At 38.1% G+C, this 72,089-nt stretch overlaps 3 protein-coding genes across 4 annotated transcripts in view; 2 read left to right on the top strand and 1 right to left on the bottom strand.

Moving 5' to 3' along the window:
- Positions 1-1,958, top strand: part of GORASP1 (golgi reassembly stacking protein 1) — a 6,964-nt gene extending 5,006 nt beyond the window's left edge. Inside the window, exon 9 of the mRNA XM_072328408.1 lies at positions 1-1,958. This exon is cut by the window's left edge and continues 69 nt beyond it. Coding sequence (XP_072184509.1) covers positions 1-212 — 212 coding nt within the window. The 3' untranslated portion in view covers positions 213-1,958.
- A 962-nt stretch (positions 1,959-2,920) lies between these two features.
- WDR48 (WD repeat domain 48) lies at positions 2,921-24,714 on the bottom strand. 2 transcript variants are annotated; one of them, XM_072329504.1, is made up of 19 exons: positions 24,636-24,714; positions 19,348-19,488; positions 17,978-18,056; positions 17,693-17,775; positions 17,449-17,578; positions 15,861-15,949; positions 14,950-15,051; positions 14,423-14,647; positions 13,374-13,448; positions 12,890-12,992; positions 12,326-12,423; positions 11,356-11,463; positions 10,927-11,023; positions 10,010-10,105; positions 8,232-8,340; positions 7,050-7,137; positions 6,419-6,495; positions 5,424-5,616; positions 2,921-4,946 (listed from the first exon to the last, which is right to left on the bottom strand). In XM_072329504.1, exons 1-19 carry the CDS (start codon positions 24,681-24,683, stop codon positions 4,851-4,853), a joined length of 2,037 nt encoding a protein of 678 aa, XP_072185605.1. In that variant the 5' UTR covers positions 24,684-24,714; the 3' UTR covers positions 2,921-4,850. The 2 variants fall into 2 exon arrangements, with proteins under 2 accessions (XP_072185605.1, XP_072185606.1); XM_072329505.1 differs by having other exon boundaries at positions 8,232-8,337.
- A 3,268-nt stretch (positions 24,715-27,982) lies between these two features.
- On the top strand, positions 27,983-69,668 carry LOC140247740 (sodium channel protein type 5 subunit alpha-like). The gene is given in 29 exon segments (XM_072327622.1): positions 27,983-28,047; positions 37,168-37,473; positions 38,496-38,614; positions 38,872-38,961; positions 39,995-40,123; positions 42,483-42,574; positions 43,380-43,601; positions 44,202-44,265; positions 44,480-44,624; positions 46,782-46,976; positions 48,236-48,427; positions 49,959-50,061; positions 51,141-51,379; positions 51,491-51,643; positions 52,336-52,689; positions 53,445-53,900; positions 55,906-56,017; positions 57,051-57,205; positions 58,007-58,189; positions 58,407-58,445; positions 59,823-59,897; positions 61,287-61,541; positions 62,401-62,454; positions 63,313-63,454; positions 66,004-66,104; positions 66,534-66,798; positions 68,526-68,792; positions 68,795-69,007; positions 69,010-69,668. Coding segments are annotated over 29 exon segments (5,418 nt in total). The 5' UTR covers positions 27,983-28,008.
- Positions 69,669-72,089: the final 2,421 nt, after the last annotated feature.

Below are 72,089 nucleotides of genomic sequence, written 5' to 3'. Positions count from 1 at the left end.
TGGACCACCTTCTGCCTACAGCGTCGTCTTTACCTTCTTTTACTCTTCCTAATGAAATTGCTTCAAAAACAACACTAGAAACTGATGCCCAAAACCAAGACACAGTACTCATAAACAGTTTGGAGAGCTCGTTACCCACAGCTCAGATGAAACCTGACGATGAAGCAGCACACGAACAGGAAGGGGAAGAAGCGGTGCAAGGGCACGAGTGAAATGGGTGCTGCTTCCATTTACAGATGACAGTATGTTGTAAAATTAGTTGGGAGTATTTTTCTGATCTTGAAAGAATTACATCTGTTCTATTTTGTTAGTGCAGACAATGCTATAAAAAGAAAAACGTATACAGATGAAATACATATTTTATCATCTTCTGCAGTCATTGCTCAGCAGAGTGGTCTGCTTTCAAACTTTGAATGCCACCCAAAGTCACCAGATAGAAGGCAAAATTAATGCAGAAACCGGTCAGAGAATGGTCTTGAATGGAATCAAATGTCTGAGTTTCCATAGTGACAAAGGTATAGCTTTTCCTCTGCTTCTCTGTTTGCTGCTTTCATACAAATCATTGAGATCTGGTGCAGCAGCATATATTGCTTTCTGTAGCTCTGGTTTTCTGTCTGTCTTATTTTCACTTGTTTTCACATAGCTTCTGAAGGTGGCGTAGATGGTGAACAGTAAATCTGAAATGAACAATGAAAAACATGAGGGTGTTTCTATACCTCTCAGGGCAGTGATTTGTCACAGTTTTACTTCTGATTGGAAATACCTTCACTGTAGTTGCTAAAGTTAACATGGTGATAATCCTCAGTGAATGAAGGGAATTGGGTACTTGTGGGTAAAATTTATTCTTTATATTCCATGGTCAGTTTTAAACAGTTTAAAACCCTCTGTTGCAGAGAGAGGGTTTGGAGCTTGATGATCCTTGAGGTCCCTTCCAACCCAAGCCGCTCTATGATTCTTTGATGCGATTCCACAAAGTCAGGAGGGCATAAATGGATTATGCCTTAAGGTACAGGCAGCAGAATTAAAAGATAAGAAATCCACTCTGTTGGATGGCCTGCTAATACTGACCTTCTTTCTACTGCTGCTAAAAGAAATTCCTTTATTCCCTTAATTGACTGCTAGAAGAGTAAACATTCAAACACTAAAGGTTTATAATAATGCAATGTAAGTAATTTAAGCTAGGGGTAACTGAAGGCACATATGATCTATTTGGTATTTGTTACTGTTTGTTTAGGACTGCTTCCAGCATTGCACCTTTACCAACATTGGTTTTAAGCTTTTAAGTGATGCTGTACCCTAAGCACCTTTTCAAACCTTTAGTGGAGGAAGTATCAAAACTAAATTGGAAACGCTACAGGAATAAAGAGCTTCATGCTTACAGCAGTCTGTGTCCAGCCTGCTTCATCATCAGCGGATCTTGGGAATGGGAGGAGTTGGTGTGAAGATTTGAGCCCAAGGAACAATTGTCTGATTGAATGAGCTGTTGAGGAAAGCCTAGTATGGTCTATTCTTCTAACAGTGCTAAATGAAGTTTAACCTACTAATTCTCAATTCCTGATCTCTTGCCAAATTGGGGATTAAGTCTCGAGATGCTTGATCCTGCAGTACTAGAGATCATAACACTCAAGCAGGCATTGATGGGTCTGAGTTGGTGCTTCAGATACTGCAAGGTTCTGAATTTCATCTCAGCTGGTAGCAGGGATTACAGCAGGAACTTTCACCTCCACTGCCTTGCACTGTTTTGAAGTGAGAGCAGCTACAAATCACTAATTGCATTTAATTGATGGTATTTATCTGTTATTTCCTGGGCACTGCCACCACCATTGAAACATCCTTCTCTCCTTAAGAGAAGCACTAATTTGTCTTGGCTCAAGGTCAGGGCAATTAGCCTGGTCACTCCTCTCCTACATGTAAACAACTGAATAAATCCCAAGTCACATTTTTTCTTCCCCACCACCACTTCTGGCTCTGAGTTAGATTTCAAGGCTATGATTTCATTTTTGACTAGTGTTGTGTTTATTTTTTCAATATATAATTTTTAGTGTTTCTGAAGTAGTTCTCCTAACATGATACATTTCAGCTACAACTCCTGCCTACCACTGCTGTTTTCAGCACTACCCCAAAGAGAAGAAAAAAATCACTTGCCACAGTAAATCATTTTCCTTTCTCAAAACTTGATTTACAAAACCTTTCCAACCTGAGCATGGAATTAAACTTCTACAACTGAATGGCCTTTCTGGTGATTCTGACCATCTAGATCTCATGCTCTGTTCATAATGCACCACTGGGATGTAGCTCAAGTTGACTTTGGAAAAGCCAGAAAACTGGATGAAAATAAGAGATGAGCAAAAGAGCAAAATCCTACCTGATGCTCCCTCAGAGATGAGTGCTGGCAGGCTCTGGAAATGCATTTGGTCTTGGCATTACTGCTGTCTCTCTTCTCAGATCATTGCAGCTGACAGCGCCCACAGGAAATATTTCGAGTATTCCATTTTGGCATTTTCAGCATCAGAAAACAATGCTGCTTTCCCATTTGCCACTTAGAGCACTAATGTATCTACACCCAGAAAACTCACTTGAGCAACCTCTACATGTGTTCTACACTGGTGTTAACACGCAGTACTCTTATAGTATGAAAATAAGCACTGCCCACAAATGCAGCATTAACTGTACATGTTCTCCATCTCAAAAGCATCTCCAGGTTTGCATTTGAAGGCCTGCTATGTTCTCATATTCACCCACATTACAAGATCATCTTGGAAGGATTTAATGAAGGCACTGCAATTACCATCAAGCCATTCCATTACTTGAGGGTTCAAAGTGCTCGGAAGTCCTTTGCAGTTTAGCCATTAAGTGGCAGTGGTACAAGTTGTAAACTCACCTGAGTGATCCAATGCACAAAACAGTTTCAGACTATTTTAACTAAAGCCTTTTATTCTATACAACTGTGGAACATCATTTATCCTTCTGGCATTGCAGACTCTACTGTCAATCTTTCCTGAAATTGCAGATTTAGGGTGGTTTGAAACAAAAATGGAACAAAAAAAATACATAGAAAAAAAAATTACAACATTGAGTTATTTCAAACAAAAGGATTGGGAGAATATACAGTGTATACAACAGTCAGCAAGAGGACCAGAAAAAAAAAGTCTATTGAAACAAAAGCACAGACCCTTGTTATTAGTTGATACGAGTCAAGTCAATTCATCAATACAAATTACAGCTGTGTTTTAAGCATTAATTCACAAGTACTACTAAAAATGTGCAGATAGAGCACAACTGCGCTAAAGTGAGCATACACAGAAATGGGCTTTAAAAACCAAAACCAACCCTTCCAAGAAGATGAGTAAAAGCCATGCTGGTTTAGTTCTGAGCCACGTGTTTTATTCAAGCAGTGAGTTTGTTGAGCTCAGTTAATGGTGCAGAAGGCAATGAGATTTGATTTCTTTCTTTCCCCAAATAAAACACAATGAAAAATATTTCACTTTTTTTGTTTGACTGATGCAATCCCAGTAATATAATCTATTGGGACTTCCTTTAGGCCTCAACCTGAATCTTGATAGCAAGACACAGGAAGGGCAAGAGCGTATGTCTCCTGAAGAAACTCAGTTAATGTGCTGCCCTCTGAAGGCACTTGTGCTTCTGCTTCAGACAAGTCGTCCTTACATCATTTCTTTACGAGGGTTCTAATTTGTTCTGGATACAAATGGTTTTCCTGGGACAGTCCCACATTTTCTCAACAAAAGCTGAACCCCTCCCTCCCACCCCCCAATAAGTTAAACTCTATAAAAGACTACTCTGAGTCTGCGACAGATTTGTTCATTTTTTAGAAATAACATTGAAAAGAAGATCTGCATCTACGACAAAAGAACAGCTGCATATAAAACTTCGGAAGAAAAAAAGAATTAAGTATTTTTACACCACGAATATGAAATCTGCTGCAAATTATCTGGAGTTCCACATGAAACGCCGGAAGTTACGTTCAGAATGGTCTGAAGGTTTAACCAAGTGTCATACAGTTATAGAGCAAAGTTACCAAAAATTAGACTGCGGTGTCCTTAAAGCACACATTGCCAGAACTAGTTCTAGAGATTAGAAAAAAAAATCCTTGAGGTTGCAGCAAAGCACGTTCAACCTATTGTGATGCACAGCATCATTGGACTGACCCTGCTACAGTATTTATCTAGTGTTCTTGTTTTGCAGGACAATAGCTCTCTAAAGCAACATCCAGATTGCGGTATTAGAACAAGTCTGATGTTAATCCTCCATCAGCAACTAAGCGGGCCAATTCTTTGAAGTATGCAATATCTATTTACCAAACGTCTCTAAGTGATAGAAATGGTTCGGTAACCCGAGAGACCACTGTAGGTACTTTATGAATGGAATGTAATAAAAATACTGCCTGTACAGTTCTGAATTACATTGTGAATACCACTACTCATTAATATGGTGGATATGGTTTCATATTAAGCATGAACAGATGGCAGTTTAAAGTTCTGGGAAAAAAAAACAAACAAAAACCAAACCAAAAGCAAAAAGGAGGAAGCAAAAGTCTGCACTGGATTCTCATCCATTCTCTGTACACCTCACACAGAATCAACCACTCAGGGACCTCCCATCTCGGTGACTGAGACTAGGACAGATTTTAGTTAAAGTCATACAGGTATTTTTTTTCTCCTCTATATTACATATCTATTAGTCACTTCAATTAAATGTATACTTTCCATCCATACTGAGTCATTAGAAGTCTCATCTACCTTATGGGTTCAGTGGGCTTCTATAGTACTACTCTTGGAACCAGTACGTTATGGTCAAGTCAATGAGTAACCACGTGAGTCCACTACTCCCCTTCACGTTGATTTCTGGCGATAATGAAGCGTCAGATCACCACCACTTTTCCAGATGAAGTGCTTTACAGTTCGAAGGTCCATATTGGGATCCAAAACCTGAGTAGTAAGAACATAATTTACTCCACAAGTCTGCTGCATTGACAGAAAATTCAAGGATCATACTGATTTCCCTAATGCTGAGCCTGTTTTGCTTGTGATGGTAATTAGTGGGTGATCTCCTCATTTTACTCTGAACTCTCGAGCCATCTTCCATCATATTTTCTCCTCTTCTTCCCTTGAGGAAGCTGAGTAAGAGCAATGCGGGAGAGCTCAGCTGCCCATAGGTGTGAAACTACTGCATGATTCCATAAAGGCTGGTGGTCAAAACTGAATGAAACAGGCATAGTTTATGAAATCTCTGGCCCAGCCATCCACCGCTGTCTGAACTTATGTCAGTTAACACGACAATATTTATTACTTTTAAAGGTAGCAGATAATCTTTGGCGTATTTCCATCTCAGTACTCAGAAATTCACAACAACTTCACTGCTACAAGTTGGTTTTATTCATGAGCTAAAATCCCTGAGTGACTTACCTGGTCCTGGCAAAGAAGTTCAATTTTCTCCTCTGCGAGCACAGCAATGTCCTCCTCTTTTTCTTGTTCTCCTGCTTTTTCATTATTGGAAGAGCTAGTCGTCTGAGACTCGTTATCCAAGTTTATGATTTTCTCATACACATGCTCCATCACTTTCCTCACCTGAAGCATGTCACTTGCTGACAGCCGGTCTCTACATAAGGTGAATAAAGATTGGCAAGAGAGAACTTGAGGGAACTATTTCTTATTTTCATGATAGATACTCTTATCTACAGAAAACTATGTAAACAATTAAATTTTGCACCTATCATAATATAGAAAGCTAAACAGGATCATCCAAACTAAATACCACGACACAACAGCTACCAATCCAAAGACTGGCACAGAAGATCTCAGAAAACCAGTAAGATATCTGAAAGACTGAATTAATAAATAATAATAAATCCACCTCATTAGGTTAAAATCAAACCTCATTCTTTCCAAAGAAAAGGAAGAGAAGGACAAAGAAAATATGGAATAAAAAAGGCAGAACAGAATATGCTGTTCTTCCTACATAACAAAAAGGGAATTCTAAACAAGTCCACACGTGATGGGCAGACCACCTTGTGTTCCCTGTCAGGTTCGCAACCTTTTCCATTTAAAACCTATTATTCATCACTGTCAGAAAGAGGAAACGAACATAAAATCATAGTTCTGGACAGTTCCTCTGTGTGTTCTGATGAAACACTACAAACAAAACACCACCACATCACATTCCATTACTTGGTTTCTCAGAGATTTCTTAGCATAAACTTAAACTGTCAGTTGAAAGAAACTTGACTTTTCTTCCAAATATTCTAACAGAACTGAACACTTCAGAGCGTTGCTGCTTAGATGATTGGAAACTGTTCCACAGGTGAATCAAGCACAGGAAGATTCTCTCCAGCAATAAGTTTTTCTTGAGCTTTCAATTCCCTTTATGCAATGTTGAGACTCAAACATGCACGATTACTTACTTTTTTAGAGTTTTTGCCCCTGAAGACGAATGAGGTTGGAGGTAGAAGGGAATCTTATTGAATTTGGGCATGTTTTTCTAGAAGGAAATACATTTGACAAATGTTACATTTAGAATGAACTATTATCAGCTCCCATTTCCACCAGCTGGTAAGCAAAGTATAGTCAGTTCCTAATTATCAATAACCAAGAAGTTCCTAATAAGCAGCTACTACAGACAGCTTCCAGATTATTCACACTCCTAATGTGCTCCATTTTCAGTGATACACACACCACATCTTCCTTTCGAATGTAATTACTGTTCACTTCAAAGGAAATCAATAATATGAAAACACAGCAGCAACGTAAAGGTTACTCTCTCTACCTGAGCTCTCCACTTGAAAAGGCCGTCCATTACGCACAGTGATTTGAGCTCCTTTTCTAAGCCTTCAAGGCACAAAAAACCTTAACTGGGCACTTCAAAAGACAACGCTTATTCAAGGGTCTTGAGTACAGTTCTTGAGACCTCTTGTTTTAAAATACAGTATGTGAAAGACAGAAAAACTGAACATGGCATTTAGATTGAGCTCAATTAAAGATGTTATGGTTGACCTTCAACAAACAAAACCTGAAGTCTACACGTGGGAAACTTACATCTACAGTGATGTCAATCACCCATTGTGGCACAGTCTCATTCAGAAGCATAGACTCCGTTTCACCACCTGAATCCCGACACAATAACCTACGACACAGAGAAGACAACATGACAACAGCTTTATGAACGGAAACGTTCAGTGTTCAGAAATCAATCATCACAACTTATGCTAAAAAACATTCAGGAAATAATGATGCGTCCTTTCAATGTGCGTAGAGCTTGAAATTGGTTAGCTGGCCTTTCACAGAATCAAGCTTACTGAGGTCAGGTAATTCCTACAAGCATAACTGCATGCAAAAAGGATCCCTAAGGCAGAAATAGGGAGAGTACAGGCTGCAGCACAAACTATGACACTAGTTTGCTTGTGGACTGCATGTGTTTTATATTGTAAGCACTGAACTGTCCAAATCATTAATTCTCAGAGACAAATGTAAGAGATCCATAATAAAGTCCTACAAGAATCTGAAATATTGCAGTTTCCTTCTAAAACAAAGTTCAGTTTATCTGTTTGCAGGAAGAGGGCACCCAAAAATATCTCACAGCTACAACACGGAGCTAAAAGCTACCGTAACTCTTAACACCGTAAGACCCCAAACCTCACTGAGGTCCAACAAAGATGTGAGCTTGAACAATGCAAGAACTACTATTATTCTATTATCTTCTTAGAGAAGAGAAGGCTTCAGGGAGACCTCATTGTGGCCTTCCAGTACTCAAAGGGAGCATATAAATAGAAGGGGAAATGGCTGCTTACAAGGATGGACAGTGATAGGACAAGGGGGGATGGTTTTACACTGAGACAGGGAATGCTTAGGTTGGATATTAGGAGGAAGTTTTTCCACACAAAGTGGTGATGCACTGGAACAGGTTGCCCAAGGAGGCTGTGGATGCCCCATCCCTGCAGGCATTCAAGGCCAGGCTGGATGTGGCTCTGGGCAGCCTAAACTGGTGGTTGGCGACCCTGCACATAGCAGGGGGGGGTTGAAACCAGGTGATCATTGTGGTCCTTTTCAACCCAGGCCATTCTGTGATTATAACATATGATTATTAAGTACTACTTATTTTGTCTGCCAAGGGTACATCTTAAACACACAGTACTGAACAAATACAAGTAATACCATGTTGGTAAGGCAGGAAGTATTTGGCCACTTTGTATATACTTTTGAGTTTCTGAGTTTCTGTACCTGAACAAAGTGCGTCCTCCAGCCTCACCAAATATAACTGGTGTATGTGGTGGTACTTGAAAATATCCATTTCCTTTCTGGACTCTGTTCTCCTGCTCACCATTCACTGCTGGGGGGAAAAAAAATACACCAGTAAGATTATATTAGGCCTTAAAACTGGGTGTATGTAGACCAAAAAATATCTTCTCCATCTACAGTTAATTGATTTCGTAAATGAAACAAAATCAGATGATCTGTAAGAGAAAGAAAAACCCCATTTCCAACACACAACAAGTTTACCAGAAGGAACAGTAGAAAGTAAAGAGATTTTCAGAACTCTGAAAGATACTGGCTTTGTTTTTCTACATGGATTTGCCAAATGTCAAGATGTAGTATTAGTAAAGCGCTCAAACTCACGCTTTCTTAAGTGACTGCATTCTATATTCATTTCATTTTGGACAGTGTTAGTAATCTGGTCTTCAAACACTTGAAAAAAATGACTCTGCATCCATTCAAAATTATAAATTTAAAAAAACATTCAGCATTAATTATGCAATTTTTGAAGACAACAATGTTTTGTCATTCCAATACCTTGAAACACAAGTTATAAGTATTTAGATTCATATCTTCCATAAGTAAAATCACATTAAGCAAAAAGCCCAAGAAAGAAAAAACTATTACATATTAGAGAAGGAATGAATATAATTGCTAAGGTAGAGCAGGAGAAAAGTCGTATAGTTTGAAAGATTTCCTCATGGCAGTTCTGTTAACAACTGATAGTAACAATAAATAAAGCTCTCATCTGTTTCTTTGAATGGTTAATTATAAGAAGGAAAAGTCCAGCCTCTGATTCTGTAGTGAATGTTCTGAACGTTTCACTAATCCATGACAACTCAGAGAAATACGCAATGCAACATAAATACACCAAGGCTACAAAAGCCTGAGAACTACACTTCTATGCTGTCTGACTCCACAGTTGAGGTCTGTCAATACACAGAAGTATGATAATCAGCAACTTTATCCAGAGAAGTCTGCTAAGTGCTGTAACACTGCTTGGAGTTCACTTTTAAATGAGATTGGTAACCCTTGGCATCATCTTTGTCCCAGTATGATAAGAGTGCAATTAAGGAAATTGTTCAGTGCAGCAATATCTGTAGAAAGTAATTTCTTAATTGCCATTCATAGACAAGACTTTTTAGTCAACTCTGACCTGGGTTGAATGCATTTCAAACTCTTTCAAAAACTTAAGAGTTACACAGTCCCTCTCATTCTGATTTACCTTAAAGATCATTCTAAGATAGCTTTGCATAGACTTACCATGATGTCAATATTCAATATATTTTTTTCCAAATATTTACTTCATACCTTTCATGACATCTGTATGTATGAATGTATTCTGGAATAACACCAAGAATACTGTCTAATATTGAATAACTGAATTACTGCTCTTTGTTGTCATTACCTAGGCCATTTCTTTTCTTTTTCCAAACCGAGCCTTAATTCTGCCACTAATGGTTTTCCACCAAGGCATCATGCTTCTCTAACTTAAGAACTACCTATTTGCTTTTAGTTTTCTTCTTCAGATTAGAATTCTTTGTATTTATTGCTGGCATGTTAGGAAGAAAAAAAAGGTGTTCAGCACCTTTTGACACAAAACAATCTCAAAAGCAGTAAGTGTCATTAAAAGCCACGATGCATGCAGAACTGTAAGACAGCAAGTCAAGCTGCAACTGTTAAAGAAACAAAAAGATAAAAATATAAGAATATATCTCAAAGAAAGAAAACATTCAAACACGAACTGTGATTTATTTCATTTTCTTCTTCATCCATTGGATTGATGTGTGTTCTAGGCCAGTACTCCAAAAGTGCTTGCAATAGAAGCCCTCCAAGGTTCACTGTCAAAACACAGCAAGAACTTGAGTTACATCAAAAACACTGACTTAAAACATCCTACATTTGATCTATGGATCCAAGCAAACTAGTTATGGGCACAGACATCTGCTTATCAAACTCGAAACTGCAGGCTACAACCTTTTAGAAGAAGCTGATTTTTCAGTCACAGAATCATTGCTGCTGGTTCATTCACTTAATTCAACATTCTGATAGTAGCTGATAGTAGCTCTACATTTTGAAATATCACTTTCTCCCTTTTCCTTCCTGGATGTCTAAAACTAAGTGTAATGACATAATGGGATGATAATACAGGGTGGCAAAGCCTCTGGCTACAGCAAATGAGAACAAGCCCAAATACAGCAGCTACAGATGCAGAAATGAAGAGCTGCTTACCTTTGGAAGGTATCTCAAGAAGGCAGGGATCTCCAGCAAGAGATGCCCTCACCTCCACTGACAACTCTTACATGAAGTGTGGGAATGGGTGGATCCTGGCTCCAACCCTTCCAGTCACTCAGGTACACTGCTGGGACCTGACCTCCCCTTGGCTGGCCCTGCCTTCTCATCAGGTGCTCAATCACTTTTTCAGGCAATGACTTAACATTTCCACTACACCAAGTTATGAAGAAAAAACAACTCGAATATTTCAGGAAAAAACAAAAGATATTTTCTTTGGAAAACTTGTCAAAATTTAATCTCAAGGAAATCTCTCTCTAAAACCCAAACAACAACTGACTTATCCAACAAACATTTTGTAATGTTAAGTACTGGAATTTGTTCTGCTTTTTTATTTCAGTGAAAGAACAATACTAGTAAAAAAACGTACATTTTGGATCAGAACCATCTGGACTGCTGAATCCAGCATCTTTTGCTGAAACCCAGGCTGCAAAGCAGTCACTTTCATCCAATGTAATTGTCAGCATCTGTCAGAAAAAGACCGTGAGCAAGAAGAACACAATAGTTGTGTTGTATTAAACAAATCTACAAATTTACTGAAGGAACAGCTGTGAATACAAAGCAAAAGATGAATTCCTAACAGTCTTGTGGATTTCAACTGACACTTCAGTGTAAAAGTCACACAGATTATTAAGAATGGAGGTACAATGTATTGATTTGCTTCAAAATAAGTCAAACTCATCAGATAAATGATAAGTTCTTCAAAACTTAGAACAAGCCATAATCATTGTGAAGAAATAGTATACAAAGTATAATTAAGTATGACACCAGAAGAAGAGATTTAGGGTTTGTGTCTCACCCCAGTTTTCAAGTCTACTGAGAACCAGTTTGGCACATACACCATTTTAAATCTCTTCTTGATTTCCTCTTCAAAATCTACTTTCCCAAGGTCTTCAACTTTACATGCCTGTACAGAAAAAGGAATACAGAAATTTCCCAATTCAGCACGTTGAATCATAACCACTCTTAAAAACTTGTACTTGATTTTCATATACACTCAAAATTATTATCATTCCACCACAACTAATTTAGTACAGAAAGACACAAGTTAAAGCTTCAAGTTTTTCACCATAAATTGAAGAACACATTTTTTTCTGAGGTAACATCATCAAGCCAACAGAGAAGGAAAAGAAAGAAAAAGTGAATCTTAAACAAGACAGCATGCTTAGACTTGGTGAGTAACCCATCTCTAAGGTGGGCATGTATGCAGATGTATCTAAGAGAAGTTGCTGAAAACCCTAATAACAAAAACTGAAAATAACTGAATGAAGGTACCAAATTAACATTAGCATCTGACTTTGGCCCTAATATTATTCTCAAATATATACCAAAACATATATACCAAATATATACCATATATTCTCAAATGTAAACCGAAACAAAACATTCACTTTTCTACAAGTCTTCTGAAACACTTTTAGTACAAATCCATGTTCTTCATTCTCATTCCCTTCTTTTTCACTTCAGTCAGCAGCTCAGTAAGACAACTGATTGTGCTCTATTAAGGGTTTGAATTTAAAGCGAATGAAGATGTTATTATCCAGCCTAACGTTGAGAGAAGAAGCTCTTAAGATGCAGAAAGGCTCAATAATCTTCTCTTTCAAAGAAGTCATCTTTGCTTTATTGTCTTAGGATAGGAAAACTGACTTATTTTTCAACCAGAAGAAACTCCCACACCAAAAATAATATGTCAAAAACAAACAAAAAAAAACCCCACAAAATAATTACTGATCCAACAGCAGATGTTTAATCTAAAATTATGTACTTACTTTTAAGACATCCCAGTATGCCACATTATTATTTGTGTCTTTGGTTAATATGTGCCTCTTGTCATTAAGAATGTGGCACTGAATGATACTAGCACCTCCTGCCAAACAAACAAGAATTAAAGTCACTGCACTGACCTTTTTGTCTAGCTTTACACTAAATTAAACCAACTAACACAACAGGAGTGACTGTTCTTTGGTTTTACTACATAACGCAAGAATCACCAGTATCTAAATGTTATTCAAACATAACTAACACTACACAAATGATACTTGTGCTGTCTTTGATTTTATTTATCATGGTTTTGCCCAGCACAGAGATAATTTTCTCTGTAGATGCACATACAATGGCGTACTTTGGATTTTTGATGGAAACAGTGGTGATAGCACTGATGTTTTCATTTGCTGCAGAGCAACACAGAAAGTTGTTATAGAACAGTCCTTAATTACAGCCAAGGACTTCCCTTCAGTAAGTGTCAGATAACTAAGAATGTGAGCTAGTCATAAAGATCTACCATTTCTGCTAATGATAACATTTCACAAACACTCAGGAAAACAGCTGTTTACCTTTTATAACTTGGTCAGGCTGTGTACATAGGGGTGGTATAGGATTGGTACAATCATTATCATAGTCCCCAGATGCTCTAAAATTATGGATTCCCTTCAAAGTCTAAAGAAGCAAACAAAATAAGGACACGTTTGTAATCATTTTAAAAACTTCACTTTTATAGAATCACAGAATGGCCTGGGTTGAAAAGGACCACAATGATCATCCAGTTTCAACCCCCCTGCTACATGCAGGGTTGCCAACCACCAGGCCAGGCTGCCCAGAGCCACATTCAGCCTGGTCTTGAATGCCTCCAGGGATGGGGTATCCACAACCTCCCTGGGCAACCTGTTCTGGTGTGTCACCACCCCCTGTGTGAAGGTTATCTTGGCTAACAGCTGCTATTCGGATGTTAACTGTTCACTGTTGACTATTTTATAAATAAAAGCAGCATAGACAGAAAAATAATAAAGGAAGTAATTCAAAGAAATATGTATCACTTACCCATTTATTCACAGAGGATTTAGTTGTTGCAACCCAAATTGCTGGAGGAGGATCAGCTGATCTATCAAGTTCCATCTAAATAACAGAATTATAGCTACTTTCAGTCACTCAATTTAACTTCGCTCCGTTTATGCACAGCTATATTTATGTATATTGCATATTTACATGGCTTATATACTGGTTTCTGTTTCAGTCACACTTGTTTTACACCTACATGTTCCACTGTCGTGCCATTAAGAGTTTCAGACAATAAAAAATGTTCAATCAGCACTCCTCAAAAGACTCAGACTCACGCACATGTTTTTTCCCCCACCATTTCAGTGTTCAGAAACCTTGCTGCTGGTTCTAGTGATTATACAAAATATTACTGATACAGTTCTGTGCATATATTTCTAAGCAGCAATTAATTTTTATCTCAAGCCTTGGCAATGCTGATTTGCTTCTTAAAAGCCGTACTAGAGCCCAGTAAAAGTAACCTCTCATATTTAAAGGATGTTCATAGAATCATAGAATGGCCTGGGTTGAAAGGGACCACAATGATCATCTAATTTCAACCCCCCTGCTAGGTGCAGGGTCAACTTAAGTAATGTCTGAATTCACACATTTTTGGTAGAAATCAGGTATTTCTTCAGACAATTCAGTTTCAGATGTTAGGAGGAAAAAACCTCCTCCTAGGTTGCTAGTGAGGTAGAAATGTGCAATATACTCTGTTAGCATACAGCTGAAGCCACTGCTTTGTTAAACAGTATAAGTGCCAAGACACGAAGCAGATGGCCCAAACTGAAAAACAAGAGGCTTCCTCTGAAGATCAGGAAACAACTATTGTCTTTTTTTTAATATTATTAATATTTTTAGGTTGTGAGGGACACCAAGCATCAGAACAGGTGTTACAAAGTGTCCCTCCTTAGAGATTTCATGTGCTGTTTTGAATTGGTCCTGGGAAACTGGCTCTAGGTGGTCCTACTTGAACATGGGGTTGGGCAAAATAATCCCCAGAGATACCTTCTAACAAAAAACATTCAGTGATTTCATGAAGCAAAACCAATTACCTTAAGAACTGGTGCCTTTTCTTCACAGATAAGCACACGAATATCAGGATTCCGTAAATCTGTACAATAAATCTTCCTGTCTCTTCCTCCTGAATAAACATGAGTGAATGCTTCATTGACCTGCAGAGCCCAAACACCTTCATCATGGACTCGATATGTGGCTATACATCTCTGCTGCCCAAGGGACCACAGACGAATAGTCCCATCAGAACTGCCTGAAAGACACTGAGCAACAATCATTGTAATTTCACAGAAAGCTTTCGTAATTCTTGTTTTTCCACTAAGAGGATGCTAAATGAAAACTGGCAGTTAACAACTCTCATCACTATTTCCAGACAGTTTATATTCATCACTTTCTCATACATGAACTACATTCACTCTCAGCCTCCCCCTCAATCACTCAGCATCTAAAAAATGCTTGTTGGTAGAACTTCTGCAATCTACAACATAAACCAGATATCATGCTGAAAAGACTAATGACATTTCCATGTTCCGCAAAATGCCCTGCTTCACACAGAAGCACATACCTGGGTACCATCTCTGTTCAACAGCAAAGCTTTTACATTGTCTGTGTGCCCTTTAAGTTTCATCAGTTTTGCACAAGTTCTTGGATCCCACACCCGGAGAACCTACATAAACAGTCACAGGATAAGTGCATTAACATTCTTTCCATTTATGCATTTTCTCTATATATTTAAGCCTTTCTGAACAAACTGACCCTTACCCTCAACAAGTACACATCATTACCAAAAACATATTTAATTAGAACAGGATACACAACTACATCTTAGGCATCTCTAATAAACAGACAGGAGTTTCTTCCCTTGATTGTAATGGCATTTGTTCTGGCTTTTTCTGTTGTCTTCTTAAGACCTTAACACAAAGAAGTGACTAGAAGCAAGACAGTATGATGTGGGGAAATAAACTCTGAGAATCCTGGCTGGATATTCTACTTTCATTTTCATATTGACTTGGAACTTCTGGGTGTTTTACCTTTCTCTATAACAAACACTATCAAACATGAAGTTTCACTAGCTCACTTTACAAACCACTCCACGGTGGACTTGGAAGTTGCAGTATCAATTCTTTTTCACCTGTGGCACATGCTTCAGTTTGTATTTTCAGCTGAGTAATATGCCCCAACAATTAGAGCTCTTACAATGTAATTAAATGATCTCTGACATACAGAGGTTTACACAAGCCATAGTTTTAATACATAATCTATAGATGGCTGAAGCTTCAACTTCCACACCCCCTCAAAAATAAAATATACATATACATATATATATATATATATATATATATATAAAATCAACTTTCCCTACTAAAAACACAAAAGCTGCTACAGACACAATGTTTAACATGAGTAAAATTGTCTCTTTTCTTTACATTAAAAGTTGAACAGAAGCAGAATGAGCCCTACTAGACTTTTGCTTACCTTCTCAGTGGATCCCGACACAATAACTGTTCCCATTTGATTCATTGCAAGGCTATAGATAGAATCTTTGTTCCCACTCAGGGAAGAAGCTGTTTCAAAGCAAAAAGTTAACATTTTCAATTTCAATGCTGCCATCTGAATACTTAGTTATTTATTCACTAAAAAAGACTATCTTTCGCAGACCCAAATGTAGGCTTTGATCTATAATAGAGCCATCCTACTACACATATGGGGCTCTGCTAAAAAAAGGGCAAGACTGTAGACAGCATATTGCTATGCTTTCTGGTTCATGATCTAGTGTTGTATAAAACTTCACATTTATGGTGACTACGATCCTGGTGTCCACAATGATTCAATGCAAGGCAATCTTGTGGTTCTCAACTACTTAGAGAATGGTACTTCTAAGTGATCTCCTAATAAGTGCTTAGATTAAAGTGCAGAGATTTTCCCAAGCCAAATAATAAAAAAAAATCTTTAAGTTCTGCACACTGTCCAACAAACATATAACCTATAAAAGGCTTTAAAACTGCCTCTATGGAGCTAACGTGGGCAGAAGGACATCAGGAATGTAGGAGAGAATCTTAAGTGCTTCAAAACAAAATTCATGCTGGAACAAAAGCAACGCTCGACTCCTCCCTCTTCCAGAAGGGACAGCCACTCAGAAGCAAAACCGCTCATCTAATTTAAACTATAGCTATGCTGACTAAGAGACACTCTTTAAAAACAGGCTTCCATTTAATGTTGACCTGTGTACCTTGCTTTCCTGTAATCAGACAGCAAATTAAACCACAGCCTTCACTTGCACTCTGATGAAATCAGTTCTGTTTGAAAGGACTGTGGAAAGCCAGTTCATTCATAGTACACATGTTCTTCCCACCAGAAGCGTTTTTAGTTGGAAGTACTGTACTTACAAAGAACAACTTGGCCTGCTTCTCTTCCCTCTCCCTTACCAAGCACTACTGCAGTAAAACCAAAACTGTAAATTTATTTCTGTAATCTATCTAGAGGTAATGCCTTTACTTCCTTTTCATTTTGTGCTCAAAACAAATCATTTGAGTTCTGTGTCACAGTAGCAACATTTAAGAAACTCATTTTTTTCCCTCCTAGACTAAGTCTTCCCACAAGCAAGCCAGTTCTTCCCTCAACAGTTCCCTGTTCAACCAAAATACAGCATGTCTTAGAGTTATCAGCAAAATCTGGTGACAAAACACTTGTTTCAGTGACAGCAAACTTCCATGGAAGACACATAAAACTATTCAGCTATATGCAATCTGTCATCCCACTTATTTTGGGGTCCAAAATAACTCACTAGAAGCCACCTCGGCTGAAGGTTACACAAACACGTCAGCACAGGGCTAGAGCTCAATTACAAGTCCTGTACACGGATCAAGCACTTTGTATACAATGAAAGAGGTCACTCACTTTGAACAGTATACTTCTGAAGTACATAAAGGCAGCAAAGCATGCTGTGACCAAACTACATCTCTTTTCACAAAACCTAAGAGCCACCACAAAACAGGGTGCTGATGGGCCAGATTTACGTCACTCACTCAAGCAATTAAATACTACCCAACTTGAAGGTACCTACTTGTGACAGTGTTGTTTGAGGCAGTCAGTGCTGTTAGAGTATTTACATCCCAGAGGAATATCTGTCTGTCCAGCCCGGCAGATGCTACCAGTTCTTTATCTTTTGCATATGCTAAGGCTTTCACATAATCCTATAATAAAGTGCAACAACGTGACTCGACGATATTATGCACTCGAAGCTTACATCACAACATTTAAAAGGTTGTCAATTGTAATACATAGTAGTTACAAATAATGTTTTTCACCTTATGTGTCCTTAGTGTTGACATGCAAAATCCCTTATGTGCGTTCCACACTTTAACAGTAGTATCTGAAGAAGCAGATATCACTAAATGGGGAAGGATAAAGAGTGAACTTTAATGGCTTATATATTACCTTCGAAAATGTCTGAACAATCCTTTAAGCTTCTTAACAAATGATATAATGAAAGCGAAATGTGTATGTATGATTCATGACAGTGTTTTAGCAAATTAACGAGCACCACAGAAATAAATTTTACATGCTTATAGAAGATACAGATTAGTACTTACATGTTTTACCATTGCAGCAGAGTACAATATCATTTACCCAATCTGTGTGATGTTCCATAGAAGCAATATAAGGATCTTGCTGGAAATTAAAGAAAAAAAAGTTTAAAATCCCCTTGTGAATGGAGAACATAATGCATCCAACATAATAATCAGATCCTGTTGTGACATTTGCGGTCCTTGAATGGACAAAAAACGGACTAATACGATGCTGCTTGAAGTCACTATTCCAGGTGTTTTGTGTTGTTTTTTTTTAATGTAATATCACCACATAGTTTTCAAAGAAACTCCCATTTCTTGATGAATTTCACCTCAAAATGTTTAGTTTTGCTCCACAGAAAAAAACAAAATGGCAGTGCCTGCCAAGCTAAAGTTATTTCTGCATTTATAGGAATAGATTTGTTCTGCTACAGAGAGGAAAAGACCAACCAAAACACAATACAAAGATCTCTTCAGATCTCTCACAGAATTTTAGGGGCTGGAAGGAACATCAAGAGTTCAGAGTCCAACCCCACTGCTAAAGCAGCTCCCTACAGCAGAGCACATGGGTAGGCATCCAGAGAGGTCTTGAACATCACCAGAGGAGACCACACAACCTCTCAGCACAGGCTGTTCCAGTGCTCCATCCCTCTGACAGTGATAAATTTCTTCCTTGTGTTAGTATGGAACTTCCTGGGATACAAATTCCACCTGCTGCCCTGTGTTCTACTATTGCTCACCACTGAAGAGTCTGACAGAAGCGTTATCTCCTGCATATTTCACATGGAAGCCCTGGTTTCCAGTAATCTTCTCAGATTCATAATACTCACCTTTTGTTCAGAGGGAGCCAAGACTGGTGACCCCAAAGGGGAAAAGCAGCTTGCTAGAAAAGGACCTGGGGGTCCTTTGGACATCACATTGAACATGACCTAGCAGTGTGGCCTTGCTGCAAAGAAGGCTAATGGCATTCTATGCTGCTTTATGCAAAGTACCACCAGCAGGTAGAGGAGGTGATCCTTCTGTACTGTGTCCAGTTCTGGGCCCTCCAATACAAAAGAAACATGGAACTACTGATGAGAGCTCAGGAAAAGACCGAGACAATTAAGTGTCTGAAACACCACTCCTTTGAGGAAAGATCAAGAGCCAGCATTGTTAGGCACAATGCTTTAACAAGCTTTCCTTAGCTAGAGGATCAAATGTAATTAGTTCTTCAGGATATTGGCCCAAATGTGGGTTTGTACACTCCAATATATCTTGTTACAATAGGAACACCTATCAGAAGCATTTTTCTACCATGATAGGCAGTTGTTAGAAAACAATATCTGGTGTACACCTGCAGCATGCCATGAAAAAAACACAAAGCAGATTTAGACTAAGAAATCCTCGTGGCTTACCTTGTGCTGATTGACACTCCATATCCTTATAATAGAGTCTCGGCCTGCTGTGAAGAGTCTATTTAATGCTGGATCCAGCTGAAGTGCATTTACCCCATTTCGGTTATACTTCTCCACCTCATCTCTAATCACATAGGAGACCTAAAATACATTTACACAGACCTGATTATGGTATTAAGATATTGAGTTGGCCACGAAACATGACCATCTAATTTCATTTCAGTGAGGTTCTCAGGTAGAAAATACTAAGAGCTTTAAAAGCATTAAATGAGTCCACCAGTTTGAAAGTTACCATCACTGCCCTCAGTCAATTACCTCCCCCTGAAAATGGAGAAGAGTTACAAAGATGTTAGCAGTGCTACATATGGAGCCCCAGGGATTATTTAATCCTTACAAATCAGGCTTAGACTGGGACAATCCTTAGCTCAATTCCCTGCTCTGCACAGAGATTCTGGATGATCCCAGACAACACAACGCATTCGTGTCTCATTTTCTAAGCAGGTTTCATGGTTTCTAAAGCTGTGTGACAGTGTTTCCCAGCCTTGTAGGGAGAAAACACCACCAGTAAGGATTACGTAGTACTGAAAGACAGCAGGTCTAAATTCTATCCCTACTACTAATACTATTATGACACTTGGAGAAAGGCAGAATTCTGATACTTTTTTTTTGTGGTAGTTTTTTTCTTCTTTAAAGAACAATCTCTTTCTAACATAATAAGCAGAAATATTTAGCCTTCTTCCAATTAGAGAATTTTTTCTTTCACTTTCAGTCCTTCTGCATCTGACAGTACAGTGTGTATTACGTGCTTCATTGTTCTATTCAGAAACATCAAATGGAGATTTAAGGGGTCAAACTGCAAGGTTTACAACACTCTCTGCTATTACTCGAGCAGAAAGTGCAGTTATAAAGCACTATAGATGCTTCCAAGCCAACCCATTCACACCACACTGCCTCTCTCCTGACCACTTACACAGGGTTTGCATATGGCTAGGAGGAAAGTTCTCCATCCAGAGATAATGAGGGGGAAATCAAGAGCTCCTTTCTAGATTCTGGAAAACAATTACAACAGGGTAAAACATTAAGCTTGATAGAATACAGCCTGCCAACAGCAGGAATCATTTGGATACATAAGTGTCAGTGTTTTGAAAACTATTTCAAGGAGTCGTTTTGGACTCAATGAAATTATTTTTTCAATCCAATAAGCACTTTAGAGCAGTATAAAGAAAATGTTTTCCATTGACCAACCACTTATAATAATGTTAAAACACTTCAAATGCTTTTTCTTTTTGTTGATGTACAGAGCAAGATGTCCCTGCAGCACTTCATCTGGCCTTGACCATGCCATGTCTATGCTGTTAATATGCCCATGCAGCCTACCTAACTCAAAGAATGTTAGGAACAAAGTCAAGGTCTAGCACACAAAACAAAAGGGACACCCAGTGTCACACTGCTTTCCAATGTTCTGAATAAAAGCAATGGAAATATTCAGTTAAAATACTAAATGCAAGCTGTTCACCTCTTTACAAGTGTTGTCTATATGTTGAGAGAACTGAGAAAATGAGAGTAAGTATCTTGTTTCAGGGTTAATAAGTCTCTGATAGACAGAAGAGTACATGGTAAATGCTGCTATCAGTTCAGTGTTGATGGACTCTTTAAATCCCACTCCCAAATCTAACGACATCCTTAAGTCAGAGAGGACTCCATAGATTTCTTTACATCAAAAACAAAAAAGCATCAGTTGGTCCACTCTCACAAACCATAATCCTTTAGACTGATGCCATCAATTAAAAAAGCTAAGAGACGACAAACGGTATGCAGGACTCAAGTAAAATTAACATCAAAAGGCATTCACATGCCAGAAGCATCCAAGGTTGCTTCCAAGTAGTTAATTACATATTAATATGCAATTTAAAGGGACAAAATAAATCTTCCACAAAGTCTGCCAAAAGGGGGGCTGGAATGCTTCTCAAAACAAGGAACTTGAAATCGAGCAATAAATACAACAGCAATTTGATTTAAAATATCTGACAGTTGTTTAAGGCTGGTGGACAGCATCACGTTCAATATAACCTAGAGATTGCTGAAGTGAACAGAGAAAGAATCCTGGTTATCCACATGTCGTTCTCCATTACTGCCTTATTTTTGAGGAGAAAGGTCTGAAGTATTATTATTTGGTTTTAGATTGGAGTGATACTCAGTATAGAAATACAATAACTGCTAGAAAATATAGTAACAATACAATGAATACAGAGTATATATTCAAGTATGTCTACACAAACACACAAAATAATAGATAAAACAGTATTTTTTCTGTTATTAAATTCACCTCTAAGCCACAGCACAGACATTTTTATTAGTCCAGATGACGTAGCACTGCATCTGGAGAGGACTGCGAAGGTCATCAGGAAGCTATGACTTGCACCACCTGGAGGCATTTCAAACAAGGCAACCAAGAGCACACTGCACCTTGGTTCACTGCATCTATTCACAAAGCCAGCATCAAACACAAAGATGATGACTGACACAGCGTTGTGATATTGCCATTTGATGGTCCAGGCAGGGCAAGATGGGCCATGAAATCTTTTAATAATGACCAATGCTTTTTATGTTAATGTTGCTGTAGCATTTATAAATTCCTGTAACAAATAACAACACTTCACTGCAGTAAACACTGTCCAAATATTACAGTGATGAACCCTCGTTATAAAGAATTTATGGGACTCAGTATCTTTACCAGATCAGGACTAGCCATTTCAATGACTAAGAGCACCACAGATACAAATAATATCAACAAAAACATTTCACTACGCAAGTCCAAGTGAAGTTCTTAAAGGATCTGTAATGCATTTTCTTCATGAACTCTATCAAGCAGATGGAAATTTTGCTCCCCTAGTGACAATACACACATTAAGACAGATTTTCTTAATGTATGGGTAGAACGTGCTTTTTGAAATGCCAGCATTCCACTGGAAGAAACAGAGAACAAGTAAGGTATGAAGACATGCATTCCTTGCTTTTAAGTAGAGGGAAATTCTCAATGACAGCTGCTGTCATGGACAACCAGGAAAAAGAAAAGATATTTTTTAATGCAGCCAATGAGTTCTTGAAAAATAAGAGATGAAGAAAGTAACCATCAAGGACAAGATAAAACAACAAGCTGTTTTTCAGCATCTTGGTAATGCAGATGGTACTCTTTAAAATAACCTAAGTTTCTAAAACTAAGAATGTACTGATATTTGAATTTGCATCAGAGGATCCAAGCCCTAAAATAACAGTAACATACTAAGGAGTTCATCTTTTTACACTGAATCAATTTATTGGGTAAGGATTAGAACACTGCACATAATAAAAAGAATACTGCATACAAAATCTACTGTGCTCTTAGTAAGTTATATCATTCAAAATTAGTAGCTGGAATATCGCTAAATACAGAAGTTTTTCCTTTCATTGCTTTCCAGTCACTGTCAAGGTGTTTTAGTGAATAAATATGACAAGATCAGTGCAAAGTCTTGCTCTGTACAGGCCTTGAAGATAAAAAATACTTAAAACTGATTCAAATTTCATAATCAAGACATATTCACCAGTTGTGTCAAGGGATTTGGAGTAGTGAGTCACAATTGCTCTGGACAAGCAGCAAGTTTGGGAGAGCATTTATAAGCTTCCCCTGAAGGGAAGCTACTTTAAGACACCTGCTGAAAAATGGCTTCACCTTGAATTAATTCACAGTACCACATCTGAAAGCCACTGCACATGGCCAACTGATTCCCATCACACAGTGATGTTTCCTACTCCCAAACCCACATATCCCCATTTCACCCCTAGTTCAGGGGACCTTACTGTTGGAACACTGACACATTTCACATGAGCGCCTCACATTTAATTATACTTCTTACCTTTATGTTCAGAATTTAAGGTCTGAAACTCCTATTCTGATTAAACCCTTATGCAATATACAATTATATGCAGAAGCATCCTACACAGTTTTCGATGGTTCTACTGACCAGTAAAACAGGTGCATCAGAGACAACAACAGCTCAAACTTGCATAAATTTTAACCAGCTCCCGTGTCTTGTAAAGAATCAGGATCCTCCATAACTGATGGGCATTTTTCTAAAGAGTCTTCCCCCCCTGCACTATAGATTTGGGAGAAATCTCTATTAATTGATGCAGAAACATATTAAATGCTCAGCCACTGGGAAGCGAAATAAACTGTTAATGGTTTTTACTTTCTACCAGCAGCTGATGGATTCAAGAGCCACTGAGAAGCCCATTACCTGGCCAAAACCCTGTATTTAACCAAGTAAGTGAAATAATAGGACTACAATAAAATACCGGCTTTATACTTAATACTTTGTATGTACTTATACTATAATCAAAGTTATTCTCTGTTGACCTATGCTTAAAGTACACTGGCTGAAGCCTGGATCATAGCACAGCAGGATACAGAGAAGCAAAAAGCATCAAGTACCACAGTGAGAGCAGATCATCAAATAAATAGCGAGCTACAAAACCCCCTTCCTTGGGAGGCCAATCTTCAAGAACCTGTATATGGTGCAAATGATGATACAATATTTTGGACTCTTTGTATTTTTGAGAATGCCAGTGGGTTTTTCAGAAGGGCACAGGAATTCTTTATGCAGCACAGACCAAGTGCTTACATTGACTATAAGAACTTCTATAAGCTATAAACATTTCCCCTATGTGCCAGAATACAAAAGATGCCTTAAGACACAGCACCCATCTCTGTTTGGAAGGATGCTGAGACTATTTCAAGCTAAATCGGTATATATATATATATATATATATATATATATATATTAATATAATGGTTAAAAACAGCTGAAACTTGCACTTGCCACCAGAGATAAGCATAAACCATTAATCTTTTCCCATAGCTTAATATATAAAACTATTAAAAGTGCTGATAGTATCCCAAACGAGATAACGAAACACCACAATAAATCTATTTTCCTGACTTTTACCATTCACAGCCGCAGCCTGACTGGTCTGCGGCCTTCCCTTCGGAACGGCTGCCCGGAGCCGGGCGGGTGGCTCAGTATAGTTTCCCTTGAGCTGAGGAAGCCGTTTCCCTTCTCTCCCTTAGCCGGGCCGCGGAGCCGACACAGTCTCCCACAGGGAGCACCGCGGAGACCCCTCCCCAGCAACCATCGCCCCCCCCCTCTCAGGGCCCGGCCATCCCCGACCGTCCTCCTGACGGCGGCCTACGCGTATCCAGGCCGCCCCGAAGCCCTACTGCTCCCCGCAGCCGAGCCCCGCCGTGCACCTACCTGCACTTTCCGCCGCCCCGCCGTGTTCTGCCGGTGATGCGCCGCCATCTTGCATGTTGACACTGTGATGTCACTTCCGAGGAGGACGAGCCGCTCCGGAAGTCCCGCCCCACTCTCTACCCAAAGCCCGTATAGAGGAGAAGCACGATGGCCGGCGTTCACGGAAGCGTTGCTAGGCAACTGACGAGGGGGCGGGGCCTGAGCAGGGGGCGTGGCCAGAGCTCCCCCTCTGTAGTGGCGGTACGCCATTTTATGCGCTCAGTTTTAGCTTGTAGTTCTTGAAGCTCAGGGTCTGGGATCATCTTGTCAGTCATCCTACTGCGCCCTGCTTGTTTTCAGCTGGCCTGAGGGACAAGTTTTTATCCCTGCGAGAGTATTGAAAGCCTGACTTACGGTCTGAAGTTGTTTGACCCCATCTGACAGTGCTCTGAGGCTGAGCTGCTGACAGAACGCTGGTGCAAAGCCCCGACCCTGAGGTGCTCTACCTCACAGCTTGTGCCTTTAAAGGTTGTAGAATGGCTTAGGTTGGAAGAGATCTTAAAGATCATTGAGCACTGGGCCCATCCTGCATGGCTTTGAGCACCTCCAGGGATGGGGCACCCATAACTTTTTTGTTGTCAATGCTTCACCACCCTCTGAGTGAAGAGTTTCTTCCTAACATTTAATCTAAATCTCCCCTCTCATATTTTAAAGCCATTCTTCTTTGTCCTGGTGATGTCAGACCGTGTAAAATGTCGCTCCCCTTCCTGTCTGTAAGCTTAAGTACTAGGAGGCTGCAGTAAGATCTCCTCCAAAGCCTTCTCTTCTCCAGGCTGACCACCCCCACCTCCTTCAGCATTACTTCAAAGGAGAAGTTCTCCAGCCCTCTGGGCATCCTTCTGGCCTTCCTCTGAACACACTCCAACAGCTTTGCATCCTTCTGCTGGAGCTCCAAGCCTTGTCTCAATACTCCATGTGGGACTCCACATGGGCAGAGTGGGACAGTCCCTTTCCTTTCCCTGCTGCTGCCCCTCTGTTGATACCATCCAGGATGCTGTTTGCCTTCCAGTTCTTTGTAGACACATCTGGGATTGCCCCGACTCAAGTACAGTACCTTGCACTTGGCCACGTTGAACCTCATTAGGTTTACATGGGCCCATTTTTCAAGCCTGTCCAGGTCCCTCTGGATGACAGCCATTTTATAAGAGTGTACTGGGGGACAAATGCTCAGCCTTACTTTTGGACTTTCCTACTGAGACAATAGCAAAGACTCAAGCATCTTCCCCAGCGAGCCAGGGAAGATTGTATTATTTTGCCTAATAGAAAATACTTGCTCAAATTTTGAGTGTATGGCTGTATGAAAGTCTATGCTGCTTATTAGAGGTATGCCTCCCAGCTTCAAGGCATCTCTTTGTTACTTAACCCATTAATGCATGGAGTGATTTAAGGGTACTTAAACACTGGAATAGGCTCCACAGGGAGGTGGTTTCTTCCCCTCTGCTGTTTCTTTCTCTCTGCATGTCAACTGATTATATGTGGATATTCCCTGCTATGCAGGGTTTCTTAAGCCCTCTGACCAACAGTTCATTACTGAAAGGAGAACAAAAAGATGCTCGCTTTGTTTCGTAGAACCTTTGAAGTTGGGAGGGACCTCTAGAGATTGTGTAGTCCATCAGAGGTTGTCTTTGCTGAAACACAAGAAGCATCATGTTGGCAAGCTATAAGTTGCTGGTTTCTATGTGTCTGAGCTGCACTTTCAGCCTGTCATTCATTCTCATTCATCACAGACATGAAGCAAGGCTGGGCTGATACAGTCTCACGTGGACAAATTGCACACACACAGAAATATGGTAGATAAGGTTTTCTACGTGATGTGCTAAATCTTTTAGCTTTTCACAATGACATTTTAAGAAAGTGATAAGATCATCAAATTTATAACGTTAACTGTTTGCTTTTGGCTTTGGAAGAGAAGGAACGATATTTGTAGATAAATCCAGGGATTATTTTTCAATTTCCCTAGAACTCTGATAATCTTGGCTGAATTGTGACCTTCCGAAAACACTGGTGTGAGCAAATAGATGTTGAGCCAAAAAGGAGGTGGGAGAGAAATGAGCAGGATTCAGGAGATAGGCCAGGACATCGAGATAAGGAGAAAAGCAAATGGGTGCTTATTGGATAAGTAACGACTGCTATCAATAAAAAGATGAAGATGAAATTTCCTCAGTAATGTTAGGGTCAAAAATACTATTATGTTTTCCAGCTTCTTCCCTCTGCTGTTCAGATCCCTCCTTGTGAGGTTTGGCTGCCACAGCATTTAAAATAAAAACCTTAAAAGAATTTAGATGGAAGATATAACTATGATTTGGAGCCTGTAGGAATTACAGGGAAAAGTTCAAATGTTTATTGGCTACAGCAGAGAAGATGAAAGGAAACATTATAGCAGTTTTCAAATAATTGAGAAGAATATGGAATAAACTCATCTTCATGTCCGTGGTGAATGAGAAGTAATGGGCTGTAATTGCAGTTCAGAAGATTCATATGAGGCACAAGAAAAAAACATTTCTTGGCAGTCAGAATAGTGAAGCACTAGAATACGTGGTATATGGAGGGGCTGGAATCACCATCTATTGTAAGAAGAGACGAGGCTAATATCTCCAGGAATTACATCAATATTGCTGATGCTGTTTGAGGCTGAATCATAAACAAGGTGGATTTAGGATATCGCTTTCAGCCCCATTTTTTAATGTAATTATAGAAGTAGAGAATGTTTTTTATAAGCAAAAGGCTCTTTAATCCTGCAGGAAGTGCAGCAATAGATGATACAGTTGGGAGAAGAGCTACATAAAATCAAGCTGTGAAGAAATATCATTTTAAGACCAGCTAATCACTGAACAAATCCCCAAAGGACATGATAGATCTTACGTAGCTTGAAGCCTATTTAGAATTTATGGGCATGATTCAGAGGAAACTGTTTGAAATTACTGTATTCAGTCTGTATTTGATGGGACGTGAAAGCTGGTGATCTTAGGGCCTATTTTATTATGGGGCTGCATCAACAAGACATTTGTTCAACCCACTTTAGTCTCCTTCATGTTCCAAACCTGCTGTAAAAGTCACTTATATATTCACACATGCAATGGCCTCAGTCTTGGTGCTGTCTTTCTTTGGCACTGCTGTGTCTGTAACTGCCCCTCTTGCTTCTGGATTAAGATCCAAAAAGTTGCAGATTCATCTGGAATAAAGTGTAAAAATACATTTAATTAATTAATTAATTAATTGTGTTTAATTATGTTTAATTATGTTTCTTGCTCTGTTCAAAATGAGGGAATATTTGTAGGGCCTTAATGAAAAATACTACAAATCATTTTTCAGCTGCTGTGTTTCTGATTGCTGGATGAGGAGTCACTGGCACCTGGTGGAGGTAGTAAGGCAGGTGAGGTCTGAGCATATATCAAAGCTGTATGAGCAAGGGATCTGTGGATAAAACAGCAAAATACTGGTTATACATGCATTTTTGATGATTGCAATTGGTGTAAGTAGCAATTGTGAAGTAGAACCAGCATGATGGCATCTGGAAGCAAAGAAAGAAACTAACTTTTCTAGTCACTTTGATAGATCACATGCCCAAAGTATCCAGAAAGGAGGGACAGAAATAACTGAAGGACTGAAGGCTTTGGAGGAAGGAAATGTATCGTTATTTCAGTTTAAACATTGCTTTAAATCTGCTTTCTAGCATTAGTCTAAGAAATACTAAATATTGTATTCTGCTTCTCCAGCATATATAGCTTGTTTGTTTTTAAGTTTTAAAGCCATCTGCTATTACATAATTTATTGCATTCTTGACAAAGAGTTGAAGCTTGGACTTTAATCTTCCAGGGAATTATGGTAAGAAGTATTTCTGAAACCCAGTGCTCAGACCTTGGTGGAACTCTTCCATTTCTCATTTCACAGTTCTGCTTTGAGGAATGCAATAAGTGGTGAGACTTAAGAATGGACTCTGTAAGCAAGAGCGCATCAGAAATACTGGAAACCTTTCAGAGATGATAGTATCGCTATTTTGTGTGCTTATAATTAATGCCTGTTACTTTTGAGAAACACAAAATGCTTCAAAAACACTTTTCTGAATACAAAGAGGAAGGAGATGAAATGGCTTGAACTTTAGGCGCTGAGCTAATTTTCAGACTTACTCAGTGTACATCAGGTCATTAGGCAGAAAGCTACTTTGTGTAACAATGCATTTAATGTGTACTTACCATAAAAGCGATTTCCTGTTATTCTGTAAGACCAATTAGCTATTTACCAAATACCCAATTCCATGTCTGTGTGATTTCTTTGTTGTTGTTGTTTTTTGCTATGCAAAAAGGAAAATGTGAATTGCATAAATGATTACCTTGATAATTTCATCTATGAAATTATTTACTAAAAAGGATTGGGGCAAACCTTTAGCTTATCTCAGAAATTCTCAATAACACGAGCCCCTTCATTTGTCTCAGTGATAAATCTGCCTCTTTGTGTGTGAATTTGTTCTCATTTTCTCCTTTTATTCTACTCATAGTTACCATGCTGAGCAGTGAACTGCCGCTACTACATAACTTGTAAGAAATCATATCAACTTGTAAAAACATTATTTATGAGCCATAAGCTTCAGGGTTAATAACTTACACTGCTCCAAATAAGTGTTACAAAAGGGTGTTATACTATGAAAATCTACTATCAGTGCTCAAACTGTGCTTTAAGCAAGGCTAGATAGGGCTGCAAATTTAAAAGATATTTTTCTTGTGTTCTGTCAATAAAAAGGAAAAAGAAGATTGCTGTGTGTTGCAGTTAATGGTGGAGACAGATCTACGGCAAGAGGATGGCAACTAAACTGAGAGTTATTTATTTCTACAATGAAAATTATTTTGTTGCTAAACCAGCTTTTCTTCATCTTTTTTTCTTTACTTGCTGTGAGGAATAATGAAGGAAACAGAAGGAAATAATGTTTTTACTGTTCAGCCAGCTTTCCTTGCCCCTGCAGCTGCATTCCTCATAGAAGAAAGTAAATTTCACAGAGCAGTACAAGAACATGTACTTGTTTAAATGTTTTGTTTTTAGCTACAATTCCTAAGGTCATCTGTTAACAGCTACAGTTATTCTCTTCTTTATCCATGCCTTCCTTTCTTCAGGTTATGGCTGTTACAGTTTGCGAAGAAGACAGAAGTGCGGCTCTTCATACTCCTTTGATATCTCCCTATATTCCCCGTGCCCCACTTTTCACAGGGTTACATTATTGAAAGGGATATAGCAAAAGCAGCATGTTGTGATGAGCATTTTCGTCTGTACTTATTGATACTCGCAGATATACTATTACAGATCGTGTTGGTTTTGACCAGAGCACACGCAGTGCCCTTATGGAATGATGGTTTACCAACACTTAAAATTCTGCTCTTGAGCACATACTAATGCTTTCAGGAAAAATAACTTACACTTGGACTTCCATCACAGAACACTTAGCATTGCTACTTCTTTAAAACCATCCTCAGTTGTTTCCTTTGCTGATGGCATCTATCAGGCAGCATTTGATCCCCGCTGCTTTTCAGTTTGCAAGCATTAGGGCTGTTCGGCTTTTAAGGACAACGGAGTTTATTCACTATACTTCTTCCCATGACAGCCCTTAATCATTGTCAGAAAGATTTAGGCTCTATCTGCTGAAGAGTAAAATAGTTTCTGGACACTAATGAGTGCCGCTGATGTAACTGAAAGAGAAATAATTGTACTTAGCAATAAGACTCATCAGAAATGTATACATGTTACTACTAGTAGTAGATTTTGAACATAAATTTTATTTCAAAAATATAACTAATTTCAGGATGCAAATTTGTGGTTTGTAATTTGCTCAGACAAAATGGCAGCATAATGTAAGACTGAATGTATTTTGAGCTTGGATTTTATACATGTAAAATACGAACACAACTGTATAAAGGCATGTAGTGACAGAATGCAGGTAAATGGCTTTAAACTGGAAGGGGGTAGGTTTAGACTAGATATTAGGAAGAAAATATTTACTGTGATAGTGGTGAGACTCTGAACAGGTTGCCCAGTGAGGCTGTGGATGCCCCCTCCCTGGAAGCATTCAAGGCTGGGCTGGTGGGGCTGTGAGCAACTTGGTCTAGAAGGAGGTGTCCCTAAGGTCCCTTCCAATCCAAGCCATTCTATGCTTCTATAAATCTATATTCACTTTGAGATTTTATCCTTACTTGCCATAATGGATACACATCATAGCCTGGGGATAATAAAAAGTAGAATTTTAGGAATGAAAACAGCAACGTGTTAAGTGCCATTTCAGGTTGTGGATGCCCCATCCCTGGAGGCATTCAAGGCCAGGCTGGATGTGGCTCTGGGCAGCCTGGCCTGGTGGATGGTGACCCTGCACATAGCAGGGGGTTGGAACTGGATGATCATTGTGGTCCTTTTCAACCCAGGCCATTCCATGATTCCAGGATTCTATGATTTCTAAACAGAAGCTTTTAATGAAGTGCAAAATTAGTCCTAATATTCAGCGTATGCTGGGAAGTTGGCTGGTTAAGAGTTTAGAATGAAATACAAAGCAGGACGATGTTTTCCTATTGAACAGAAACGTTGCAAGTTTTTAGTAAGTGCAACTGTAAATCCCAAGGAAATAAAACAATTGAGTGATATTTATGTAATTGTTCTTCAAAAGAATCGCCCTCTGGCTTTTTCCTTTTTTACAGTGCTCCCCATGAGATTGCAAGACCTCAGAGCAACAACAAAGATCCTCCCTCTGCCCCTCCCACAGACATCCCAATACAAAAACTTTCAGGGTGGGAGCTAGCTATGTAGGTAGGATGGTCTTCAGAATAGAGTGGTGATGGTGAGAAAATGGAAACTTTCTGTCCCTTAGAAGATAAGAGCTAGCCGAAATTGGCTTAAAGAAATCATTCTGAAGGCTTTTTCCTTTCAAAGGGGACACTGTAAGTGTTTTGTTTCTGCTAAATGTTGGTGTACTGTGCGAAATTTCCATTGCTAAATTTGTAAATTGAAATCTCTGTGTGTTTGTTTAAAGTATTCTGGGGTTCTCAGTGTGTCTTGTGTGTGTATGTATCTACAATTATAAGAGCCCTTCTGGTTTTAAGTCTTAGATGTGGTTTTCTTTTTAGTTACAGGTAGAAAAAGAAATCTGTTTCTAATGTAGAACTGCTGTCTTGCAGCAAACAAGATGCTATTCTTTTAACATTTATCACGTTTTACTCAACGTTAATGGAATTCTCATTCCTTTCGGGTGGCTTTTTGTCTTGCTTTGCTACACTGGCTGATGCACAGTAGTGTTCAAATTGGCTTTGATTCTATCTAATCTGAGCTGTAATTGCCTTCAGATAGCGCAATTTCTATTCCTGCACAAATCTGAAATGTTTATCCTCTGAAAATGCTGGAGAGTGATTTTTGTCAAGACATTTAAGTAACAAAAAGCTGGCCCAAAATCGGTTTCTGATTTGGAAGTGGTGAGCAGATCTTTTTATGTTATATTGAAACTGTGAATACCTTTTACTTAATGCCTGTTTCAAAAGAAATGTGCAAACAAACAACTGTCCCCTCAAAATAACACAAGGCTTGTGTAGGGGAAAGCAGATTGCAGAGAGTGGGGGGGCAAAGTGCTAAGTGCAGGAAATGACCGCGTATTTTAGAAACAGATTAGTCCAATAAAATGTGTTATGTTTCCTAGCTTATTTTTGGAAAAATGACAAAATAAATCTGATGAATCTTTTAATAATTATTGGTGTTTAGACAGAAGAATAATCTGAGAGCAGATGTGTTTTGTTTGTGTTGGAGCTGAGTAAGAGAGAGTAGGTTTTTTGCAAGGTATTGTGCAGCACAGAGAGTTTTTAGCCTATCTCATAGTTCTGCTTTCTCATTTTCTCCTTTTCCTTGCCGTTCCTTGTTTCAAAAGGATTTGAGCTAGATATGAAATAGGGGTTTGATTCCTTTTAAATTTATTTGCTTTTTTTTTTTTTGTGGAGTATTAGTAGTTGTTTGTAATGATGGGCATTCATTGCAGTGTATATGTCTAGTGCATCAACATGTAAAATTAATGATGAATTTAGATGTTTGGAGCATGCAGCATTTCAGTGTTTGCTGTACACGGTAAACTGGTTAAATATAACATCTGAAATGTGAAATTCTAAAGTAGCTATCTCTGTTCAATGGTTTGATTATCTCTCCAACCTTGATTAACTCTGCTTAACAATGGATATCTACTGTCTGTTAATGGAAGCTAAGATGCCTTGATCACAAGCAGGATCTCAATGAAGGTGTCTTTATCTATGGGCAGTATCCAACTATAACACCTTTGGGTTTCTGAACATCAGGCCTGTGTGTTAATATGCGTTTTTGTTTTTATATTGTTAACATACTAAAAAGGCTGCCGAGTCTAATTATGTCAACAGAAACTGTGCTATATGCAGTTCAGTGTGGTTATGTACACACGTATGAATTACTTGGAAATATTTCCTTCTGGGTATTTAGTTATTATGACTATCCAAACTGTGTATAAGGTTTTTTAAAATCCGATTTTGCACATTGTCACTGAAAAAAATGATTTATTGAAAAATACACAGATTAGCCCAAATAAACTTTTGGATATACTGTTGATGAGTACTGAAAAAGGTATGGAACCATAGAATCACAGAACCTCTACAGTCCATTGGTCCCAACCCTGCTGCTAAAGCAGTTCCCTACAGCAGGGCACACAGGTAGGCTTACGGGCAGAAAGAGACTTCACAATTCAGCATAGGCTGTTCCCAGTGCTCTGTCCCTCTGACAGTGAGGAAGCTCTTCCTTGTGTTAGTATAGAACTTCCTATGTTTCAGTTTCTACCTATTGCCTTTTGTTCTGCTGATGCTGGCCATTGACAGTGGCTGTCCCCACTGACTTGAGTCCCTCACTTGAGATATTTATAAGTGCTCATGACATCCCTTCTCAGTCTTATCTTTTCCAGGCTGAACAGACCCAGGTCTCTCAGCCTTTCCTTGTAAGGGGAATGCTCCAGGCCCCTCATCATTTTTATTACCCTCTGCTGGACACTTGGACTCTCTCTGTGAGAGCCCTATCTTTTTTGAACAGAGGAGCCCAGAACTGAAAGTACTCTAGACATCATCTCACCAGGGCAGAGTAGAGGAGGGAGGTTCACCTCTCTTAAGTTGCTGACCACATGCTTTTTAATGCACCCCAGGATCCCATTGGCCTTCATGGCCACAGGGGCACACTGCTGGCTTATGACCAACCCGTTATCTACGTGAACACCCAGGACCTTCTTTGCAGAGCTCTTTCCCAGCAGATCAGCCGCTAACCTGTACTGGTGCGTACGGTTGTTCCTCCCCAGGTGCAAGGCTCTCCACTTGCTCTTGTTGAACCTCACCAGGTCCCTCTTTGCTTAACTCTCCAGTCTGTCCAGGTCGGACAGTCCTCTACAGGAGCATAGGCTTTACTAATTGCAGTAAGTCTCACTGTAAGTATTGCTACATGTTATGTTCTTTTGTTTTTTATTTATTCATTTTAAGGTACTTCTTGACCTATGTTAAGCATGGAGTTATTTGATTTTGGGTAAACAAAATCCTATCACAGTGAGACATTTTTATTCCTTGTTTTTCTGTGAAGGAATCTACTAAATGCATATTAAAACCTAATTGGAAGATAATGCAATTTGTCCTTTATTCTTTCATGTCCAGATTCTCAGAGTAAATATTCAGTGGGCTGTTACAAGTGGAGGAGCAGATAGAAATAATTTGAAAATCAGAATTAAATATTATACATGCTGGAAAATAAGTTGAAACCCAAATGAGGGCAATTTGCTGTTTATATTTCTACTAGTTTTTCTACTCGACTGCAAGAGCTCTTTCTATCAAAAACACCCTTCATGGAATTTGAGTGTATATTTCATTCCAAAACTCTAAATCTATTAGTTATTATCTGTAGTGATTAGTCATTACCCCTCTGAGCACTTGTGAATTCTGTCTGTATTAATGGTCTCATTTTTTTTTTGGCAGTAATTTGTATTCTAGAAAATACTGTTCCAAAAGGAATTTTTTTGTCTTATTTTTTTCTTGTAATAGATAATGGTAGTACAGTAGCACCCATATGTTTGCTTTCTTTGATTACATTTTCATCTGTTCCTAATACTTTACTATGTACTTCTCATCAGTATATCTGGAATTCCTTGGGTTTTTCTTTTGACATAAAAAGGCTGTGTTATTTTCATAGTCATCAAAGTCAGCCTTAAGCCACTTAGACGTACCGAAAACCACGATTAGCTTATTTACAATCAATTCAGTTCCTTTTCTCAAGACGAGAAAAATAAGTACTTTCCAAGTTAATTAGAAAAAAATGTGAATTTGATGTAATGTTTTTGAGTTCCTGACCCTGTAGGGTTTTATCCTTCAGTAACTGAAGTGTGTTTATAACTTACTTGCGGACCAGTCTCTTTTAGGTCAGAGGTACCAAAATGTGGTGCAGGATTTGCGATTCTGATGTAAACATAAATGAACATTTCATACATGCTCTGCACTGGAAGTCAATAGGCTTCATTCTAGCGCTGTATTTACCTTTAGCAGCGTGTTCTGGTTAGTGTGTGGTTGGGATTTCCCCCCCATTTACTTGGATGTACACACTCTGGTCTATTATCTGAGGTTCTAGAAGGAATCCCATCCTCTACTGCTTTGTCATTACTTCTGGGTGCACATGTTCTGTAGCTTCCCTCTCAGAACTGCTTGGTAGGGAACTTTATGTTCAGTGCAAAGGCTGACATTATTTCTTAGGGCAACACAGATGCTTGGGGTGATGGAAGGGCAGTACTTCTGTTGTTCCATGTGAGCATGGAGCTAGTATAGGCCTTCTGAAAGAGTGCTCTCACGTTGTCTGTGAATGTTTGTCCACTTACAACTTGTAGTTACTGCTGCTGAAGGGGATGTGTGAGGTTTTTTATACCTTGATCACCGCTTTTGGCATGTCAGGCCTTCAGTTACCAAAGCCTTCATATTAAAGCTGTCTTCATATTAATTGAAAACATTTCCTTTGCTTCACTTATTACAGTCAGTGCAGTTACCTTCAAGGTCTGTTGCTCTGTTATCCATAAAAATCTCTTGGAAGAGAAAATTAATTTTCTTAGAATTATTACAAATTGAGGAAAAGAGTGGCCTGATTTTTCACTTTATCTATTGATTGAAATGGACCCATGGTTTTGGGAAATAACAATTGTTTGATTATACGCTTTCAGTTTGTTACGATGGTACATTCTGATCTCAGAACTGTGGTGCCTGGCCAGATCTCATCTTGCTTTTAAAGTCCCAGAGGAGGAAAAAATCTGAAACCAAACTGAAATTATGACACAGTTGTTCACGTTACACAACATGCTAACCACTGGCATATTCTTTTCAAGTAGCTACATCTATGCATTTAAAGGGGCAGGCTATAGTTATTTAGATTCCCTACCATGGGCCACACTTGAGCCCACAAAAGGGAGGTAATAGGACTGGACTTTAGGCAATCAAGAATGTAGAGAGCTTTAAAGACCTGCTGGTGACCAAAAGTGTGTAACAGAGGGATGCAGTCGGTTCTGTCATGAGTCTGAAAGGATAAGTTGTCCTTTAATGATTCTCAGTCATCTTCTTCTTTTGTGGATGAAAACTGTAGTCTTGTAAATTGCTGCCAACTGTAAGTGATAAAGGTGAATTTGGACCAGGTGTAATTAGTATATGAATACTTACAATGATCTGTATTAAGTTAATTTAGTACTTCTTATTGCCTTGCCACCCACCCCTTTGTCAGTGATTTCAGCTCAAGCAAAAGATACTTTGGTAAACCCCAGAATAAAAGCAGGGTTTGTGAGTATGTGAGAAGGTGAAGTTGCTTCCTCATGTCCACCTCTTGCCAGGCTGCTATGAGAGGCTGAATTGTGTTCACAGGCTCTTCATCTTCTTTTTGAGGTTGAAGGTTTTTAAAACTTTGTTGCTAATGAATAAACAATGCAAGTATTCTCTCACCACAAATTGTAAACCCTCAAATGCAGCCACTCTCTATTAATGTTGGGAAAAAGTATTGCGAGCAGAGAGTCTTTCAGACATGCCTAAGCGAGGAAAAGAGTTAAGAATGTAGTTTGCAGAACAGCTAAGCACAAACGTAATCAACAAATCAGCAGAATCAGAGGAGAGCAAAGCTCAAGATCTTTAAGGTAAAAACCTTCTATTTCTTGTTGGGTTTTTGCTCAGACCTCAACTGTACAAAGATCCACTGACTTAAACTCAATATCAGCTTGGTTTGAGCAGGGCATGGATCTGATGAGCATCTTCCAATTAATTATTTTGTGTACCTACAGGATTAGGACAGGTGGTAGATTTGCCCTTTCTTCTAAATGAATGAGATTCTAATTCCTTCTTTATTTCCACACGGGATTTCACAGAAGGAAGAAATAATTTATCTGATTTGTATTAGTTACTGTTTTTTGTTTTTTTTTTTTTCTTCTTTTCCTATTAATTTCTACTTATCAAGAGCTTTCTCTCTTAAGCTATTTCTAGCACTGAAAACAAACGGAAGGAAAATGGATCCCTTGTTTTGGCCACCAGAAACTATCAGCTTTCAACGTTTCACTCCTGAGTCCTTGGCAACAATTGAGAAAAAAATTGCTGAGAAAAAAGAGAAGCAAGCCAAACGTAAGCAGGAAACTACTGACCAAGAAGTTGAAGAGGATAAAGTGACTCCCCAGCTTGACCTGAAAACCTATAAAAAACTGCCATCCCTCTATGGTGACGTTCCTGTGGAGCTTATTGGGGAACCCCTGGAAGATTTGGATCCATACTACAGTGATCACAGGGTCGAAACTTTAAAAAAATCTTTGTTTTTTTTGTTTAAATTTATCTGTTATACACCTAGGAGATAATGAAGATTGTATTCAGAAGTTGATGCTTTTGGATTGCAGACAGATCTGTAGACAGATTTTTAGAACATTACTTGTACTTGTTGGGGTAGGCATGCTGAACTACATCCCTAACTGTGTAACTACAAGGCATTTTTAAGGCCCAGTCAGTAATCAGAACTGACTGTGAGAACAGAATACACTGGATGGATTTTGATCAAAAATAGGTTCTGAGATAACCAATGCTTTGTTACTCAGAAGAGTTTCTATAAGTATGTGAGGCTGAACTCAGTACCTGTCAAACAGTGGGTCACCCTGACTTATTGTAAATGCTTTTGCTTAATTGCAATATTACTAGGTGAGGCATATTTGAAATATTTCCGGTACTCTGTATAGCAAAAAGATGATTTTGCTTTAGACAACATCAATTCTCTGTTACTTTGTAATATCTTATCAGCTCTGGTAATTGTTCAGTGCTGATATTGCATATACTCCATGCCATTGCAAAATGTTTTCTCTGGTTGCCCATAGCAGTACTTGAATTAGATGCTGTAGGATTCTCTTCCAAATTAAATGTCTGTTATATGATTCTTTATTATTATACCTGGTGAGCAGAATGTTCTACTCAGTCTGATGTTGCTGTCTGTAAAATATACCAGCATCTCATTGAAATGTGATCATTTAATCAGAGAACATGCAGAAGGCTTTGTAATTGAAGTGAAAAGGGCCTTCCAGAGACTTGTTTTCTCAAAGTAATCAGAATGACCGATGAAAAGAAAATAAGGCTGATTCAACCAAAGACATCTACAGAAATGTTAGTTATCTGTTTTTGATTAAAGACACTTAATTTTTACTTCATCCGCCAATAGTACCGAGCTGCAAATGGACCTAATAGTAGGTAGGAAGTAATTTACATGGCTGCTTGATAATTTTGTTTCTTTAAAATATTTCATATGCTATGATTTTTTTCTTTTTTATAGACTTTCATGGTGATCAATAAAAGAAGGATTATTTTCCGCTTCACTGCCACACCTGCCCTGTGTATACTTGGTCCTTTTAATCCAATCAGAAAAGTGGCAATAAAAATTCTGATCCATTCATATCCTTTGCTTGAGATCCGTCATTTTAATTTTAGAACGTGTGGTGCACCTTTATGTGATTCTCTTCATATTAATCAAATTACTGAGTGGTGTCTGTTCTTTCTGCCAAACATCTGTTTTCCTTTAGATATATTCATCTGTGGGAATAGACCCCTCTATATGGCTGACTTCGAGTGCATAGTCATGCCATTATTGAAAGCAACTTCCCTGAATGTCGGTGTTTTATAATAGATCACTTTTTCCTTAACTTATTCACATTATTTGTTGGTTTTATTACATGTACCGTGATACTCAATTGTGCTTCCATGGCTATAAATAACCCTCCACCAGAGCTCAACAAGACTGAGTAAGTATCTCAGCTGCCTTTTCTTCACTCTAAGGAAGCTTAACATGCAAGACTGAAGAAGAGTAAATAATGTGGTGTACTAATTCTGGTGTTGAAGAATCCTCAGGCAGGCTGCTGAGGAGGATTTAGGATAACTGTAGTGTAGTTGGTCTTTGTGAAGCTTCAGCCTCTTTTCTTAGAGGGATACACAGGTGCCCTTCATATTGGCTATTTTTGCTGTATGGTGTAATGTAGAAGGTTGGCTCTGGAGAATTCAGCCTTTTAGAGAAGTTGTAAAGCACAATTCTAACTTACAGGATAGGATGAGTTAGAACTGGATAAAATAGACAACCCAAGTGTTGTCAGTCTCTCCTCATGGGACATGCCTTCCTGCTCTTTTACCACATTTCTTGCCTTCCTCTGGGTGTTTCCAAGATACCCCGTATTCAACTGCTCACAGTAGGAAGCCAGTTATTTATACTGTCTCCTTACTTTTGGTAATATTGCTCTTTATCCAGTTTAACTTGAATGAATATTCTGGAACCAAAACTTGAAAATGTGCCTGTGGCATCAGAGATTCCGTATTTTTAATTGCTCATATTTAGGGGTAAGGACAGTGATAATGATTGCTTAGTTTTATGTAGGCCTTATTTGGATAGAGAGTTTTTTGCTAGAATAAATTTGTTAAATGTGCAATCTTTCCAAGCTTTGCAGAAAAAAAAATGCCTTTTGCTGCTACAGTTCTGCCAAAATGCTAAGGCTATGGTGTTTTCTTTCCTGCTTTAGAACATATACATGGACTTAATAATTTTTCTTAAGGTTTTATGAGCTACTCTTCATCCAGAAATAGTACGGTATACTTAGTTGAACATTTGTAATCATAGATCTATGTGGAAATTGTACTGAAATTCAAGAAGACATCTTTTTATACTCATGGAAGTAATCTATCCTGTTCTACTTTTGTTTCCATCCTGTAGCTAAATGACAGAAAAGGTAGAATATATTTCAATCTCATTCATGTTTTTAATTCTTTAATATATGTTTTCCTTCTCAGACACCTCTTTACTGCCATATATACTGGTGAAATACTGATAAAAGTAGTAGCAAGAGGGTTGTTTTGGAATGAATTTACCTTCCTTCGAGACCCATGGAACATTCTGGATTTTGTTGTTCTTGTGGTGACGTAAGTAAAGGTCAATTTTTCTTTCACACTCAAGGAGACAAATGCGCAACTAATGATGTTCCAAAATTCTTTGTAGTAGTTGACATTCCATGGGTACAAAATTTACTTTCAGTCACCCCACATGTACCTGCTGCCCAGTGAGAGAATAGTCGTTGACTTTAAAACAAGACCTAAATGCAAAAAATCCTTCTTTGAATTAGTTTTAATTTCCCTAGTACCTTAATGTACTATCACATTTATTAGACCTATTTCTCAACTTAATGCATTCTTATATTTCTTTTAAGAGTTTTCTGCATAGGCAGCCAAAACCAAACATGCGTTATGTTGTCTTATTTGTTCTTTTCTGGATCAGATGAAGCTCATTTGAGAAGGAGTCAAAGGACGTCGCAAGGTGTTGAATAACGTACTGATAAGTAGCAGATGAAATCTAAGTAATGTGAAGTGTTGTTGATCATAGAATCATTGAGGTTGAGAAAGTCCTCAAAGATCATCCAGTCCAACTGCCCACCTCTCACCAGTACTTCCCACTACACCATGTCCCTCAGTACAACATCTAAATGTTTCTTGAGCATCTCTGGGGTTGTGTTGTCTGGTCTCTTTGTGTCAGCTAACATGTTCCCAAGATGTGACTGTTTTGTACTATGTAGGAACACTCATCAGCATCCTAACAGAATATGTTTTACCATCCCTACTCCAAATGATTTTGCTCCAGGCAGATTTTCCTATTTCTCCTCCTTCTCTGAGGGTGGAGACTCAGTAAACCTCCCCAGGCAACCCATCCCGAATGCATTTTAATTTATTTCTCCCAGTTACCTAATTGGAATGTCTTCTGTAGTAACTTAAGTCTGCCATCTTTCATCATTTCATGGTAAGCTTCCAGGAACAGGACAACTCCAAATTCAGCTGAACTTTGTCTTTTTCCTTCATTCTTCCTATGCATTCTTTTAGAGTACGTTAGTCAAGACTTCCCTGTTGAGATAAGGGGATTCTTCTGCACTTGATTGCAGAGTGGAACATGTTGTTCTTGTGCTTTGAAGAGAATATCCTTAAAGATCAAACCTGCTGTTCTAGGGGCTACTTTTCCCTCTGAGACAATGTATCCTGGGTTCCTGACAAGCAAATCTCTGAACACTCTGGTTCTGTTGTCTCAAAGCCAAGGAATCATCCTCCTATTTATCTTGCTTTCTGGTCCCAGGGTCTTTAAACTTAGAGAATTTAATGGGCCCTGTAACAAACACAGCTTACAATTGCCTCATGCATAGCTAGTTTTCCTTCAAGAGTAACAAGTTGTGTACACGGATGTCATCACATACAATCTACAAATCTCTAAGGGTTTTATACTGAAGAAATGTACACAATCAGTAGCAATCAAGTAGTCCACCAGCTGTATGCACAGTTACATTTTGCAGTCTTGCCTTGCTACACATACTTCTGATTCATTTGTATTCAAGCTACCATAACCATTTTTCTATATATTATCTATAGTATATGGAAATGAACAGTAACGTTGTTACCTCAGATATTTAAATCTTACAGGCTAGGCAAAGCTGTGGTGGCCTGATCTGCTGCTGTTAAAAGTCATGCTTTGAGTGAGTAGTTGCTTAGACCATCCCCAGAGGTCCTTTCCAACCAGTGTTTCTCAGATTCTGTTATTGAGACTTTATGTTTTAAGGAGTTCTTTTACCAGTTATGGTCTCATTTAAAGAAGGGTCACAATATCCCTTGTGATAGGACATCTTACAAAATATGAGGTAACCAGATAAAGTATTGTATAGAATATGAAGGTCTTCCAGTCCTCATTCTCTATATTTTCCAAATTGTTGGAAAAATTAAATGGAAAATGTTTTCTATATTCAAGTTTTCAATTGACTGCCAAACAAAAGTTACAAGCAGTACAGAATTAACATAAAGTTAATTTTGCTAAATTCTCTTTCCGTAAACTATATGTTATGTAGTTTTATGAGATAGTTGCAATATCTGTGTTCAGTTTAATAGGTTGTTTCAGCACATACTTTCATGTAGCCTTCTGAATCAATCAGTTTCAAGTGATGTGATTATGTTATCAAAGGTCTTATATTTATTGACATTTTTGATGGATAAACATTTAGAGTTTTAAGCATCCAGCTTCATAGGAAGAAAAACCTTCTGTGTTTCTTTGAAGTGGCACTGTTCAAAAGGCTCATTATTTTATAACAATCCCTAAAAATGAATTTAGATTCCAAAGTTCAGATTTCTACTTTAGGATATATTTGACCTTTTTTCTTGTCTCTATTGTATTAATTACTGTATTTGCTGTGTTTGTACTCTCTGAAGAAGATGGATCTTTGTCATTCAGTTACACGGTGGTTTGATTTTATAGGTATGTTAGTATCTGTACAACATCAGGCAATGTTTCAGCTCTTCGGACTTTCAGAGTACTGAGGACTTTGAAGGCTATTTCAGTAATACCAGGTAAGGAACAACATGTGTTACTGATCATCTCTTTACATCAACAGAGATTTACTAATCCCTCTCCTGCTCATAGAATCATTGAGGTTGAAAAAGTCCTCAAAGATCATCCAGTCCAACTGCCCACCTCTCACCAATACTTCCCACTACACCATGTCCCTCAGTACAACATCTAAACGTTTCTTGAACATCTCTGGGGTTGTGTTGTCTGGTCTCTTTGTGTCAGCTAACATGTTCCCAAGATGTGACTGTTTTGTACTATGTAGGAACACACTCATCAGCATCCTAAAAGAATACGTTTTACCATCCCTACTCAAAATGATTTTGCTCCAGGCAGATTTTCCTATTTCTCCTCTTTCTATACCATCACGAATGCTCACTGTTACTTACTTACGTCTTTTCTGAACAGTGAACCCTATCCAATTTCTTCTCTTAACATAATAATTGCTATAATAGCATATTCCTGGTTCATGTTACAGTTCATTAGCTTAAGCTGCTATGATTAATTTCCCAAAATGCTGGCTTCACAATATTTAAGAATGTTATTTCATAAGAGGTTGTTTAGCCAGCATCTTAAGCTAGATGTCACCTTAAGCTTTAATATTCAAGTTAGCAAAATCAGTTTTAATAACTATCGGGAAATTTAAGTAAAAAATACATTGCTCACCTTATTTACCATAATACTGTGAAGCTGCGAGATCATTTACACTGATTTGTTTTTAACATACTCAAAACTGTTATGTGTTTTCATACACCAGCATTGTTATGTTCTTCTCATGATGCGTATCATTGAATCTTGTTTTTCTAGGTCTGAAAGTCATTGTGAATTCACTTGTTGAATCTGTTAAGAAACTTACCGATGTGTTGATCTTGACTGTTTTTTGCTTGAGCATATTTGCTCTAATAGGCCTGCAGCTTTTTATGGGCAATTTAAAAAACAAATGTGTCCTCACAAATGCTACGTTCAATGACACATTTTGTAAGGATGCCAAGATATATAATGCAAGTGAAACAGGTAAATATTATTATTGTCTCTTTTTATGTCATCTGTATATCTTCTTGCACCTGACTCGTTTTTAACACAAATATTACAAAATAGATGTGTTTCTCATGAGAAGGTATTTGCATGAGTAATGATATGAAATCTCTGGAACAGCTAAATGTGAGATTAACGAGTCTAGTATTTAAGGAGAGATTAGCAGACTGTGTGATAGCACGGGCTGCGTTTTCTGTAAGCACCTTACTTCTTTACCCATGTGTATTGCACAGGGATCCTTTTTTTTTAAGGGAATTGCACTCAAATTTATTTTAACATGGACTGTGTCATTCAGGGATTTTGACCACCTCTTTCAGGCATTCCTACATTTACAAAGATGAATAAAATCTTACAATAAATAAATTTTAAAAATAAATAAATTGCCATACCTAGGGATGTATCTGCAGAAAAACAACCCTAATATGACTTTCACTGAGATTTCATATCTTAGGCCATCATTTATAGCACATTAGGGTATGGCTTACTATCTCTGTGTAGTAGGAACTGAGTATGTGAACAGCTAATTGAGCCTGGTGAAGTTTAAGGCAACAACTTCTGAGTATAAGATTCTTTATTTTTTAATTCGTTTATTAGATATCTGTGCCAGAATGAATGGAACTTCTGACATACTGCTCTGTGGTTATGGTGGGAATTCTACGTAAGTGAAAAAACAGTTTCAGTACTTTCTTGTTTTCCCCTCTGAATGGTTTTTGGTTTTATTTTTGGCGTGGGGGAAATGCTGATGACCTTTCAGAAAGATGGATTTTTTTCTTAATTCTTAATTTTCTTTCTGTACATGGTGTTGTGAACTAGAGTGCATTAGAGTATATTCTAATACCGCAAGTGTATGTATTGTTCCCTCTTTTATTTAGAGGAGAGTGCCCTGAAAACTACACGTGTGTGAAAGATGGGAAGAATCCTGACTTTGGCTACACAAGTTTTGATCATTTTGGCTGGGCCTTCCTTTCTTTATTCCGTCTGATGACACAGGATTCCTGGGAACGTCTCTACAGACAAGTGGGTACTTTTATTACCTGCTACATTGACTTTAGACATGAACTTCAGAGGTTTATGTACAGTAGAAAAATGTGCACCTATTTTAACATTACTGATACAAAACTTGATTGAAACTAATATTAAAGAAGAAGTGTCAGTCAGCTAAGTTGTAACACTTTCTGCAAGTGACACTGAATGGCAGCATTCTTACCATGAGCACTCATAGTTTCATTGGACAATGCACTTAGAACAGTCAGTAGTAAATAAGAATTTGAATCATGTTACTACCAAAGGATTGGTGATGTATAATAGGTCAAGCTAGTGAGTTCTTTGATGCCGATGGAGTTATGAGGACTTACATCCTCTTTTTTTTCTCTAAATCCTGATTCCTCATCAGACCTTTTGGCTCAGAACAAATACGTTTAGATTTCAGAGAATGTTTTGATAACTGGAACTAAAAAAAAAAACAGAGCCTTTTATGTTTTATTTGTAACTTTTAAGCTCTGTTTTTTTTTTTGTTTGTTTGTTTGTTTTTTTTTTTATGTAAACATTACAGAAATTGAATGTAGAGATCTTTCTGGTTCCCTTATACCTATACAGTGTCTGTGTTAGAATAGAATTATATTCTGCCTTGGTCTGTAGTTTTCATATGGTTTGCTTTAATGTCTCTTCAGCAACTTCTATTAACTGAGTGTTTTTTTTAATGGGTACATTTACAGATGACACTGACTTGGGTAGGACTGTTGATCTGCCTCATGGTAGGAAGGCTCAGCAGAAGAGATCTGGGTAGGCTGGATTGATGCATTGCGCTGAGTCTCATGAAATTCAGTAAGATCCAGTGCCAGGTTCTGCCCTTAGATCACATCTCCATTTTGCAATATGGACTTGAGGAAGGATGGCTGGAAAGCTCCAAGTACAAAAACATGTGGAGGTGCTGGTAAACAGCCAGCTGAGTGCAAGCCAACAGTGTGCCCAGATGGCCAAGAGGCCAGTGGCATTCTGGTTTGCATCAAAAATAGTGCAACCAACAGGAGCAGGATGTGGCTGTACCTCTGTACTGGCACTGGTGAGGCTGCACCTCAGGCTTTGGGCCTTTCACTCTGAGTTACTCAAGCATGCCCAGAGAAGAGCAAGAAAGTTGATGATGGGGCTAGAAAACAAGACTTAAAAGAAGTGGCTGAGGGAACTGGGCTTGTTTAGTGTGTAGGTAAAGGAGGCTGAGGGTAGACCTTATCACTCCCTACAAGTCTCTGTAAGGAGGTTGTAGCGAGGTGGGGGTTGTTCTCTTTTCTAAATGGCAAATGATAGGGTATGAAGCTACAGACTCAAGTTGTGCTAGGGGAAGTTTAAACTGGATATCAGGAAGAATTTCTTCACACAAAGGATAGTCAAGCATTGGAATGGGCTGCCCAAGGAAATCGTGGAGTCCCCATCCCTGCAGATATTGAGGACATGTGAGTGTTGCTGTTAGGGACACAGCTCAGCAGTGGACATGAAGGACTGGGTGGATGGTAGTACTAGATGAAGGTCTTTTCTAGCCTACACAGTTGTGTATTCTTTCTGCCATTTCAAGGTCATGTGGTTTTTGTTTTCTAATATCTCGGAGCTTGATTTTTGAATCATCTCTTCCATTGCTATTTTAAAAAATGTACGAATAAACACTCTAATTATTGCCTCTTATTAACTAATGGTAGCATTTTTTAGGATTTTAAAATAATTCTAGCTTTCTTCCTTGCTATTTTCAGTCATTTCTTCTGTGTATGTTTATACCTGTATATCTGTTTACAGCTGAAGTTGCCTTCTCATAACTTAAACTCTGATGATCATTTGCCTGATTTGCTGAGTTGTTTCATTTAATTTTAATGACAAATTTTATTCATTCTTCTTCTGGGCCATATAAAGCATGCTATGAGTGCCTGAATAGAAATACATTGTCTTATCTTAAGTTTTTAAGATCTACAATTTATTTACTTGAGGCCACATGAACTCCTGATTAGATGTATTCCTAGACCCTCTGCATAACCTAGACCAGAGGTAGATCTGCTGTTATTTCAAGAAAACAGTGCAGTATCTTGAACTATTGCACTGTATAGGAAAACAAGTTGCTAATTTTTAATCCTATTGCAAATGTTTGTTTTTTTAAGAATCTGTTATGGACTTTCCTTTTTTTCCTCACAGACTATCCGTTCATCTGGGAAAAGCTACATATTATTTTTTATAGCTGTCATCTTTTTATGCTCTTTTTATCTCTTCAATCTGATATTGGCTGTAGTAACTATGGCATATGAAGAGCAGAACAGAGCCACCCTTGCTGAAACACAGGCAAAGGAAAAATTACTTCAGGAAGCTAAAAAAATTCTAGAGAAAGAACAGGTTTGTAAATTGTTGCATATTATATAGAATAAAATATATATTTTTTCTTATGTCCTTGGATATAACAAACTCTCTTTTCTATAGCATCGTCTGACAAATGGAGTATGGTAGAGAGAGATACATGCATCCATGAGAAAAGTTGGCATTTCTATAATTTCTTGAGATTGATGTTGGAATGCAGATGGATTTCAGGATTGTGTAAGAATATCCACTTTCTGAGAGCCACTGTGTTGAGTTGAGCTCTTTTTGAATGATGGCACACAGAATGTCTACCAATTGACAAGAGCAGTATAGACAGTCTTTGCCAGGCTAGTGCCATTAGTTCCATATTCACGTAAAGGGGAATCCAGAAACTGTATTAGTTTCTTTGCTGTTGGTTTTGACACACTACAGATTTATATTTTCCCCTTCTTGTCATAGTATTGCCTAGATTCTTTCATTTCATGGCCCATAGCAGACTTGGGATCACCTTGTTTTTATTTTATTCCTGAGAAGTAAAGCTCTCAGCTGAAGCAAAAAATATAGATTGAAAATCAATGGTAAGGTACCATTTATCCTCTGAATCTTATGAAAGATACCTCTAATTTGCAGCTAGCAATCGGAAAAGTCAGACTTGTAAGAGGGCTTACAGATTTTCCGTAGCAGCTATCAAGTTTCATTGTTAAGATGAAGAAATCCGGTACAATAGGGATGCTTTTCTACAGAACTGTGGATAAGCCTGTGATATTTCTATGACTGAAACTTGAGCTTTCCAAGTTTCCTTAGTAAAGAAAGACTTAATATTTTAGGATGTAGTCTGAACCCCGATTCTTCTGTGGTCATTATGCCCAAGGTCCAAAGTGAGAAAAGGGAAGAGTAAAACAATATGCCTTTATATTCTGTAATTTAGATATGAAATATGTTATCTGAAGTGACAGGGACAAGCTTAAATTATGGTAGCTAAGAACTAATTTTGCCTTTATCTTTCAGTCTTAGGGATACAGAATGCAAATCATATCTCTTTACAGTAGTTTGATGTCTGAAAGGTAAAGATTGCTAATAAGGAACATGTAGATATCATAATAATTGATATGAGGCACTGAGTGGCATTGAGGGACATGATTTAGTGTGCATGGCAGCTGATGGTTGGACTTGGTGATCTTAGTGGTCTTTTCCAACTTCAATGATTCTGTGATTCTGTGCTAATTACACAGTGTGTGATCCTAGTCTGCTTATTTGCCTTGTATTAATAGACATACTTATTGTTGTTTCATTTCCAGATGTTGTCTGCTGGAGAGAGTAATAAACCCTCACACATTGGATCTGACATGTCAGTTGCTGGCTTAGAAAATTCCCAAGAAAAAGAGACAAGGGGAGAAAAGCCTGTTTCGAGGCAGAGTTTAATTGTAGGTGGTCAAAGTAATGAGGAAAGTATGTTTCATTCACAGCCTGATCATTGCCACAAGAAGCTGGTAAGCATTCAAAATATAGGGTATATTCATTAGACTTGCATGTGATATGGCCACTTGATGAGCAGAAAGTCTTTATTTACTTTCCTTCCTTTGGAAGTTTCTCAATATTGCAAATATTTCAGAAAGGAACATTACAGAAGGGATCAAAAGAACTTTTTTTCCTCTCTCCCTCATTGCTTGCAATGGATTGAACTTGTTTTTTAAACCATCACAAGAATTAGGATTTGAGACTTAAAAAGTGCTGAAGACTTGCTCTGCCCTTACAGTAGGGGGAATTCACTCCCCCAGTCCCCACTTAGAGGTTTAGGGATGCAGAGCTCAGGGACATGAGTAATATTAGAATCTTGGATTCCAGTGAAGACCAGTGTGATTAGATGCTTCAAAAGATGTGATTAGAATGATCGAATTGGGTCTTTTAGCTTCTGAAGAAATGCAGACTGAAAAAAAAAAAAAAAGAACATTTTAGCAGTCTATTACAAATTCACTTCACATGTCTATTTTATGACTGTTCTATCAGCTAAGTTTTGCTTAGCTATGAAGTCATTGAAATACCAATGAACAAAAAGAAGTTAGTTAATATTAAACCCCTATGGCTAAAGGTATCAGTTTAATTCTCTGAATAATAGTTTTATGGAATATAAGAATCTTCTTATGGTGAAAGTCTGAAGTAATGATACTGCATATCTTTGGTTGCATATCCTCCTCTTAAAGGAAGTTACCTAAATTGTTGTGCAGAAAATAATTACTAAGACTGTACGTTGTGATCCGGTCAGCTGGTGACTCTTTACTAGATGGTGACTCTTAATTCCATCCTCCCTAATGCTGGAATCTTTTTTCTTTCTGGTTTTCTTTACTGGAAAGATTCCCACTTATTCTTTATAACCTGGTGTACAACAATTTAGTCTTTAAGGATCGTAAATGCACTGGGTGTGTGTGTACATAGTTAACATTCTGTAATGTTTCGTGAAACCTGAAGTTGTCCCATTCCTACATTTAACCAGTTTGATATACTTGATAGGCTTAAAAGGGATGAGGAAACCAATAATTTTGACTCCCTAAATAGCTATTATTAATTAACATTAATTAATGTTTGTCATTTATTTGAAATAGGTTAATAACCAGTTATTCAAACTGATCTTTGGTCTTCGTTTTCTGTGTTCCTATTATATGTCTCAGGAGGGTTTAGAATTACTCTTTTTTTCCCCCTCACTGTCCTTTTAAGACTTCTTACTTTATATGATTATATGCATTCTATAATGGCAAAATTATTTTTAGCTAGATTTTATTTTCAGAAGGAAATAAATAGTAGCATTTTTAGTGACGTGTCCTTGTCTTCACATGATATTTTCTTGTTGTATCTTACGTTCTATTCCTTCAGCAAGGTAAGGCTTCATTACAGTGCATATTTAAAACAAATTTTAAACACATTAACTAACTGTATATTTCTGTTGTGCTGTGAATAATTTTACATTTGCAAACATTTATTCATATTCTCTTGTTATACTGTTTTCTGTTGTCTTTCTAACCAAAGAGGCAGATCTTGTTGTCTTACGAGTTGTCAGTGGACTCTATTAACGATCCTTATCGGAGACAGAGGTTAATGAGTGCAGCCACTGTTATTACAGATAACATGAGTAAGTCATTAATTCTTCATGTTTTTTCTGCTCTGATTGCCTGCCTTCACCGATGAGAGCAAAATATCACAAGAAATTGATACTGTTTTAATAATCAGTAGGGGAAATTAGAATGCAACTTTTGATGAAATTAATATTCTCAGATCTCACATAACTGCAACTGTAACTTAAAGTTGCCAAGCCTAAATCACACCTGATTGCTTCGCACAACACAATCACTGTGATTTGTGGGTGAGAGGAGAGCAGTGTTGTCACTTACTGCCTTTAGCAAGGCTTTCTGCAGTATTTTTATATCCCTGTTGGGATGTTAAGTTCTGCATGCCAGCTGATCAGAGAACTGGCTGGATTCTTGGGCTTTGAGAGTCTAGTGGGCAGGATGTATTCTGATTTGGATTAGGTAGCAAATGGAGTTTGTATCTTAGAATTCTTTCTGTCCTACTGTCTTCACTGATGACCTAGAGGAGGCGATAGAGTACTTGACCTTAAAATGCACAGATGACACCAAACTGGGGATGAGTTTGATACACGCAGGGTAAGGGACTTTGGCAGACTGATGAAATGGGAAGAGGGAATACCTTGGAGAACTAGCTTATGTTCAGCGGAGTGTCACTAAGATAGCTGGGGACTGGAACGCTCACTCTGGTCTGTGCTGATTCAGCGCGGAGAAGAGAAAGTTTAGAGGGAAAGTTATTATCAATTCTCTAGGATGTGGGACAGTGTTTTGAAGAAGATGGAAGTTCTCTGCTTCTGTGACCATGAGGGTACAACACAGAGAAAACTACTTGTATGTTTTCCCAAATACAGCCAAGTTCTTTCTCCTTAGAGCAGGCATGTTCTCATCCCCCAGGATAATGACAATATGAACAGGTGGGTAACATCACCTGTTTCTGTAATCATGAAATACGTTGCTTATGACCTTTAATTAGCCTGTGAGTAGGTGGTGTAGCGTAAATGAAACAATCCTTTTTCAATCATGCCATTTTTCTCAGATGGTAGGAACACAAGTGTGAAAATAAACACCAGTGTTCGACTTTTTCTTCATACTGTGAGATTATTTGTATGTCACTTTTATCATTTAGAGCTGCAAAGTTCCAAGGCGAGATTCGCTACAGTTTGGAAACGTCTGGGTCAGAAGTATCTAATTTGGAACTGTTGCCCATTCTGGAGAAAAGTCAAAGGGAAGGTGCAATTGATAGCTTTGGATCCACTTCTAGATCTCATAATCATGATTTGCATTATAGTGAATACTTTTTTCATGGCTCTGGAGCACCCTGGCATGACTGATGATGAAAAAAAGTTGATTTGTATAAGTGACAAGGTAAGTTAGGTCAACCTTAGAGCCAGTATGGACCTACAGCTCCAGAATGACTGGGTCGATTTCATAAAGAGAAATATTTTCAGTGACTTAATGGTGAATTTCTTTTTGTAGGTCTTCACCATGATTTTTGCAGCAGAAATGGTCTTGAAAATCATCGCTCTAGATCCGTACTACTACTTCCAGCAAAAATGGAATGTTTTTGATAGTATAGTGGTGATGATTGGCCTAATAAGCTTTCATAAAAATCTGTCATTTCTCCGGCTGGTAATTATGCCTTTATCCTTTTTTTTTTTTTTTTTAGAAATACTTACGTTGTATAGATTTATGAAAACATTGCAGTGGAAATACCCTTAAATTATTTTACTGTTCTCTTTGTAAGTGAATAGCAAGCCAGCGTGAATGTTAAAATGGCATGAATGGGATACTACAAATACTCTGGCACAGTGCTTCCCCTTTGAGATTTGACTTAACAGAAAATTCTCTGCTTCTCTGTTAGGTCTATAGAGTGGCACTGATCAACTATGATTTAGATTTTCAGACAAGAAAATAGATTATCTGAGCTTAAAGATAGCAAAAAGATGCCTTCAGTAGATGTCTTTTCCTAGATGCAACGCAGCTTTCCTCAAATAGCATGGCATTCCTCAAGGCTTAGATTTAGGAGCAGGCTTTCCATCTTCTTAGATAAAGGGCTTTCTCTCAGATGGCTACATATAATGTCACTTCTTTTTTTTTTTTTTTTTTTAATACACCCTTCTGTGAATTCAGAATTATATCTGAACTTAAGTGTTGTATTTTAGATCTGAGCAGTTAAAAACCTTTGTGTGGGGGGACGAATTATGGTGTCGTTGAATTTGGCAATAAAGGCAGCATGATAAATGCAGGATCTGTTTTTGTGTTCATGTTTTGCTGTCGTGTAATGTTCTGCCTCTCATTGTTCCCTTGTGTTTTACTTGCAGCTCAGGATCTTCAAATTGGCAAAGATGTGGCCAGCCTTAAATACTCTTATGAAGATAATTCTAAACTCAGTTGGTGCGCTGGGTAACCTCACTCTGGTTTTGATTATCACTGTATTTATTTTTGCTGTAGTAGGAAAGCAGGTTTTGGGCAAATATTACATTACTAACTTCTATAAAATAAGTACAAGCAAGGAATTACGCTGGCATATGAAGGATTTTTATCATTCATTCCTGGTCATATTCCGAATATTATGTGGAGAATGGATTGAAACCATGTGGGAATGTATGGAAGTGGCTGGACAAGGGCCGTGTCTTCTCATTTTCTTGCTAGTCCTGGTGATAGGAAACTTAGTGGTGAGTTTTGAGCTGTTTTCCATCCTTACTGAACCAAGTTACATTGCCATCTTTTCCCCTTAGGCAAATGTTATCACTAGAAGAGCATTCATACATTTCAGTTTTCCGGATGTTAGTTGGTTTCTATGGTTTTTATTTTCTATTTTTCATTTATTTCCACGTCTTCCTCACACAAGAAGTCTCCAAATAATTAAAATACATAAACTGATTCGTACTGATGAGAACACAGACATGCAGCACTTTCCATAATTCGGTGATAATTTGCTTTCTTTGCCTTTTGTGCTGCTAAGGTCAAACAACAGAACCGCTTTTAATGCTTACCAACTTATCCTTACATCAGAAGTGATTATCACAAGTAGAATCAAAAGGCTACGCTACACAGACTTTTTACACTGCATGATTTAGATTCATTCTAATGTATGATTTAGATGTTTTTATTCCTGTTTGTCTGTCTTGCACACAGTTTCCCTGTAAGTTAAAACTTTCTGGAAGATTCAGCATCTTTGTATACCTTTATAGAAGCATTATACATAAGTATATTCTTTGGTAAAAATGCTCCATTACAGTAAGCATTCATTCTCATTCTGTTACTGACTGGAAGAAGAAATTTTGTTCATACACTCGATCTGATAGCAGTGGTTAAGGAAAGAGAGTTTGTTTGTTTGTTTTAACCTAAGGAGGGTTTTCTGATCTTATTTATTTATTTGTTTCTGTTAGAAGTAGTACTGTCTGCAACTTACTTTATCTCCTTTAAGGTGCTCAACCTATTCATTGCACTGCTGCTGAGTTCTTTCAGTACTGACTCCTCACTGGGACAAGAGGAGGCTGCAAAACAGAGTAAATGTGAGATTGCCATTGCACGGATTTGTAAGGGCCTTCAGTCTGTGAAAGAGAGAATTTTGGATAAATGTGGCAAAACGATGGAACGAAGCAACAAAACAACTGCCAAAAAGAAGACTTCAGTAAAAACTTCTTTCAGAGACTTAGAGAAAAATAACTATGCTATGGCAGATGTTGGAAAGGGTATGGACAGCAGTTGCTTTGACATTGGATGTTACAATAATGAAGATTGTTCCTCAGTAGAAAGGAAATGTGAAGGCTCTTTAAACTACCGTACTGGCCACATCCCCCTTGCAATAGCAGAGGCTTATACTGAGGAAGGTGATGGTGATGAGCAGAGTGTATGCACAGAAAGAGAATACAGAAAATGGGTAAGAAATATCCGTGGTAGAAAATATACTGTAACTTGCAAATACAGTCTTGAAGGCGCTGTTGTAAATGGTATTTCTTCTGTCATTTCCACAGTTTTACTTTTTATTCTTCTAGTAGCTGCAAAATGCAAGAACTGATAAGCAATCTCAGTTATTCAGTAGGACAGGCTGGATATCCACTTTTTCTTTATTCTCCTCATTGATAACCATAATTGTGCCTGTAGCTGTTTTATTTCAGTTTATTATTGTTAGTTGCTAAATGAAGTTTTATCAAGACAGACATACTTCCTTTTTGTCTCCTTTGCTTTGTCAGTGGCATCTGGATATTTTGGAAGACAGCTCTCTTGTTGTAGTGCTCATATATTGCTTCTCAGTTGTATGGAAGCCAAAGCAAATGCAAATATGAGCTTCACTGTAAAAACAAGCAGACAAACAAAAACAACATCAATGAGTTTGGGGTTTTTGTGATCCCTTGTTCTCCTCTGTGATACTTTAGATTCTCTCTTACATATCTTGATTTTCTTGCAAAAGGCAGGAATAAGTTTAAGCTATGGGCACTTAAATGCAGATACCTAAATGCATATAACTTCTCTGCAATCTTTTGCCAGAAGGTGAACCAAGAGAAACATTGCAAAACCTTCTTGGACATTTTGCATAAATACCAATAGAAACTGGCTAATGCTGTGAAAGAAGGAGCTTCTTTGAAAGTTATGTGCATAAAGCAAGGTAGAAAGCAACTTATAAAGAGTAGCTTATGATATTTGGGCTGAAAATGAAGTAACAGCATTATGTCACAGCCAAAATACGATAAGCAGATGCTGATTTTGATTAGATTGTTATAGCGTTAGTGTCTAAGTGGACTTCTAGAATCCATTTCCTATATTTTTGATCACAAGAGGGGACACTGTCTTCTGTTTGGGCAAATTTTCAAAGCAGAAGAACTTGCTGATCACCTTAGAATCAGCTTTGACGATTTGAAACGTTTTAGATTGGATTATGGATTATTTTATGTGCTATGTACTGTCCTCATTTTATATCAAGAAAAGGACTGAGAGCTGTTAGAGATCACTGAGCTCTTCTGTCTCCACATAGAAACAGGAGTTTACTGGCATGTGGCTGCAGAGATAGCAGCTGAGCCACTCCACTGGATGCAGCAACCCATCAGGTGGGATAAATGTATATCCAGAGAAATTATATATTTTCACACTATAACCACAGGACCAAAGTGTTTGAATAGAGGAAACAAATGCTTTTTATATGCCTTCAGAAGGTATTATATAATTCTCTGTAAAAAGACAGACATGCTGATTTTTGTGGATGCTTTATTTTCTGTTAAATATTTATTCCTTCAAGAATGACTCTCAGGAAGAAAAAGGTGGAATGTTAATTGTTTTACATTACTTCATTTAGGAAGACAGATTGAGACATAGAGAACAATGCCGAAATTCAAGTCGCTTGAGCCAGATTTCTTGGACTTCAGAAACGTACCAAAAGAAAGAGCAAGAAGAGGTATTTGTAACTATTACCACCCTCTGGAGCGTGCTAGGGATTAATATTTTCACAGTGGTTCTCTTATTCAGCAATAACAGAACGAGCACTAATAATTGTGTCTATTAAGGTTAGAAAGAGCACTAAGGTCATCTAGACCGACTGTCAATAAAGGTAGTAAAAGTCCTGTGGTTAAACCACATTAATCATTACATTTTTGTCTATGTAATTGATCCGTGATGAACTTAAGTTAGTATAGACCGTCATGGCTATCAAAAAGGAAAGTTCTCCCTTTTCCTGACTTCCTATTCCTATCCCTGTCCCCATGCTTTTCCTTGCCATGTCAGGCAGGGCACTTATGCTTTTCGGCTGATTTTTGCTTGTTTTCTGTAGTGACTTCACTTTTATTTATTCCTTTATTTGAAGGAAAGGGAGATTCTATTTATTTTAGATGTGCTTTAAATGTCTTTATTAAGGAAAAACAAATAAATTCTCTTCTTTGCCTTCTCCTCTGCAGGGATGTGATGTTGGTAGCTATTCTGAAGCCAGCACTGTGGACCCAGTCACTCTTATAGAGATGTGTCCCGAGCCTAAAAAAACACATTTACCTAACGACTGTTGCACAGCAAGTAAGTATATCTTACATATCACAGGGATACCAAATGAACTAGTATTCAATGGTATCTGTTTAGAATATTTCCAAATTGGCAGATTTCGTTCTCCTGAATCATTTGTTTGTACAGATAAAAAGTCAAATAAATATAGCCAGAGCCAGCACACAACTGGAGCAATATGAGATCCCTGAACACAGCATTTAGCTCTGAATGGAATACCTGAGAGTTCCCATGACAACTGCAAAGAGCTGGCAGAAATGACACAGGCGCTATAGGGTATCCCAAGGAGCCTAAAATGGATGTAAACACCTGTGTTTAGGCTGAGAAACACTGTCTTTGGAGTGTAAGTCACACTTAAATTGCGGCACCAGGCTGTAGTCATATGTATGTGAGTGAGGGCATTTAAAGCACCTCTGAAGGGGCAGATGGAGGTCAGCCATGATATACATCTTGGCTTCTGGTATCTGAGGTGGCAATTCAACTGAATCTGTCTGAAGTCTCAGTGCAATGGGTGAATATCCAGTCAGTGCATCTAATGGAATTTAAGAGACTGTACAGTTTATCCCAATGTGGACCCCTACATTTAATTGCCTCAGTGGCTTCTTAGACTTCATGGACTATGTTTCAAAATAGCAAGCAGAACCTTACTGCAGTATCTCTGCAGAGTGACCAAGTGAAATAATGAGTAAAAGTAATAACTTACTAAACCAGTAGTAAGGGCATATCCCTTTTAATAGTGAGAAGCAAAAATGTGAGGTAATAAAACAAGCAAAGGTTTTTCTATAGAGCAGTGATGGCTTTTTGTCTGGAATGATTGTGTGTTTGTATACGCAAAGCTTTCTCTGTTTTTTCCATGTATGAAATACATGATAAAAAGGAGTTCCATATACTTACAGGACCTTGTCTTTTCTTCAGCTGTAGATCATTTCAGCCACAGCAAGGCCACATGAGTGAAACAGCGCATTCTCTGTGCAATCTTCATACACATTTTACATTCTATGGCTCCTCATTTTCCATTAAACCAATATGCTGTTCGTTTTCTTTTCAGGTTGTGTCAAATGTTTTCCTTGCTGCAATGTGGATACCACTAAGTTTCCAGGCAGCACTTGGTGGAAATTTAGAAAAACCTGCTACAAAATTGTCAATCATAGCTGGTTTGAGAATTTTATCATTTTTATAATAGTATTGAGCAGTGCAGCGCTGGTAAATTTCATTCAATTTCTCAGACTTTGAATGGAGGGTTGTCAACTGGTGGTGGTGGGAACGGGTGGGTAGATCACTAGAAATATTGGGCGCAGGTGGCATAAAGTGGAGATGGAGGCAATCTGGTAGAGAACTGAAGGATGAAAAGAAGCATGAAGGCATTGCTGAGGAAATAATCCAGCTGTTAAAGGGATTGGAAATTGATTGGCAATATCAATAATTTACTCACAATAAATTGGTAGAGCAGCAAATCTGTTAAGGGCAAGAGAACAAGACAATGAAGTGATCACACAGTAAAGCATTTTTCAAAACCCTTACTGACAGTAAGTGATGTCAGGGGTTTTGTGAGAAATTCAGAACTCCAGTAAAGAACAGATGAGATGTGTGTTGTGGTTTTTCATACCTGTGTTATAGCTCTGCAGACTGACTGATGGTGGCAGCTTTGGAAGGTTTAGGCCTGAAAGAGATGATTGGTTAATGTCTTTAATTTAAACTTAGCTATGAGGGATTTCAGACTTCAAAAATTATCTATGTATTTGGGAAGCTAAGATTTTTGGTATCTGTATTGGGTACTCATCAGATACTTGTTGAAGAAGTCTAGAACAGAAAAAACCCAAAGTTTTTAACCAACCTGAAAATGATGCTGTTTACTATTTAAGTTTTTATTTCTATCTATAAAAATAAGTTGCCAATAACATAACATGAAGTGGATAAGATAAACCAAACTGTATTCTTGTGCAATTCTAAAATAATTTACTGTAAAACTACTAAACAGCTTTAAACTGAATTGTGAAATTCCAGGCATTTGAAGATATTCACCTTGAGAAAAGAAGAACAGTTAAAAAGCTCCTAGAGTATGCTGATATAGTATTCACTTACATCTTTATTATGGAGATGCTTCTGAAATGGGTAGCTTATGGTTTGCAAAGTTATTTCACAAACACGTGGTGTTGGCTCGACTTCATCATTGTGTGTGTAAGTATTATATTGAACTTACATTTGGAATTTTATTTATTATTATTTTTTTCTATATAAAGAACTACATGGAAATTTGGGGTAGGATTCAACTTGTTTGTAAAAGACAGTTTCAAGAAGCTGAAAAGAATTGCAATCAAAAGCTGCTGTAGGACAAATTTAAATGGAAATTGTAGATGATAAGTTGTTTAAATACATTTTATCAGGTGTTGCTGTTGTTGAGGACTATCTCAGTTACATAAATCTTCTCCATTGTAGAGAGAGTGCAATTAGCAATCAGAAATGAGATTAAGATAAGTTAACTAAGATGATAGGAAAATGTGCAAGTGCTGGCAGCTCTGTCATACAGAAACAGGAAAAAAAAAAGTAGAGTTGCTTATTTAAAAGAGAACAAATTTAGATGATAAAGGGAGCTTAAAAGTATTGTTGGAAAAATCATTTGCCACAAAGTTAAAGAAGTAGGAAAGCATGTTTAGTGAATAAATCCTGACAGTTATAGAATCATAGAATCACAGGATTGGAAAGGACCTACAAGATCATCTAATCCAGCCGTCCTTCTATCACCATTACTACCCACTAAGCTGCTAAGCCATATCTTGTAGCTCCTTGTCCAGACACCTCTTGAACACTGCCAGGGATGGTGACTTAACCACCTCCCTGGGCAGCCATTCCAGTGCCTGACCGCTTGTTGAGTGAAGAAGTTTTTCCCTTTATCTAATCTAAACTTCCTCTGGCACAACTTGTGGCCATTTCCTCGGGTCCTGTTTGTTGCCTGGGAGAGGAGGCCATAACCCTCCTCATCACAACCTCCCTTCTGGAAGTTGTAGAGTACAATGAGGTCTTCCCTGAGCTTCCTCTTCTCCAGACTAAACAATCCCAGCCCAACTGAATACTCAGAAATTCAACAGAAAAATCTAACTATGACTGCATAAAAAGAATATAAAGCAGGACTTTCCTAGCAATTACAGACCTGCAGTGGAAGAGCATGAGTAAGTAGACAGAAAGATAACAAATTCAGATAGGAAGAAAGAGACAAATTACGAACAGTGGGGGGGGAAAAATAAACCCTAAGTATTGAAATACTTTTTCTAATGCTTTCAGCTCGGTTTCTGTCTTATGAAGACTTAAAATCAAAACTGTGTATCTTTTGAAAAAAACATATTCTTTTTTTTCTATAAAGGTATGGACACGACATTAAATTACCAGATATGCTTCTGAGAATGATTATAAAGAAACGGAGAATCATTTATTTGAATCATACTTTCAAGCCTTGTATTCCGTGGAATTACCACAGTTCCATTTTTGTTGTTATATTAACCTTCTGAGGTATTAGAAGAGCTGATTTTGAAAAAAAAACACCCAAACATAGATATGTTTATTGAAAAGAAATGGCATTACTTGAAAAATGTCTGAAAAATAAAATTATATTACCTATAATATTACCTCTGAGTGAACATTATTAGCATTTGATTACTGATCAAAGCCACAATTGCCATTGATCTGTGATTGTCTACAAACAGAAATGGAGTAAACTCTTGAATGCCAGTTAATAATATCAGTTTCAATTCTATAAACACAGCTTTCTTGTGTTTCCTGGGGACTAAGAAAAAATTCACAGCAGAATTCACAGTGTTCCTCTGAGAGTGCCCTGAAGTCTCTCAGGACACTCCGAGCGCTGCGGCCACTACGAGCTCTGTCAAGATTTGAAGGGATCAAGGTACGGATATTGGGTAGGGTGGGGGTGTATGTTTCAGAATAGATGCATTTGTAGTTTTTATAAGATCACATCTCTATCTGGGGACCTGAAATAGCATTGAGATGGTTCAGATGGTTGTCATTTCAAAAATAATTTCATAGAAATATATAAATACAAATGAAAGAAGGACGTTGAACACAAGTGTGCTGGTGCAAGGAAGAAGAATTCATCCAATTACCCCAAACGAACTGTTAGCAAGGAGGATACTGTACTGTCAAAGTTGTATGTTCTACTGATCTCCATGGCCTAAGAAGTGTAGTGACTCCAGTCATTTCTTATCTTTCCTCCCTGTCTCAGACAAGAATTTAGGAACTGGAAAAAATGATTAATTCATTGCTTCAGATGAAACTATTGACTTTTTGTAGCTCCTTTCCATAATTCCCCTTCTTTAAGCTGCTATGATTGTATTTTCTCATCTTGACAGGTATCTCTGGGTAGGGTCCCTGCTCTGAGTGAATATGAAGGAGAGCAGTCCTTTGCTTACTTAAATTGGGTGGGATTTTCTTAACAGAGGAGGATATTCTTCTTTTTTAACCTTAGAAATTGCTCTGAGTGGACTATCTGGAGTGTTGTAAGCCAATGGGAAGAAATAAAATATGATGGGATGTGATGTAATATAAGTTATCTGACCAATGTTTGATTACAGAATGTGATGAGATGCTAAAGTCAGGCCCCAGGATGGATATGGTGCAAGTTCTCATTAAGGACAAGAAATAAGATGGGAACAAACAGTGTGAATTTATGAAGGACCTAACTGTCTTCTATGGCAAGATGTTTGAGGGAGTGAAAAGTTATCAGTGGTCTCATAATAAGATTAAATATGGTTTGGGTAGATGAACTATAATGAAAATTGGCTGAACTGCTGAGTTCAATGTGCAGAATTTAACTCAACTGTTAGACTGCCATTAATGGCTGAGTCCTGGGGTCCATGCTGTTTAAAGCTTCATTTAACAACCTGGAGTATGTAGCTGGCGAGGCTAAGCATACAGCTTGTTTTGCCTGGGGAAGAGAAGATTAAAAAGAGGATCAGTTGAGATATAATTAGATAACGGATTTAATTGTTGTCTTTAATCACCTAAGTTACAGGAAATTGGAATAAAGTTTTTTGATAGCACTACACTGGGAAGATAATAGAGAATGAGTTGGCAGTGAGTGATATTCCTATTAAATAAAATAATTGTCATCTGCTAGTTTTTCTGTGAGTGAGAAGCTGCAATAGATACCAAAGAATAAACCAAGTGTTTCTGGGGGTGGGGGGGGAAGGAGAGGGGGTGTTGGGTAGGGAGGGGAAAGGTGTTCTATTGAATGTGAGAAGTTATTCTTTCTTATCATTCATTTTATTTATTTAAGGTTGTTGTGAATGCACTTTTGGGAGCTATCCCCTCGATCTTGAACGTTTTACTCGTCTGTGTTGTCTTCTGGCTCCTGTTTAACATTGTAGGAGTAAAACTACTTGGACAAAAATTTTGGAAATGCGTGCTAAAGGCAGGAGATAACAGAGGAGTTGAGAACAAAAGTGACTGTGAGAGTTATGGTGGAAAATGGACAAATAGTGATGTAAATTTTGATCATGTTGGGATGGGATACTTGGCTCTTCTCCAAGTGGTAAGTCCTGTAAAAGAAATATGCTCAGCTTCAATTTCTTCAAGGAAAGAGCAGCCCAACCACAGGACACCACTGCACTTCCGTCTTTTTTGCTGAAAGTGGTGATATTTTCTTGCTTAAATAAATAATGTTCATGTCTATAAGCTGCTCAGTTCCTGATAAAGAACCCCATTGCATCTGCATTGTTTCACGGACATTTTCTTTTATCGCAGAACTGATAAATATACTAAGTCTGAAATGTTTGTGGATTTAAATTACTTGTTTTGTCTAGAGTAAAAGTTAGTCCTACACTGGGGAACAGAGAAGTAGCTCAATGCAGTTTGTTTGTGTTTCTGATATTATATAAGCTATGATTGTGTTTCTGATATTTTATAAGGTACGAAGTCTTTGGATGCTGACTTACTGAACTTAGTACCACAAGATAGGTGCTGGAAATACCTAAAGTGTTTTTGAAGCGCTTCCTATCCCCATGTTCTATCTAGATGTTCTTGGCCCTGCATCCTCGAAGCCTTCTAGAATCCTGTAGAAGTGCTAAAACTGCTGTTTAAAACTGCTGTCTTAGGCTTTATTTTCTGCCTCTTAGGACGTACTTGCTAATTAAACATAAACATAGAATATGCACAAAATCTTGATTAAAAAAATTAATGATGAAAGAGATTTAACAGGATTCACACCCCCTTTGTTCAGTACATAATGTTAATTTGTTTCTGTTTACCAATGAAGTGGATCATTGGAACATTTTTTGTAGTACACTGCTTGCTTTTCCTGAACTGTGAACGCATTTATGTTAGCTCCATCTCATCTTTTTATTTTTATTTAATTTTAATGAGAATAATCTCAGTGATGTAATTATTTTCAGGCAACTTTTAAAGGCTGGATGGACATTATGTATGCAGCAGTGGATTCACGTGAGGTAGGTCACTTCTTCCCACCCCACCTGCCTTTTTTGTTTTGTTTTGTTATAGACATGCAGTGTCTTTTTTCAGCTTTATTTCTGTTGTCAAATGAGAAACACATCCAGATCAGTGCTTTACACAACACAGTGAAACAGAAGTCCTTGGAATGCCAAATACCTGGAACTTAGGATAAAAGGAGAATGGGTTGAAATAGAGTGATGATGCACAAGATGTTGCAAGTTTTATACGAGTCTTTTTTAGAAACAGAGTTGAGAATATCTTAGAGGGATTATGCCTCTAAAGCAAATTTTCCTTCATGTTCAGCAGGTATTTCTGAACTTGTTCCCTATGTATGCTAGATATTCTTGCCATTTCTTCCCCATTTATATGTTCTGTTTTTCTCTCTCATTAGTACAGTATGTTTTAACTTCTGCATATTTAATTTCATTTTCCATTTCCATATTCATTCAAGCACCAATTATGAAGTAGCTGCTAATTGAAAGTAAGATCCTTGCTTGAACAGTTGCTCATAGCAAGCTCACAATTTAAACTGCTGCTTGTCTGGGATAGCGTTCAAGAGGGTGGCAAGTCCACTGAAATGCTTTAGGATGAGTTGTTTTTCTGATTCAGGCATTTGCAGAATCCCTTCTGATTGGAAATTATTGTTGATTGAAGTAATTATCTAAGACTAGATTTGTTATCTTCATTTACAAAGAGCAACAAGACAGAACAAGACTGTTGTTCCACATGTAAATGTTTAAATATGAAAAAATAATTTATTCCTTCTTACAATAAAAAAAATGGTTGTAATAAATTGGAAATAATTTTTACTAATATGTTTTCCTTTTTTTTTTTTTTTTCCTTTTTGCTAACAGATAGATCAACAGCCAAAATTTGAGGCATTCCTACCTATGTATTCTTACTTTGTGATTTTCATTATATTTGGATCTTTCTTTATGCTGAATCTTTTCATTGGAGTGGTTATCAGCAACTTTAACCAACAAAGGAAGAAGATAAGTACTCTATGAAATAATTCATGGTCTCTTGTAACCCCAATTTGGTTGAGTCTGTGCCAGTTTGGCATGCAGATGTATACAATTTTCAGGTAACTACAGATATCTAAGGCTTGGAGAAGAAAAGGCTTTGTGGCCTTTTATGTTAGAGTTCCAGCATCAGTGGATAAAAGAAGAGCAACTGATGTTACACAAGTCTAGGTAGATAACACATTTGACACTGTCCCACATGACATCCTGGTCACCAAATTGCAGAAAAATGAATCTGATGGATAGACCACTCACTGGATAAGGAATCGGGTGGATGGTCACACTCAGAGAGTTGTGGTCAACAGTTGGTTGATGAAAGATTCAACATGAGCCTGCACTGTGTGCTTGCAGCCCAGAAGGCCAACTGTATCCTGGGTTACAAAGTGTGACCAGCAGGTTGAGGGAGGTGGTTCTGCCCCTCTACTTTGCTCTTGTGAGACCCCATTGGAATACTGTGTCCAATTCTGGAGCCCCCAACACAAGAAGGACATGGAGCTGTTATAGCAGGTCCAGTGGAGGGCCACAAAGATGATCAGAGAGATGGAGCACCTCCCTTATGGGACTTGGCTGAGAGACCTGAGGCTCTTCAGCTGGAGAAGAGGAGGCTCCAAGGAGACCTTATAGAGGCCTTCAAGTACCTGAAGGGGGCCTACAGGAAAGCTGGGGAGGGTCTTGTTATAAGGGCATTCAGTGACAGGATGAGGGAAAATAGCTCTAAACTGGAAGAAGGTAGGTTTAGATTAGATATCAGGAAGAAATTTGTTACTGTGGTGAGACACTGAACAGGTTGCCCATAGCAGGGGGGTTGAAAATAGATGATCTTAAAGACCCCTTCCAACACAAATCATTCTAAGATTCTGTCTTAAAGATGTTCATTGGAGAAAATAACAACCCTTTTTGCTGGGTGGAAACACCTAACAAACATGGTAAAGATGATTAAACCCCATAACTGCTGATGGAAGAAGTAGCAGCTGTTTTCCTGGTGAAGAAACTTGAAAAGGCCTTGTTAATCAGAACTTTTTCTAAAATTAGCTTCATAAAATAAATAAATAAATAATAATAATAATAAAAAAGTCTAGTTTTTAGTAAATTACTCTACAAATTAATTTATAAAGTTTAAAAAAAGAATTCTGGTGTCAAATTCAAACCATCACCCCAGGAAGAAGACAGATAACCATTTAAAGGCTTCTTAAAGCCCCTGAGGGCTTTGTCCTCTCCTCATTGTTGCTGGATTATCTAAGATTGTTATTGAGTCTGACTCTGAAGAAAAAATCTTAAAAGGAAAAAACACAGCAAGAGAAAAGCAACAGTTAGCTTTCCCTGGTAAGCTTCAACATCTGGAACCTTATTTATTATCAAGCATATTTATTGATGCAGTTCTCTCCCTGATTCATTTAGGAACTTAATATATCCATAATATTAAGGATAATTGAGTCTATGAATCCACTTGGGAGTCTTATAATAAAACAAGTGAGCATTTTTGTTGGCAGACTGACAGGAGGTTTGCAACTTCAAGGTGCACATTTGGAAGACGGTCTCCACAAGAGCGATTTCATTATCTCCATAGGCTGAATTTTTCATCATTTCCACAGGCTGACTCTTACACCAAGTACCAAAACTGTACTGGTTTAGGTAGAAGATAAAAAGGCATGCAAGAAATTGTTTGTCTTTCTGCATCTGGACAGAGAAAAGATATGTATGAGGAGCAACTGTCCAATTTCACGGTCATAGATTCTTTTTACAACTAAGTACCAGTTGGCATGATCCCAGCTGACAGGAATTAATGTTGGTTAAGCAGCTGATGAGCTCAAACACTTTCTGGAATTAGATGTGGATGTATCACTTCTTTTCCAAGTACGTGACACAAGTGTGGTTTTATTTTTCACCTCTTTCCTCCTTTTTGAGGATTTTCATTGTGATAGGCTGTAATGAATTTAAATTGGATTTTCAAAGGTCTTGCTAGAATGATTAGAAGCTTAGATGCCCTAGGAGATACTGTTACATATGTTTGTTTTATGAACTACTGATCACTCAGTGATTCTGTGGTGGCTTCTGGATAATTGTTAGGTAATACAGATGGCATAGATGACAAATAGAAAAGTACCGAAAATCTGTGGTAAAGAGAATCCCACCGAATTCAGTCCCAAAGTGCTTTATCTTCCATTTACTTGGTAACTCAGCCATATGCTTCTGCTCTGGCCTTTCCCAAAGGTATAAACTAAAAGCATTTTATTGACGAGTCTTCTGTTATGCTCAAAAATATGAAATAACAGATCTATCAAAACTTCAGAAAGTCTCTCCCAGGAGGAATCCAACTCATGAATACTGACTGGAATAGATTTTCACCAGGCTCCAATCATTGTTTTTCAGCACCTCTTTTCAAAGAAAAGAAGAAATACTGAAAGAATACTGTTTTTGTGTGTTATTTTTGTTGTTGCTTGTTTTTAACATAAACTTTCTGGTGTTTATTTAGTCGAGTGCTTAAGCTTCAGCTGAATAACAGTATTCTTTCCCTCTACTTAGGTGGAAAAGATCTCTTTTTGACTGAGGAACAGAAAAAGTATTATAATGCCCTAAAAAAACTTGGATCCAAGAAACCTCAAAAACCCATCCCAAGACCATTGGTGAGACCATTTAAAATGGAGAAAATGGTAGAAAATGTATAGATGGTGACCAGTTTAAAACAAGAAGCAGGGCATCTGGAAGTAAACTTACAAATTGGAGCCCATTATCAGCCTAAATCTCTACTTGTACTAAAATATCTGCTTCAATCAGCATTTCTGTGCACAGAGCAGACACACTGTACTCAGAATGTTTTCCTTTTGTGTAATTTTTTTCTAAGGAAATGTTGTTGCATGATACCTGAAAATACTTGGCCACATACTCAGTGTTGTCTTAAAATGTCTAAAGGAATCACCTAAAATGCTTCTAGCACCTTATTGTTAATTCTTTATTCTCTTAAATTCCCTATCGAACTCAAAATTACTATTTAATACTTGAATGTTGCCTGAGTCTCAGAAGTCACATCAATCCATTCTTCTTTCTCTCCACAGAATGCGTTTCAAGGATTTTTCTTTGATATAGTGTCACACAAAGCATTTGATGTTAGCGTGGTGATTCTCATCTGTCTAAATATGGTTGTGATGATGGCAGAAAGTGACAATGGAGAAGTCAGAGATGTTCTTAAAAGGATCAACTACTTCTTTGTGGCAGTATTTACTGGGGAATGCATCATAAAAATAATAGCCTTGAGACATTACTTCTTCACCACTGGTTGGAACATATTTGATTTAGTTGTTGTGGTCCTTTCATTAGTTAGTAAGTATCAATTGCTGATTGCTGCTAGATCAGATGGTGTGTCTTAACGCTCAGCCTAATTTCAAAATGAAGTAAAAGCTTACATATATCTGGTAAATTCCAGATCCATTTTACAAGCCATATCCAAATTGATTCCTTCTAAAATGTTACATACTCTTTTCAATTGTATTTTTTTGCTGAGTATTAAAAGAAAAACAGATTCCTTTTCTTTCCTTTCCTTTTCCTTTCCTTTCCTTTTCCTTTCCTTTCCTTTCCTTTCCTTTCCTTTCCTTTCCTTTCCTTTCCTTTCCTTTCCTTTCCTTTCCTTTCCTTTCCTTTCCTTTCCTTTCCTTTCCTTTCCTTTCCTTTCCTTTCCTTTCCTTTCCTTTCCTTTCCTTTCCTTTCCTTTCCTTTCCTTTCCTTTCCTTTCCTTTCCTTTCCTTTCCTTTCCTTTCCTTTCCTTTCCTTTCCTTTCCTTTCCTTTCCTTTCCTTTCCTTTCCTTTCCTTTCCTTTCCTTTCCTTTCCTTTCCTTTCCTTTCCTTTCCTTCCTTTCCTTTCCTTTCCTTTCCTTTCCTTTCCTTTCCTTTCCTTTCCTTTCCTTTCCTTTCCTTTCCTTTCCTTTCCTTTCCTTTCCTTTCCTTTCCTTTCCTTTCCTTTCCTTCCCTTCCCTTCCCTTCCCTTCCCTTCCCTTCCCTTCCCTTCCCTTCCCTTCCCTTCCCCTGTCCTCTTTCCTTCTACCTTTCTTTTGAAAGTATGACTTTTATCGACTAATTACCAGAATAGCATTTTAATGAAGCAGCATCTTTTCTAAGCTATTGTACTTAAGTCGTGGTAGTCTTAATGTTTTTCTACTTTGATTTGTAAGTAACCCAAGCAGCCATCCTTTTCACAGTAAAAGTAATTTTGGGTTAAAAATTCAGTTGTATGAAAAATGGGAGACTTTTATTTCCAGGACTTTCCTTAGAGAAGCCAGATCATGGTGAGAAAAGCTTAGAAAACTGAATAGCTTAACACCGTTCTGGGTCTGCATGAGTGTCTGTGGCTGTGGAAACTCCTATTATAACCTTAGTGCAGGGAAGGCAATAGTAAAGAAAAACTCTTCTGAAAAACTGTTCTGTTTCATCCCTAATCACAGAAGCCCTCTGCTATTCCATGAAATCCAAAAGGCTGATTCTTAGGTTATCTGTTTGTAATCATACTTTTAATACTGCTGAAGGTAACAGTACGATCATTGGAATGAATTGTGATGGAGGATTAATACTGATAGCAGTTTTATTTTCTTTTTCTTTGATCTGTCATCCAAATACCAAGCATTATAGACAGCTTTTAACATCTGGCTCATGCCAGCAGAAGCAGGAGTAGGAGAAGTTAGACAGCAGGTAGAGGATGAGCCCCATCGCTTCCAGCCCAGAAGCTGAATGATTTGTAAAGGGTTTTGTAAAAGCACCAGAGCAGTGTTTACTCCATCCCCTGAATTACAGAAATTTGCGAGAATGCATTTTTCACACTAAACAGAAGGTTGTTAATTCTGCAGTATTTCAAGGCATTAACAATTTGTGTTACTTTTCCCAAGCTCTTTCATAAGCCATTGCAATATTGGTGATAATGTTTCTCTTGAAAGCAATATATTATAAAGTGATAAAGTTGGTCACTTTTCTCACCCAGTGCATGTAGTGTAACAAAATGACCATAAATGTAGAATGTCACTGATAAGTCCTGAAAACCTTTTCTTTTTTTCATTTCAAAGGTTTTGCACTTGCTGAAGTCTTTTCAAAGTTCATCTCTCCTACGCTTCTGAGAATTATTCGTTTGGCACGAATTGGCCGCATCCTGAGATTGGTTAAAAGAGCTAAAGGAATTCGAACCCTTCTTTTTGCCTTATTAATGTCTCTTCCCTCTCTGTTCAACATCGGCCTCTTGCTATTTCTGGTTATGTTCATTTATGCTATTGTGGGCATGACGAATTTTGCCTGTCTTCCCTGGGAAGGTGGGATCAATAACCTTTTCAACTTTCAAACTTTGAAAGCAGCATACTCTGTCTCTTCCAAATTACAACATCAGCTGGCTGGGATGGACTCTTGAGTCCAGTGTTAAAAGAATCCAAAACGTGTGCTCCCAACTTACCAGACAAGAACAGCACTAATTGCAGAAATAAAGTGGTCGGTATTACGTTTTTTGTAAGCTATGTCATTATATCCTTCCTTATTGTTGTAAATATGTACATAGCTGTCATTTAGAGAACTTCAGCGTTGCCACTGAAGAAAGTGCAGATCCTCTTTCTGAGGATGACTTTGATATGTTTTATGAAACCTGGGGAAATTTTGATCCTCAGGCAACGCAGTTTATTGAATATTCTGCACTTTCAGACTTTGCAGACGCTCTGGCAGAACCCTTACGCATTCCAAAGCCAAATACAGTTCAGCTCATATCCATGGACCTCCCCATAGTGAGTGGAGATAAGATCCACTGCTTGGATATCTTGCTTGCCTTCACTAAAAGGGTTTTAGGAGAAGCTGGGAATTTTGAGGGTCTTGAATTACACATGGAAGAAAAATTTATGGCTGCCAATCCGTCTGTAGTTTCCTACAAGCCAATTACAACTACACTTAAAAGAAAGCAAGAGGAGGTGTCGGCGCTTGTTATTCAGAGGGCCTTCAGGAGGCATTTGTTGCAGCGTTCTCTGAAACATAAGCCTTTCTTACACTGTCGTAGACGTTATAACAGTGCAGCCTATGCAGAAGAGATACAAGAGAAAGATGGCCTCATTGCATCAATGCTGAGTGAAAATTATGGGAGGAAGCTAAATAAATCACAAACTAAATCTTCTATATCCCTCCCTTTATTTTATGATGGTATTGCTGGAGCAGATACTGATAAGGCGGGCACATAAGTTCATCCCAGGCTGCAGCATTTGTGATAGAACTGATGATAGTTGTTTCCAGATAGAGAAAACCTTTTGCTCCCAGAGCACGATACTCTAAGCGTACAGAAATGATAATATCCATTAAGCATTGTAATTATTCAGTTTCACGAATGCTCCTTAAATAAGATTGGCACAACCATGTCATAAAAATTAGATGAAACTCAAACTGTGAATTTTCTTTTAATCAGCTGGTGGGTTTATTATTATTATTTATTATTATTCCTTCATATTTCTGGTTTTAAGGAAAAAATCTGTACAAGGTCAGCAGTAATGTAATCAGTAGGCACACAGGGCTGTAGAACAATGTGTATCTCCTCAGAGGTAATGCTCAGATTAACGCTCTTGTTGTAGCAGAATGAAATAATTACTGTATAACCTGTATGTGAAGGCGCTCATTCAGGATGCTTAAATATAATCGTCCACTAATTTCTAGGTTCCCTGAGACCATCTTCCTCCTTGTTCCTTTGGGAGCATTTACACTGAAGGAGTTTTGAGGTGTCTTTACATGTGCACCTATGTGGATTTAGTGAATGATCTTAAAATAGCTTGAAAGTTACATGTAATGTGTTCTTTGTATCATTCAACGAGGGAAAACTGTGGTGACAGTGTCAAGTCAAAGGGGACTGTGTAAGAGCTATTGTTCCATGAAAAGCTTAAAAATTACCTAAAGTACCTAAGGATAAATACTTATTGGCTCTGAAATAAAAGCCATGTGTATAGATGAGTTTGTATCAACATTACTTTTACTGGTTTTTTGCAGTTTGGTTCCATCAGGCGAACTAATACGGTTGTCTCAGTTCTGATGAAGTGCTAATTAATAAAGAGCTCAGATGCTTACATCATTGTGTCTGTTTCATAAGGGGTCTCTTATCTTTCAGTTTTGGTTGATTGCATGACACAGTCTGCTATTAGTCTACCACTTGTACTTGGAGTTTGGGGCTTGGAGTTTGATGATCTTTAAGGTGCCTTCCAGCCGAAGCCATTGTATTGTTCTATGAAATAAGGGAGGACGGTTGGACTAGATCAACACAACTGGTTATATATATATAACTATTGATGACCTTGTAGGTCCTTTCCAACCTTGTGATTCTATGATTCTATGAAACAGAACTGTCCAATAGGACAAAAAAGCTCTGAATGTTTTTCTTATAACAGGGAATCAAAAAAAGATTAACACTTTTAGCCCATCAATCAGGTAATTATTCGATTTTTACAGTTATTTCCTGCACTAAATACTATTAAAACATGAAAAAATACGGTCACATCTAAGCAAAGGATAAATAGAAGCACATCAGAGCTGGGAGCTAACAAGTTTAAGATTGAGCTGTATTACTTCCAGAGCAGCTTACATTTGGGAGGAAAGAAAAACAACCATGATCTTGCAGACCTTTTGGGATAACACTGAAAAATGCGTGCAAGGACAAAGTAGCTGTGCTTGGGACCATTCCTATGCACCACAGGGTGCTTTTGTGCAGGCAGTGCATAGCGAGTGATGCTTTGCAGGCAAAACTACTGTGAGCTGCCGTGAGTTGTCAGCTCATGTTCAACAGAGAGGTGCCATTAGATGGCAGCGTTTACTGTGCTTTAGAAGGTGGCCAGTCAAGCGTAGCAGATGGCAAACTTCCACCCTTCAACGTGGAACTATTAAATTAATTGTAAGTAACTTGGAAACTAATGTCACAGTTCTCTGTTTTTCTGCACTGGGCTCTCAAGCTATAGCCACGGTTCTCAGTAGGGGCTCTGTTTGCTGGCTGCGAACCGGATTTCACATGTGACAGCTTGACAGATCTTCATTATTGTGAAAAACTGCCTCCCGCAAGCAGCCGTCCCCCTGCAGCGCTGCATCTTCCAGGTGGTGGTTGTGAGCGCGTCTCTACTCACCACAGTGGGAAACGTTTGTTAGGCAAGTGTGAGAGTGCTGTGCTCTTATGTACTGGAATAGAAAGAATGACTGGAAAAGGGGTATGAGAGGGTTTTAAACAATATATTACAAAACACCAAGGTTTTTCTTGCATCTAATTTTTACGGTTTAAAATTACATTGAGTGAAGTAGTAGGTACTATGTCATAGTCTGGAATTGGGAACACTGGAGAGACAAAGACCTTATTTTCTCTGCTTGGATTATTCATCTGGCATATACACATCCTTGGGGATTATTGCTATTAGGATTCAGAGGAGATCTGTTGTATCATACAGGAGGAACTGTACTTACTACCACTGTGCTTAACTACCACCAAGTAATAGCAAGGCTGACTTAAATCAGCAGGCTTTACAGGCTTACCCTATGAAGGCTCTTTCACCCGCCAAGGAAAAGTTCTGTCTGTTGTTTCAGAGCTGAGGAATGAAATGGGGCTGCTGCATGCGGAGCTGTTCATCCCTTTTGCTCCT

The sequence above is a fragment of the Excalfactoria chinensis genome, chromosome 2, assembly GCF_039878825.1.
Source record: "Excalfactoria chinensis isolate bCotChi1 chromosome 2, bCotChi1.hap2, whole genome shotgun sequence".
NCBI lineage: Eukaryota > Metazoa > Chordata > Aves > Galliformes > Phasianidae > Excalfactoria > Excalfactoria chinensis.
Note: the sequence above shows the minus strand (reverse complement) of the source record. Positions and strands in the feature narration are given on the sequence as shown.

Excerpts from the sequence above, each read along its gene's own strand:
- WDR48 (XM_072329504.1), bottom strand. The coding sequence starts at position 24,683 with ATGGCGGCGCATCACCGGCAGAACACGGCGGGGCGGCGGAAAGTGCAG. Across the intron at positions 14,648-14,949 it reads TGAACAGAGATGGTACCCAG|TGTCTTTCAGGCAGTTCTGA; the intron begins GTATGTGCTTCT and ends ATTGTTGCTCAG. Across the intron at positions 10,106-10,926 it reads AGATGGTTCTGATCCAAAAT|TGAACCTTGGAGGGCTTCTA; the intron begins GTACGTTTTTTT and ends GTGTTTTGACAG.